Source organism: Myotis myotis, unplaced genomic scaffold (assembly GCF_014108235.1).
Source record: "Myotis myotis isolate mMyoMyo1 unplaced genomic scaffold, mMyoMyo1.p scaffold_m19_p_15, whole genome shotgun sequence".
Lineage (NCBI taxonomy): Eukaryota > Metazoa > Chordata > Mammalia > Chiroptera > Vespertilionidae > Myotis > Myotis myotis.
The window spans coordinates 4,004,053-4,065,900 of record NW_023416319.1 but is presented as its reverse complement, the minus strand read 5'-3'; the positions used below and the strand labels follow the sequence as shown (position 1 = coordinate 4,065,900).

The 61,848-nt window shown below is 59.1% G+C and overlaps 2 protein-coding genes across 8 annotated transcripts; both read right to left on the bottom strand.

Moving 5' to 3' along the window:
* Positions 1-6,089: 6,089 nt before the first annotated feature.
* Positions 6,090-31,154, bottom strand: PWWP2B (PWWP domain containing 2B). Of its 7 annotated transcripts, XR_004972082.1 has the most exons (6): positions 30,623-31,154; positions 23,011-24,643; positions 12,876-13,045; positions 12,137-12,352; positions 11,135-11,199; positions 6,090-10,229 (listed from the first exon to the last, which is right to left on the bottom strand). XR_004972082.1 is itself a non-coding variant. In XM_036335718.1 (3 exons), the coding sequence occupies exons 1-2, from the start codon at positions 30,745-30,747 to the stop codon at positions 23,029-23,031; spliced, it is 1,740 nt and encodes a 579-aa protein (XP_036191611.1). In that variant the 5' UTR covers positions 30,748-31,154; the 3' UTR covers positions 12,378-13,045; positions 23,011-23,028. The 7 variants fall into 7 exon arrangements, 2 of the variants coding, with proteins under 2 accessions (XP_036191611.1, XP_036191612.1); XR_004972083.1 differs by lacking the exon at positions 11,135-11,199; XR_004972085.1 differs by lacking the exon at positions 12,137-12,352.
* Positions 31,155-36,138: 4,984 nt separating this feature from the next.
* LRRC27 (leucine rich repeat containing 27) lies at positions 36,139-56,660 on the bottom strand. Its single transcript, XM_036335720.1, has 11 exons — positions 56,569-56,660; positions 55,525-55,770; positions 53,972-54,102; positions 49,848-49,906; positions 47,434-47,589; positions 44,353-44,710; positions 43,128-43,292; positions 40,099-40,195; positions 38,776-38,894; positions 37,640-37,769; positions 36,139-36,538 (listed from the first exon to the last, which is right to left on the bottom strand). Exons 2-11 carry the CDS (start codon positions 55,714-55,716, stop codon positions 36,410-36,412), a joined length of 1,536 nt encoding a protein of 511 aa, XP_036191613.1. The 5' UTR covers positions 55,717-55,770; positions 56,569-56,660; the 3' UTR covers positions 36,139-36,409.
* Between the last annotated feature and the right edge of the window lie 5,188 nt (positions 56,661-61,848).

The window sequence follows — 61,848 nt, the reverse complement described above, 5'->3', positions numbered from 1 at the left end:
GGTGCTGTGCTGGGTGCCTTCTTGTGCATGGAGGGAGCCCTCTGCTGGCGGAGGTGGGAACTGCAGCAGACTCGGTGGGAGAGACCCCTCTTCCCTGGCCTGCACCAGGTGACCCACTGGGGTTGGGGGAGGGTGTCAGGAGACGGGCGGGAGGGGGGGTGCTGTCTGGCAGGCCCCCCCACATCCAGTGCCGTTCCTGGGAAGTGAGCAGGATTGGAGCCACGTTCCCGCCCACCCACCAGGCGCTGGGGCCACCACAATGGCCCTTTTCAGAGTTGGTGATGGGTGGGGGTTCCCGGGCTGAGGTTAAGGGTGGACGGAGTCAGTCTCTGTGCTGTATGAGGTGAGGAGTTTTTAGCTCTTCTAATAATAGATGGGCCCACAGTACCCGCTGGAGAGGCCTGCCCGTGACTCCCCTCTGCCAGAGCAGGCGTGGTATTTTCAGTGCGCACTTGACGTCTGTGGTTCAACGGTAGCCCTTGTCAGAGCTCACCAGACCCCAGTCAGGGTGGAATGTGCCTACCTGTGGCCCGCGGGCATTTCCTGCTGGATGCGGCTGGGGTGGGGCTCTAACCGGAAGCCCATGGGCTCCTGGGCCCCACGGCTCCCCCAGTGGCAGGCAGGAGGAAGGCGCCCTGACTGAGCTGCCTGGACATGTACAGGTGGCTTAGGTTAGGGGCTGCCTCTGAGCTACCCAGACACACCTGCAGCGTTGTCTGTAAACACGGGCACACCTGGGAGGCCGCCTTGCCCTCTCCTCCCTGAGGTCCCATGCGCCCCTCTGCTGCCCAGCTGAGGGCATGGAAAGAAACCGGCAGAGGGGCAGGGGCGGGTAAGGGTGGCACCTCCTGGCCATGGGAGGAGGTGCCTCCCACTTCCAGCTTTGGGGAGACTGTGTCAGGGATGCCCTGTGTGCTGGGGGTGGGGTGGCTCAGGCTGCAGCAGGGAAGCATGTCCCAATGGGAGATGTGCCTGGCTGGGGAATCCAGGTGCCACCTTGGATGAGCTGCTCTGCCTCAGTTTCCCTTTCTGTCCTCGGGAGGAGCCCACCTTGGTTTTCAACTCACCTCTAACATCAGTGTGGGGAGAGAGCTCTGAGAACTGGAGAGGTTGGGGTGTCCCCTGACAGGCCCCACAGGACAGGCCACATTATCAGCGCTCTGAGGCCAGGACATGCTGAGAAGGCCGAATCATCCCGCATGTCTGCCAGGGCCAGGGAGGCTGAGCCTGCCCAGCGAGGCCACAGTGAAGAGGCCTGAGTGGGACCCAGGCACAGAGGCCACGTTGCCATCCTCCTAGCATCTCGGCTCCTTCCACGGTGTTCCTCGTCCCTCCCTGGCCCTGGGCTGCACAGGACACCCCGTCTGAAGGTGAATCAGACCTGGCTGGGAGGCCGGCCCCTCAGACTGAGCCAAGGGAGCACCCTCCCCGATGGGGTAAGCTCTCCGCAGGGAAGGAGTGACTTGAGCTCCCCCAACCCCCCAGCCCACCTGCATGCTAAAGACCCTCCCCGGACTCTGGGGGTGCAGCCTGGCCAGTGGCTGGAGGGAGCCTCAATCCCAGCCAGAGGCCCTGCCCTCAGAAGTCCCTGTGCGAGGAGCTTAGGGCTGGCTCTCGCTTACTTGTCCCTAAAGGGGTACAGTGTGAAAGCGGGGACCCAGGTGGCCCTTGAGATGCACACAGGGCTCTGCTGTCTGCGGAACCTGGTACAGCTGGACTCATGCACACACTCTAGGAGGGGCTCCTATGCTCCCTGGGTTCAGAAGGGGAAACTGAGGCATGGAGCCGTACATCATCACTCGGCCGAGGACTAGCTGCTTGGAAGTGGCCAAGTGGAGTCTGGCATTTCAGGCCCCCTCCTTCCTGGGACCCTTCTGGCTCCTGAGCTCCGGGAGGACCAACCCACAGGTGGCACTTGAGCTCTGGGCAGCCATGCCTTGGGGGCCCCAGTCCTGGGGGTGCTGGAAACAGTAAGGGTCTTAGATCAAGCCCAGCCTTCAGAGCAGTGGCCCTGACAAGGCCTAAGCCAACTCCCCAAGGATGGAGGGTCAGGCCTCCGTCGTGGGGACCAAGCCTAATGGGGCCAGGAAGCCTGTACCGTGCCTGCAGGGGGGGCTGTGAAAGGTGTGGACCTGGGGACAGCGTGGGTGCTCTGGGTGCAGCAGGGGCATGGGTGCAATGCGGGTGCCTGGGGGCGGCATGTGCCTGAGACGCTGCAGCTTGGCTGTCTGTCTTCTGCAATGCAGCCAGCAGAGGGCGCCCACACCCCTCCCTGGCGGTGTGAACCACCAGAGAAGGCAGGGCCAGGTGCTGAGAGCTGGGCGGGCAGCAGAGGGCCCCAGAGTGGGCTCTGATGATGGCTCATAACCTCTTCCAGGGACCAGGCAGTCTGGGGACCACTCTGAGGGCCCCAGGACACACGCTGCTGGGCCTTCAGGCCATCCTCTCTTTGCTGACCCTCTGGGCTCATGGTTTTCTGCCAATGTCCCCCAACTCACCATGTCCCCCATGTGTGACACCAACTCCATGGGGTCCCAGCACACCCTGGGGCAAGACCGGAGCCCTATTTTTCCCAGGCCTCCCCTCCCCTCCTTCTCACACCCCGTCCCTGCATTGGCCCTGAGCGAAGCATGTGTCCAGCCCTCCCCTGGGCACTGGAGGCCCCTCAGGACCGTCTCTGGGAACAATGTTCCCCCTAAAGGCATTGTGAGCTCCTCTCCCTGGCCTTGTGGGGGCTGGCGGGCAGGTGAGGGGCTCAGAAGTAAGGGTGGGCCCAGGCCCAGGCCCAGATCCAGTGGCCAATGAGCCCCAAGGCTGGGCTCAGCTGGACATGCTCGGCTCTGCCTCCTGGGCCCTGGCGGCCATTCGGCTTCACAGCCACTGTCTGGGGAGGGGGCCGAGGAGGTTCAGGGAAAAGGGGGGCAGGGGACAGAAGAGGAGTGGGTCTGCACTCCAGATCCAGGGTGCCATGAGGTAACTATCTCAGTGGCACCAGGGTGACCGGCCCTGGGCCCCACTATCCCTTCACCAAAGGCCTTGCCTGGACATCCGCAGGAAGGCCCAAGTGCCGCTCTGGTGGGGCCACCCCTTCCTGCCCAGCAGACCGGGACCTCCCTTAACGTGGCCCCTAACGGTCAGAGCCTTCCCTCTGTCCAGGGCCCACAGGGAGAGGCTTGACTGGCCAGCACCCCTGGTGGTGGTGGGGTGCCTCTGGGTGCAGGTAGGGACCTGAGGAAGGTACGGGCCATGCCCCCCACCCCCAGTGACCCCAGCCAGGTCATGAGGGAGAGGCTGGGCATCTTTAACCCACATCACCGACCTCAGGCACCAAGGTAGACATGGGTTGGGACGGGACAACTGGGGAACAGCCTATGGGGAAGGTCCCTGCTTCGGGTGAGGCTCTCCTCCTTACCTCCTGAACACACCTGCCCCTGCCCAGCACCCTACTGGCACCAGGGCAAGGCCAGTCTGTGGCCCACTCACCTGGCTGGGTCAGTAAACTCACACATGAATGCTTCATGGGCAGCACCCAACATAATGCATTTAGAAAGACTGGATCTTTTAGGGGCTGAGGCACAGCCCAGTTTAAAGAGGATTCGCGCTGTGGGGCTGACAGCCCTCCTGGTCCACGGGTGACACACAGGTGTGGGGTGTGTCCCGTGGCGGAGTCTGTGCCCCCGGCTGCAGTCCCAGCACCCCCACCTTCTCCCTGGCTGAGCCCACCTGTCCTCACCTGCACCCATCTCGCCCCACATCTGGGTCTTCACGGGATCTGAGGCCTTTTGGTGCTGACCCATCCTGTGTGGAGGCAGGTCCTCGAGGTGACACTGGGCAGGCGCCCACCTCACAGGCACCCACCGCACTGCTCCTGGGGGCCTCCCATGTGCCGGGCGGGAGAAGGGAATTCCTGGAGGGCACGCAGAAGGCTCCCTGCCGTCCATCCCGACCCTCCATCCTTGTGCTCGTCTCCACTTCTCCCCAGGTGGAGGCTTCGCTTTGTATTTTCAGTCTTCTGTGGTGAGCAGCTTGTATAATACTCTATTTCAATAAAATGTACAATTTATTTTATTTCATTTATTTTTTAAATATATTTTTTATTGATTTCAGAGAGGAAAGGAGAGGGAGAAAGAGATAGAAAGTGATGAGAGAGACTCATGGATCTGCTGCCCCCTGCACACCCCCTACCAGGGACTGAGCCCACAGCCCAGGACTGTGCCCTGACCGGGAATTTAACTGTGATCTCCTGGTTTACAGGTCGATGCTCAACCACTGTCGCACATCGGCGGGCAGAATATATAATTTATTTTTTAAAACTGGCAGCACAAGACAAAGCCACAGTCTCCCAGAAGAGCTGGTGGGGCGGGGGAAGGGGGGGAGGGGGGCCTTTGGGGCAGGCGGGGCCGGCAGAGGGCGCCCCTGCAGGAGCTGAACCTGGGACTCCGGCCTCATTCTGCTTCTCAGCAGTTCTCCTTCCTTCCTGTGGTCAAACAGTTCCCACTGCCCAGCACCCTGAGCTGGGCTCTGTGCACATCCCTGTGTCCAGTGACTGCCCTGCGACTCGGCTGGGCGGGCCGTGGGCTGGTGCTAGCAGGTCCCCCTGTGTCTGAGCAGAGGGCTGTCACTGCATTGTATTTAACTAAGGCATTGGACAGGCAATGTGTTTCCTGCCTGGGCTGCGGGTGGCCATTAGCCTTCCAGACACGGGGTGGGGGGGGTGGGGGGCAGCCCTTTGGCTCCTGGCTTACCCAGGGGCTGGAGTCCTCACAGGAGGCCCCTGTGAGTTGCTGGGGAAGGCCTCCCTCGGTCCAGCACCAGCCTTCCCCAGCTCCTAGCTGCCCCTCACGGAGCCCAGAACACCCTGGGCCTTCCCCAGGGGCAGGGGCAGGGGAAACTCTCATCTCCGCATTCCTGAACCCTAAGATCCACCTGTTAGCACAGGCCAGCCGGGGACAGGGCCCCACAGAACCGGCTTTTCCAGCCGCCCACATCACCGGCCTCGCCCAGGGGTGCGGGGTGGGGGTGGAGGGGGAAGAAGGTGGGGCCCTCACGGAGAAGAGAAGGTTTCTCCTGGTCGAGGCTCTTGCCTGAGTCTGTGTAAGGGCCGGAGCCGCAGAATAGGTGCCAGTTACCTGGTGCCCTGGGCCCCAGGGTGGTCCGGGAGGAGGGCTGGGGAGGAGGGCCGGGCACGAGACCATAGGCTCTGTCTCCCGCTGTGCTCCCGCCCTGGGCTCCCCAGCTCACACTAGCCACTCACACTCACTCACTACATGACCACACGCACCCCTCCCCCCCCCCCCCCCCCCCGCTCTCCACCCACCCAGGCCCTGCCAGCCTCCTCCCTCCCACCCCAGGAGGTAGGGGGCCAGCTCAGTTTCCTCAGCGCCCTCTGGGTCCCCACCTGCTATCCGAGGGCCCCTCGCCCACAGCACTGCCAGACAGCACTCTGTAGACGGGGACCCCCACTGCCCAGTGCCTCAGGCCCCAGGCCAGCTGGCAAGCCCAGGACCTGGCTAACCCGCTGCTCCAAATCCCAAGGAGAAAGCCCTCTCCGCAGCTTCCCTAAGCAGGACTGGGCGCTGGGTGGTGGGGGCTCCCTCTGACTCTCCTCGGGACCCCACCCCCCCCACTTGTCCCCTCCCCAGATGCTCTTCAGCTCCTGTCCTCCCACAGGGGCCTCCCTGCCTGCTGGCTCCTGTGACCACGACTGGCCAGCGCCCAGGACCTGGGAGAGCCGCAGAGGCCTGGCTCAGGGAGGCTCTTGACGCCAGCTCAGTCCTCCCCTGGCCTCAGGCCCCTCCTCTCCTTCTCCCCTCCCCCTGCCTTGGCACTCCCTCCTCCCCTTCCTTCCCTCCCCTGCCCCCCAGCTCCTCCCCTGCACTTCCTCTGCACCCCTCCAGTCTGCCTGTCTCTCTCGCCTGTGAGTCAGCAGGGAGCTGAGGCCACCCCAGCCTGCCAGTCGGGGGCCCTCCCCAGGCCTCCTTGTTTCCAGAAGGCTCTGCATCCCAGGCTTTCTCAGCATTTGGCCAAGTGTGGGGCCCTGCCCACTGCCACCCCCCAACCCCCCGACCCCCGACCCCCGACCCCCGACCCCAGCCAGCCTCCTTCCTGGGGAGGGGATCAGGACCTGGGGGTCCCCCCTCCCCCTGCCTGCCTTGCCCTGGTGCCCACCTTCACTCGACTGCCTGGACTCCCAGGCTGACCAGGGCCAGGGCCACCCCCACTTGTGAGCCCATTCGGTGGGGGCTGGGTGGCAGGAAGGGTGGCAGTGAGAGAAGGAGGTGGGCCCTGCCGTGAGTCCCAGAGGGAACGCATGGCTGCCTGGAGCTGTGGGCTGTCTGTCCCCTGGAGGCCTGGCTGGCTGTACCAGTCCCAGCAGCTTATCTAGTATCTCCACCTGGGGCCTTTCCGGGGGAGCTGCTAGGCAGCTAGACCCTCTGGCCACACCTCCCAGGGCCCATCCTCAGGGCTGCCACACCCCACCCCGGGCGGTGGCTCAGGGCTCAGTCAGCTCCGGTCCAGCACACAGCCTCCCTGCCCCCAGGCCTGCAGACGTGAGGACCCCTCCCCCACTGCTTGGCCACCAGGCCCAGCTGCCTCCCTCTCTCTCCCCAGGTGGAGGCTCTGCTAGTGAAGACTCCACCTTCCTTATTCTTTCTAGTCAGCATGGGGTTGCCATCTTGTTTGTCTTTACCCAATGTTAACTTAAAGGAGAAAACACGCTTATTTGAAATGTTAAGTGTGAGTTCTGCATGCTGGAATTCTTGTATCTGCCTCTAGAGCAGACATATCCCAATCAGCAAAGACAAAAGCCTATACACGGGACCCACATGCATCTCTCTCTCCAGGACTGACTGCGTCCACAGGCTGCTCCTGGGTCCACATGGGAGGAAGGGAGGGAAGGAGGGAGGGGTAGGCTTGGGGGGTGCTCATTGCCTCCCAGGTTCCCAGGCAACGTGAGACTGTGCCCTGCCTTGGGCTGCATAGCGCCCCCAGGAGAGACAACGGGCTCCCCACAAGCAATGCCGGCCCCTCTGCTGGGGCCCCAGGAGGCTGGGGGTCGCTGAGCCTCTGTGGATGGTCCCAGGACTGGAAAGGGCATGCGCTGAGGATGATTCTGTCCTTGATGGCTCATGGAAGCCGGGCACCCCCACAACCCTGCTGTGTCCCGACCCCACCTGAGCCTTGGCAGAGGCCGGGGGAGGGGCCCCCAGAGCTCCTGGGTCTCCCAGACGAGCCCTGCACACCCACAGACCCCAGTGCAGGTTGGTCCAGGATCTGAGGGGGCCCACGGGGCAGGTCGCTCTGGTCTCGCCTCCTCGCTGGGTCTCAAGCTTCCGGGCAGTGAGGGGCACCTTACGCTGCCCAATAATTTACACACAGATGGAGGGGAGGTGGAGGAGGGCCGAGGGGGCCTCCAGTGTGACCTGCACCCCCACCCACCCACTCACAGTTCAGCCGGTGACCCCACTGTGACCCGGAGCCCTTCATCTCCCAGATCTGCAGGACTAAAGCCAGGAAATGTTTGGATGGGAGCCAGCTCCTCCTCGGCCAGGAGGCCGGGGCGTGGTCCCCCTGTGGGGTCACCAAGACGGCTCACTCCTGCTTCACAGGAGTAGGCAGGGCAGGGACAGGGAGGCTCACAGGAAGCTGAGGGCAGTGGGCTTCAAGGACACCCCAAATGGAGGCAGCCTCACTTCCCGCTGGGAGCCCACTGCGGCCTCACCCTCTGGCCCAGGCCTGCCCGCCCCAGTGACCGCTGCCGGCTGGCCCACTGTTGTTTGGCATCGGGGAGTTTGCAGGAAGGTTCAGGCCTCTGCCAGGGGTGGGCGGGGAGTGGTGAGCGAGCCTTGCCCACTGACTGACACTGTAGGATTGGTGCTGGGAGGCGAGACCGGCCATGCTGAACTCCCAGGCATGAGGAGAACCCCCCCCCCACACACACACACACACACAGACCCCTCACAGACACACCACTGGCACATCCCCCACTGCCACACAGGCACAGACAGCGACACACACCTTCCCCCGGGTGTCTCCTGCCTACGCCAGCTTCAGCCACACCCCACCCCCCACAGACAGGCTGCTGGCAGCTGGCTGTGGTTTCCTAGGAAACGCCTTCACCATCCTGGCATTGGAGTCTCAGGGGCCTCCAGCATGTGCCGGACAAGCCCGCAGAGCCTGCCTGGGACTTGGGCTGCAGTTGGGCACAGCTGGGTGCAGAGGTGCCTGGTGCGCCGAGGGGGCCGGCATCAGGGGACTGGGGACAGGTCAGCCGGCCCCTTCCTGAGATGCCTGCTGTCCTGAAGTCAGAGCTGAGAGAGCAGAGGACAAGGGCAGGGCTGGAGTCCTGCTCGCCCGCCTGGTACAAGGGTGGGGACAGGGACTTCAGGGTCAAGACCTGAGCCTCTACTACGGCCACATGAGGGACCACTTCCAAGACCCTGCATTGGCAGCCAGTCCCCCTCCGCCCCCAAGCACCCGTGGGTGTGGATCCAGGTGTCCACATGCTGACAGAGGCCAGACAGGGCCTGGAGGGTGAGAGAGGCCAGGCCGTGCCCTGAAGGTGCAGGGGGAAGCGATGGTTCACTGGCTGCAGGGGTGAAGGCGAATGCTCGGCCTCGGAGTGCCTGCAGGGCTGCCACGCCTGCCACTGCACAGTCCTGCCTCCAGGTGGGCCGCGGGCCCGAGGTCTGACCAGTCTACCTTAATCACTCTCCACCGAAGTGCCGGAGACCAGCACAGAGCAGTGTCTGCAGCACATTTATCCTCCAAGTCGCTGCCCCCGATGCCCGACACTGTGCTGGACCACGCCATCTGGGCAGCGTGGCTCAGGGCTGCAGAAGGGCTTCTGCGTAGAATCCGTGTGGCCCTCCGAGCCTCCCTGCCCCTCTGTGAGACGGGCTGGCCTGGAAATCCTGTGTCCCACTTGCAGGAGGGACTCCGGGAGGGACTGCCAGGGACAGGGTGCCTGCTGTGAGCTCTGCGATCCAGGGGGCAGGGAGGGCATCTGTGGGCCTGGAGGAAGGAGGTCAGAACAAGTGGGGCAGAAAATGGGATGTGTGCACCAAGCAGGGGAGGGGGAGCCAGAGGCTAGGCACAGCGCCTGTGGGGGGAGGGGTGTGAGGGGGAGGGAGAGGGATTCCCAGAGGGGCCTGGACTGGGGCAGCCGCACGTGCTCTGCACACTTGTTGGAGCACAGCAGAGTTTGCATAGCACTGTGACGCCGCACCAGGGCGCTCGAGGAGTCGTGAGCTGTGCTGCCAGTGATAAGGAACACGCTGGCGACACGCTGGACACTGGGGCCCCGGCCGCTGGCAGCTCTGAGGCCTCTCCCAGCCCTCAGGGTCACAGGGAGTCACTGGAATGCCAGCCCGGTGCTGTCATGAGGATGGGCATCAATCCCGCTAACGGTCTCCTGTCAGTGAGACGTGAATTCACTGAGGCGGGCCGAGCACAGGGAGTATCTGAGAGCCGCTTGGCTGCCTGTGCCCGTGGAGGGTTCCACAACACCTCTGGTTTGGGAAACACACTTTCTACTCCTACTGGTACGCTCTTCTGATGCACCAGCTTTCGGCCTGTTTTCTAGAACAGGGGTCCCTACCCAGGGAGTCCAGGAACCTGCACAGGAAACAATGGCCCCTTTCAGAGAGACGGACCTCTCAGGGCCAAGTGGCATTTCCTCCCGTGGGCAATGCAGGTGGCCCACCTCCTGTACCACCGGGGACTCCCCAGACTTCCACTCACCCCCCGCCAACCACGGGAGTGGGGAGGAGCCCACCATCACCCCTTCACACATCTGCTTCGTGATACTTTGATAATTATTCCCAAACTAGAGGCCTGATGCACGGAAATTCGTGCAAAAGTAGGCCTTCCTTCCCCAGGCTGCTGGCACCAGCTTCCCTCTGGCACCCGGGACCCAGGCTTCGCTCCAGCCACCGGGCTGCTTCCCTCCAGCGGCTGCCGCTAGGCACCCAGGACCTGGGCTTTGCTCCTGCCCCGGCTTCGTCCAGAAGGGCGTCCGGAATGACGCCTGGAAGGACATTCGGTCTAATTAGCATATTACCCTTTTATTATGATAGATAACTGGTGTCCTTCGCAATCCCCCGTGTCTTTGCTCACTCAGAACATCAATGAGCCGGTGTCCGGGGGTGTCCAGGGCAGTGACGCTCAGCCTGTGATGCTGAGGTGGCCGAGACACGTCATCGCACATTTGTCGAAACCCCTAGGACCTACGGCGACACAAAGGGGGAACCCGATGCGAACTGTGGGCGCTCATTAGTGACCACACGGCAGCATGGGCTCACGGACAGCGGCGCCCGCACCACGCAGCGCGGGGTGCACGGGACACTGTTCCCCAGGGCGGGGAGCTCTGCGGCTGCCCAGCGCTCCTGCTCTAAAATAGAAAGCCTGTTAATTTTTTAAAGTTCATTAATTATGTAAAAAATACCCCGAGACCGCCAAGGGGGCCCTGGGAGGACTGCAGGACTTGGGGACAGTGGTCCTGGCTCAGGACTCACTGCAGGGGCGACGGGAGCGGGGTGTGCTGGGCCTCTGAAGGCCACCCTACCGAGGGCCTCTCAGCTGCTCTGGTGGGGTGGGGAGGGGCAGCCCGAGTCCTGGAGGTGGGAGTGGGGCTGGGGGCGGGGGGAGGGGGTGGAAGGAAGAAAGGCAGCAGGACCAGCGGCCTGAAGCCAGCGTCCTGCTCTTCAGACTGGCTGCCCTGCCATCAGAGGCCTGAGGGCCTCATCCTCCGATTTCTGATCTGAGGTGAGAAGGCCAATCTTGGCATCAGGCAGGGCTAAAAATAAATCGGCTGGGGCTGCCAGGATGCCTCCTCCAGCGGGCGGGGCAGGGAGGGAGGCCGGCCTTGGTGACAGCGTCACCGTCACCGACCCAGGGCCCAGCAAGGCCTCACAGGCTGGCATGGCTTCCCTCCCCCAAGCCTGTCCCAGGGAGGAGGTGTTCCCAAGTGCCCTCGCCCCCAGGGAAGTGCACCCACTTCCCACACCATTGTGCGGGGCCCTCTCTGGAGGGCTGGCTGGGTAGGGGAAGGGGCAGAGTGCCGATGTCACCATGGCACCCGGATGTCATCCAGGAAGGAGGGGCACCAGCCCAGGTATGGGGTCTTGCTCACCTCCCAGATCCCGGGATGAATGACGACCACACAGCCAAGCAGGGTGTGAGCACCATGAAATCAAACTGACATGAAAACATGATTAATTTGCTGCCTAAAGAAACAGTCACAAAGCCTTAAAAACACACAAAGCCGCCTTCCCTTTTAATTACAACTGCTGTCTGTCCCAGCACACCCAGGGGCCAGCGTCCCTGGCTGGGTAGGGTGGGGGTGGAGAACTGGCCAGCTCCAGTGGGAGCAGCCAGGACTCAGCTCCATCCAGCCCCTCAAACGGGCTGAGAGGGCTTTAGGGAGGGCAGCCCTGAGAGAGGCACCCCATCCTGGGCACCTGAGCTAGGGGGTGGCTGTGGGCACAGCAGAGGACCCAGGCCCAGAGCGGGATGGCACCCAGCAGGACTGGACAGCATTGGGCCATCAGGGACTAGACAGCCGAGAGACCAGGAGCCTACAGGTCTGAGGGTCATTTTGGGGCTGGGCTTCAACTGCTGGACCTCAGCTGGCCCTTAGGAGGGGGTGGCCCGGGGCAGGGCCTGTGTGTGTCTCCCGTAGGGCCTCGCCCAACCCTGGAGCTTGAGATGATGCTGCTGAATCCAAAGCCCCTGTACGGGTCTCTGTCCTTGCACCTGAGCTCGGAGACCCCGGCTGGGTGCTCAGGAGTAAAAGTGTCCAGGCCAGAGCTGCACGTGGCTGACCATCTCCGGGAACCTGAGCCGAGGTCACTCCATTTAAGACATGTTTCTCCAGGGGGCAATGCCCAGCTTACGAAGAACGCCCTGTCTCTCTCTGCCTCGTACTTCCCCAGACCCAGGTGACACCCGTGGGGCAGCCACTTCTCCCCTCAAGGTGGGCCCTGGCACTCGGAGGCCAGGCCACCTGCCCCTCATCGGGGCCTTGGCTCTGCTGAGACCACAAGGCAGGGACAGGAAGGGGGCTCCCTGGAGAGGGGACCCAGAGGAAACAGGAGATGAGGGTCCCCCTGGGAGAAACCGCAGCAGAACTGACCCGTTTGCAGAGATGTTGCCCCACTGGGGACGTCGGTGTCACCTACAGGGCCCGAGGGAGGCGGAACCCACTGCCGCCCTGAGCAGCAGCGCTGGGAACAGGTGGCCGTCTCTTGGGGGGCAGATCTCAACATGGGCGGGGTCCCTTCAACAGGGCAGCCGAGCTCGGGGGGCACAGGTACCAGTGGACACACAGCTCCCTCTCTTCTCAATAACGCTGAACAAAGAAAGAGCAAAACTCATTTTTTTTTCTTCCTTATTTCTTTTTGGTCTTTAAAGTGACAAAAGAGGGAAAGGAACACACCCTTACAAACAGCAGAGCGACGTGTTGTCCTTTCTGTGGTCAAGTCTGTTATCAAAGTGACAGCCCTCATAGCCTCACACATACGGGGACCTCCTGGCATCTCGGGGGCGGGGGCCCTGGAGCCTGTGCTGGGCGCCAGGTGGGACCCAAGCTCCGGGGGAGCGGGGAGGAGGAGGGTGGGCGTCCGCCCCTCTAGTGCACAGAGACCCTGCGAGGGCTTGAAGGACCCACACGTGCAATTGGTGTCCTGGAGCCTGCAGGGTGGCCCTGAGCTGACAGCCTTGCCCAGGAGGGATGAGGCCGCAGGGGGTGAGGGGGACCCGGGCTCCCGCTGCTCCACAGCCAGAAAAGCGAACGTCCGTGCCAGGAGAATAAATACATTCAGCCGCCAGGCCCCGCGGCGCTCCTGTGGTTCTGTCCTTACAGCCAGACACACCTGCTCCTCCCAGGAAGCCCGGCGCCAGGCTGACCACCGCGGGCCTGGCGTGGTTCTGCACGCAGCCGGCCAGAAGGCACGCAGGGCCCCTCGGACGGAATGGGGGGCATGGAGGACACCCCCGAAGTCGGAAGCTCCAGGAGAACAGCCATGCCCTCATCGTCGGTGACCTTGTGAGAAGCAGAAAGGGGCAGAGGTTACCAGGGGCCAAGTATGTATGGCACAGGTCCCTTGGGGTCCAAGCACCAGGCCTGAGCGTCTACTGGGCATCTTCTCAGCCTCTCCCCAGCCCCCCAGCTCCCACGGGCCCTCACCATCTCAGAGTCCCACCTCCCTGTGTGCCCTCAGCCACTGGGCCACACAGTGCCTGCTGCTCCTGCCCTGGGCAGGGACCCCTGAGCCCCTCCCACTACCAGGGGCCCTGAACTGTCTGGGGGAAGATGCAGGCTGATGAGGCCTCGAGGGCTCAGCCCTCAGGACTCACCCTAAAGCTCGCAGCCCTGGCCAGACACCAGGTGCTGAGAGGACACTGCTGTTCTAGGTCCTTCGGCTGCTCATGGCCGGGGTTTGGGGGAGCTAATGGCTGTGCACCTGGCCCTGGTTCATGGTTCAGAAGGACCCTAGTGTGTGACTGTCAGGGGGCTTGTGACTGCCATGTCCTATAGAGTCACTCCCCCTCCAGGCTCACCCTCCTGGCCTGGGGAAACTCCCTGGGTAGGGGAGGGGCACACCCTCAAATAGAAAATCCTTTTCCAGGGACCATGGGCTTCAGCCCTGCTTTCCACTGTGTCCTCACCTCCCATCTGACCACTGGCCTCTGGAAGGCCATCCCAGAGCGGGCAGGCCTGGCCACAGGGACAAACAGGCACTTCGCCCAGTTGTCTCAGGGACTACCCCCCTCCCCACACCCCACCCTCCGAAAAGCAGCCTGGCCTTCAGAAAAGGAAAAGCATTCCCCACCCCTGCTAGCCAGCCGGTGGAGGAGGCATGGCAGGTCTGCAATGCCACGTGTGACCCAGGAGGTGCCTGGAGGGACAGAGAGGAGCAGGGGCCCAGGAAACAGGAAAGAGGGGGAGAGGCCAGGGGAGGGAGAGGCCAGGCGAGATCAGCCTGGAGTCCACAGGGTCAGCCTCCAGGAACAGGAAGGGCCACAGATCCCCTGCCCTGCCCCCCAGGAGGGGAGGAGTCTCCCCGCCCACCCCTGAGGCTTCCCCAACACAAGAGGCAGAAGTGATCTGTGCAGGGCCCTGGCCCGGCCCCAAGATGGCCCCAAGATGACAGCACCGACTGTCCTGAGGCCTCATGCAGGGCAGAAGCCCATCCAGCCGGGTGGAGGGCCCTGCGTGTGAGTGAGAGAGGGTGACAGCGTGTGAGTGCCTGTCGGGGGCGGATGGCCACTCTATCTGACCTGTCCCAGTGCCCGGCCGAGGCCTCAGGCAGGGGAGGAGCCAGGGGACAATCATGAGAACCCAGCCGGTGTGGCGCGTCATCGGTGTTGAGCATAATCGACCTAGGAACCAGGTGGTCACAAGTGGGTTCCCAGTCAGGGCCTAGGCCAGGGTTGTGGGGCATGCAGGAGGCAGCCGATCCATGATTCTCTCTCATCATTGATGTTTCTCTCTCTCTCTCCCCCTCTCCCTTCCTCTCAGAAATCAATGAAAAGAAAAAGAATCATGAGAGATAACAAAGCAGCTTTAAGCCACTGTGCTTTGGAGAAGTTGGTTCGCACGCTGATCACAGACTGAAACAAATACCTCATGTGCTGCCGACATGAGAGAGTTCAACTTCCCTTAGAGGGCTGGGGACAAACAAGGGATAAAAATATAAAAACTGCCCTGGCCGGTTTGGCTCAGTGGATAGAGCACCAGTCTGTGGACCAAAGGGTCCTGGGTTCGATTCCGGCCAAGGGCATGTACCTGGGTTGCAGGCTCCTCCCCAGCCCAGGCCCTGGTCAGGGCTCGGGTGGGAGGCAACCAATCGATGTGTTTCTCTCACATCAATGTTTCTCTCTGTCTTCCCTCTCTCTTCCACTCTCCCTAAAAACCAATGGAAAAATATTCTCTGGTGGGAAATAAAGCATATATCCTATCTAATAAAGAGGGGATATGCTAATTGACTCTCACACTGTTGCAAAGATGGTGGCGCCGACAGCCAATAAGGAGGGAATATGTTAATTGACTGCCACGCCCTCAAAGATGGTGGCGCCCACAGCCACAAGATGGTGCACCCAGTCCCCTCAGCCCCACCAGGGCGGCAGGTGCACGGCAAGGCTGGGCCTACCCCCAGGCAGGCCTGGCCACCCTGCGCGCACGCCTGCCTCTGGAGTTCCCCAGTCCCCTCAGCCCCCCTGCCGCCCAGGACAGCCCAAGGCAGGTAACCAGGGCCGCCCGAGGCTTGCGCTGCCGGCAGTGGCAGCAGCAGAGGTGTGATGGGGGGTCGCCTTCCCCTGATCACCGGGTCGCCTCCTGCCCCTGAGGGCTCCCGGACTGTGAGAGGGGACAGGCCAGCCTGAGGGACCCCGCTCCAGTGCATGAATTTTCATGCACCAGGCCTCTAGTATACATATAAAGCAGCCACAGACTGAGGCCAGTCAGCTCTGCAGAGAACAGAGCTGAACAGAAGTAAAATATATTTATAATTACCCACATGGATAAGCTGCAATATCTACTATAACACTGAATCTTGATGTAGCCAAACCTTATGCTTGTGTGCACGTGTGGCCAAGAAATACAGATTATAAGATTGCAACATTTTTTCCACAGAGGAGTCTGTGAATTATGCCTAAACTGAAAACCCATGAAACAAGGGACAGCAGAATAAGTGGGTCCTTCAGGAACAAGGAGATAAATTCTTTCATTAGTTCCTTTAAAATTTGCACACATATGACAGTGATGCAAATAAGAATTGAGTGGAAAGAGATTCCGTGAGAGACCATCTTGCCCTGCTGTGTGACGTGCAACAGGAACCCAAGTCTTTTCCATTCACATCTAAGAAACTCCAGTAGAGACGTGCAGAGAAACCCAAATAGCCTCCCGCTGGCTCAGCAGCGGCCCCAGGCTCCCGGCGCTGGCCCAGCACAGATGGGTCAGAACCCCAGGCCAGTCCTGTGTGCACCCCGCCCGCCCAGTGCCATGGCAGGACTGTAAGCCATGGTCATCCGTGGATGACCGCCCTGGCCCCAAGTGGGGGCACATGGGAAGCCTGGGGGAGGTGGGACAAGGCACTGGGACAGGGTGGACATGGGTGATGGCCCCTCCTTGCACTGCCACTGCCCATCCAGGCCCTGGGCCCACCATCTGGCTCCTGGGGCCCAGGACGACCTTGGGCATGAGGCGGAGGGGCTGAAGACATGTCCTGCCAAGGTCAGCTGCTCTCAGCTCAGCCAACATGTACCCTCTCTCAGTCCTGGAGGGCAGATGTCTGTGATCCAGGTGTCACCACAGGGAAGGCCTGTCTCCAAAAGGCCTGAGGAGGGGATCCCATGAGGCCTGAGGCCTTGTGGGTCGGGGGCCCCACCATAGCACTCACCCTGACAGCAGGCTGGCACCTGGAGTGAGGTGCCCTGAGGCGCCCAGACTCTGATAGCAACAGGTCTCCTTGCTCGCCTAGGCCCGACCACCCACTCCGGCCCCAACCACAACCACACTCCTGACAGGGAGAGGGCTCAGGCTGGAGGCTGGAGGCTGGAGCAAACACCGCCCCAACAGGCATATGAGGACAGGGTTTCTGCCTGACCCTGTGTGGCAGCCCCTTCCTTGGCCAGGGCTCCAGAAGACACTGCACCGGGTCTGGGAAGTGTGTTCTAGAAGAGAGACCCACCTGGGGGCACCTCAGGGCAGTGGATGAGGGTGATACCACTCCCCATGGATGCAGGGAACTGATGGAGCCCCACCCATCCTCACCGCCACTGCCCCCACCCTAGGTGGGCGAGGCCATGGCCATCACATCTGACTGAGGACAGCAGGTTCCAAGTGACTAAAAGAAAGGTTGCGTGGGTGCTAACCTGTCACACAAATTCATTCCTGCAGAACCATTTCCCTTCTGCCTTTTCATCTCTCAAATGGGAAAGCAGCTGTGACAGCACAGTCTGGTCCCCCCAACAGGTGACAAACGTCCAGGCAGGAGCCCAGGTGAGGACGACACCCACACTGGGCAGGGGTCCGGGCAGCCCCATCTCCGTGCATCCTCATGCCGGATGGGGGACCCCCTCCCCCAAACCTCCAGGGTGGCCAGGAGCTGCATTTGTGATCTGGTGAAGTGGGGCCACTGGGCGTCTGCAGAGATCACAATGGGGTCACCGTCAGGGCTGCTGGCACAGGTGGGTCCCCCCACACCGGAAGCTGCCACTGCCACCCACTTTTCATTGTGTTTCAGGATCAAAGGCGACTAAGCTTGACTTGTGCAAAGAAACACACAGCCTGGGAGATCATTAAACTGCAAAGTCCCCCTCCATCAACAGGGCGGCCTTTGAAGATGTCATTAACCATCCATCAGCCGAGATCCTCAGGAGAAAAATACACATTGGCCTCGAGAGGTTACCCGCCGGGCACACCGGTGCCTTCCAGGCACCCCCTCCCCAAAGAGAACCACCAAAGCAGCCCATGGGAGAGGCAGCCTTTACTCGGCGTCAGCCCCGCCCTCCCTGCCTGATGCAGCCGGCAGGGCGCTCTGGTGGGGCTGGGCCTTCCTGAGGACACGGTCTTCTTAGAAACCTAGAGACAAAAAAAAAAAAAAAAAAAAAAAAAAAGAAACCTAGAGACAAACCAGGAATTACCCTGCGCTTTTCTCTTAACTGATGGGCCATGAAACGTCCCTCAGAATAGGACAGAAACTCTGCCCACTCACTTCCCTCCTCCTACCCTGGCCGGCCCAAGCATCCACCCCTTGTAATTACAGGCATTTCTGGGGGACCCTCTCTCTGGGAGAGGAGGCCCCTGTCCCTTGACCACAGCCGGCCTGGCCAGCCCCCGGAGCCCCTGCTGTCCCCCACCCCCCACCACCACCTGACTTGGAGACTGTGGAAAGGGCTGTGCTGGCGGCAGTTCAAGGAAAGCTGTTTTTCCAGGGGCTCCCCAGGCCGGGAGACACCCCTCGGGCCAGAAAGCAACCCAACTGCCCCATGACACTTTCTCCCCTCCCTCTCGACCATCTGCAGGACTGTGGGGTCCCTCTGGCTCCTCCACGACCACGGCCCCAAGGTTCTTTCTTCCCGACAGTCACCTTTACAAGGCTCAGTCTAGTCCTGGCAGGAGGCAGCTCACCCCCTCACATCCATGGAGATGGCACCACCTCCAGCCTCCACCCGGGCCTGGGGAACCACACACCGTACACAGGCCCCACCACCCCCAGCCACCCCGGCTCTGGGAAGACAGACCTCCCCAGTGTCTCCCAGCGGGGCCCTGCCTCCCATGCCCAGGGCCCAAGGTCCCGCCAGGCCGCCCCGCCCGCATGCTGTGCTGACAGCCCCTTCTCCCCGTCTGTCCCTGCTGCCCAGCCGACCTCACAGGAGTAGTAAACCCTCCAGGAGTGTCCCCATGGTCCGAGAACACCACCAGGGAGCCCGCAGTGAGGCTGGCTGAGGCTGTGCTCCCCTCCCCCAGGTCTCTAGCTGGGGCTGATTGAGAAGATGGGGGTGACGGGAGGGGCTCCCCTGCCCCCATGAGGAGCCTGTGCTGCATGGACATTGGGTGGGAAGGAGGGCGAGGCCGGCCAGTGCCCAGGGTCCTAGGATGGTGACCAGCCTGCTTCCCTCAATGCTTAAAACCAGAACTAACAAGGCCTGTTTCCCCAAACCACAGCGTTTCTGAAAATGATGCCATCAGTGAGGTTTCTGAGCAAAGAAATGAGTAGCCATGGTCCAAAGTGACAACCACCAAAGCAAGGTGCTGGGCCTGGCTCCCAGCTCCACTGTCCTCAGGCAGGGGAGTGTGCAGAGCCCCCAGGGAGCTGCCGAAGGCCCCCAAACACAACCCTGGGAAAAAGAAGGCACAGCCACTGTCTTCGCCCTGTGGAGGGTGGCACCACATGGACTGAAATGAGCACAGGCTCGGGCCAGAGTTCACTGGTCACCCTGGAAGGGAGTCTAGAACCGACTCAGACCCACCCTGCCTTTCTGCAAGGCTGTATCTGAACTTACGGGTGACCAGTGCCCCGCAGCACAGTTAAGCATGGCCGAGGCAGGCAACGCCAAAGAAGATGGGTCCCTAGCAGAGTGCTGCTGCCCCGTGGAAGGGCCCTGACCGAACACGAAGGTGCAGCACAGCACCGCTGACCCTTCCCCAAGTGCCCTTGGATCTCTGACCCCGTCGGGGGTGCAGCCACCATCTGGGCCAGCGATGAGAACTTGAAGCAGGAAGTGGAGACCAGGAATCAATGAAGATCCCGGCAAAGCGCTCTTCTGTGAGGTCAAGGCACCTGAGCAGCAGGAAGGCAGCATGAAGGCCCAGGTGGGCAAGGACAGACCAAAGCCCCTCCCCCAGGGACCTGGTCCCGGAAGAGCAACTGCAAACACCCCGGGAGACTACCTGGGCATTGCTGTGCCCCTGCCCCTGCTCCTGGGGCCCCTGCCGCACCCACCGGCCGCCCAGACCTCCCTGAGGCTGGAGGAGGCGGCAGGACGGTGTCAGGAGCCGCAGGTGGGACAGGGCCTGAGCCCCCGCAGCAGGCTCGGAATTACAGGCTTGGGTTTCCTTCTGGAACAAAATAATTACAACCTCCCAGAGGACCTGAATCCCCTGGAAGCAATGTGGATGTCAGCTGGAAACCGTCTTCAGAGGCAGAAATACATTTGTATTCGGAGTTGGAAGAAAGAGGAGAGCTAGTGTGGGGCACGCGGCTTAAGGAACAAACACATCAAAAAAGTCAAAACCTGGAGACCGGATCTGGGCGCTTTTGTCCTCGTCTGACCAGAGGCACCACATTCACACAGAATCTGTCACTGCCCATCAGGAGTGACGGCCCCGCCAGTAACACTGCCGGGTTCCCGGTTGATGTTTCTGATCCGTATCGGACATTCCCAGCAGAAACCGCCATGATGACGCCGGAGGACCCACATCTGGGGTGCACAGCCAACCTGCAGGGCCCCCGATCCTTCCGGAACAACGGGTCCCTCTCTCAGCACACAACCTGTCCACTTCACCACCACTGAGCCCTCCCTGGGCCCAGGCAGCTGTCTGTCAAAGAGGCTGGGGCTGAGCTGCGCCCCAGCCCCCGACGGAGCTGCAGAGTGGACGGCAGGGCGCAGTAGGTGTGTGTGCCCCAGGGACCTCAGGTCTCAAACTGGAACCAGAATGCGACCTTCAACGGTGAAGGTGCTGCAGGAGTTAAAGACTGCGGTGACTCAGGTGGCCTACAAATGCCGTCCCAGTGTCCTTATAGGAGAGTCTCAACCCTGCAGAGGAGGAGAGGCCAGGATTGGGGTGACGTGGCCAGCAGCCCAGGAACGCCTGGAACCCCCCAGGAGCTGGAAGAATGCCCCCCGCCCCCCCGCAAGCCTCTGCAGGAAGCACAGTCCAGCCGACACACTGATTTGGGGCTTCTGGCCTCCAGAACCATGAGAATGACTTTCCGCTGTTTCTAGATGCCCAGCGTGTGCTCACTTGTGACTGGCCACAGGAAGGCAATGCAGAGGATGAGCCAGCCCCAAAGACGCCTTTTGCTCAGAGAAGTAGAAAATGCAGCGCTCAGAGCTGCCCACCCGAAGGCAGGCCAGGGAGGCTCTGTGTGAGCCCGAGAAAGCCCCCTGCCCACCAGCAGCCCCGACGCTGGGCCAGGAAAGAAAGGAACTGGGCACTGGGTTCCATGGGAGGCTGGACGGCAGCCCTGTGGCCCGCCCAGCTCACACAGAACCTGTAAATTTCCTACTGGCCCTAGGGGCTGGGACACTGAATGGCATTTCACCTGCCAGTTCAGGGCGGCACCAGGGTTCCTGGCCCTCGCCTTGCCCATGGGAGCCCGCCTTCCCCAGCAAAAGGGGTTCCCATCAAGAGCTGGCCTTCAAGAGCTGGCCAGAGGGGCTGCCCCTGCAAATAGCACTGCTGATACTTCAAAACAAACTTCCCGCCAGGAGGCCACTGACCCCACGCAGAGAGGGAAACCGAGGCTCAGGAATGACAGCAAGTCAGCCGCCTGGTGAGGACCTCCACTCACAGCCTAATCCTCCAACAGGGGACTTTGTGCTTTGGGGCTAAAAGAACCCCAGCAGGCCAGGCTCCCAGAGCTGTGCACACTGCTGGGGGGCATGGGCACGGCCTCAGAATTGAGAGCCCAGAATGAGTCTCAGAAGAGGCCTGTTTGTGGGCACAGGCCCTCAGCAGGCAAACCCGCCCGGCAAGATTCTTCCTTCTGCTTCCTGACTAGCAGCCAGCCCTGAACCCACCGGGTGGCATTCTCCCAGCACGGGGGCTCCCGGAGCAGGGTTCCAGGGCCAAGAGCTGCACTTGGGCTGATGCTGCGTGGACTCACCATCCCCTGTAACTACTCACCGTGACCTGGGGCCTGAGTCACTCAGGACTGACCTACTCACCACTCCCTCAATGACAGCTTGGGCCCACCTCCACGCCGGCCTCCAGACCAGGCCAAAAGCAGGATGGACGTTGTGTGAGCAGAGGGGTGGGTTGGGGGACGCAAAGAGCATAGAGACAGACAAGATCCTGGGGATGATCCCCAGGCCAACAGGATGTGGACGCAGCCCAGGGATCCCCGCTGAGCCAAGCCACAGCAGGCAGAAGTCCTAGGAAGCTGACTGGAGGGCATCTGACCTTTACCTGGAACCCTCCTCCTCAATCAAGCCTGCCACCCTCCCCCATGGGGGGCCATCACATGAGACCATCGCTGGCTCAATGTTGCCAGGCCGAGGCCACGCCCACACCCGACAGGAAGGCCCAGAACTGGCGGGAGATGTGCCTGGGTCGGGAGAGGAGAGGTTTGTGCCCAGACTCCTGAGAGCAATTCAAGGTGGTCATCAGCCTGATGCAAGAAGCAGGTGGGGAGACAGGGTGGGGACAAGCCCCTCAACATGGCTTCTACCCTGGGATCCCCGCTGCAGGAGGTGCAGCAGTGAGCTCTGCCAGGTGCCCCACAAACTCCTTCCCCAGCCATACATTAGCTGGCCCTGCTGAGGCCTGATGGCTCATCACCTGGGAAACTGTGGCATAGATAGGTGAGCAGGCAGGCCAGTCCAGACAAAGTCATCTGAAGGTCACGAAGACCGAGGAAGAAGTCCTGCTGGGGTAGAGGAATCCTCTTGTCCTCAGCAGTGCCAGTGGTCCCTGGACACACCCCGTCACCCAGGCGCCAGCTGGTGGAAGCCATCAGATGGGGACACGCCCAGCATCTCGGGGCCCACGGGTGGCTCGTGGCAGGTGGCCTCAGCCCCTTGGCCATGTCCCGATACCCCACGGGATGACCACAGACATGCCCTTGGTGACATCTCCAACCCCACATGGTGACAGTCCCCAGCTCATAGAGTCTCTAAGGTACGTGACCAGAGAGCCTGCAATGTTTTCCTGAAGGGAGAGATGGAGGGTGAGACCCCGCCTGGAGACAGGCTCCAGAGTCACTCCAGAAGCCTGGAGCACCCAGCCACCTGCAGACGGAAGAGCGTCTACCCTGGCACCAGGTGGAAGGGTGGGACTACATCTGAGGGTAGGCAGCTCGATGACCTTGCTCCTTCCTGCCAAGCGGAGACCCCAGAAGGGCCCCTGACCTGCAGGGGAGCAGGAGGGCACAGGAAGGCGTGTTCCCTCAGAACGGTGACAGAAGAGGAACCCCTCCCTGCACTCCCCCATCAGTCAAAACCGTCACCTTTAAAAAATGCACCCTTTCTGCCAAAGGCTGACAGAGGGAGGAACCCCTTTACGGGCATTTTGAAAAATGGTCACAAAACACAAACGAGCTCCGTTCTTTGAACAAGCGGCTGCCGGCGGCTACGTCTATAGCACGTCTCCTGTGCTCTGCAGAGCCGGGTGACGCTGCCAGCTCGCAGGACGACTTTCCGGACGGCCCCCTTCGGAGCAGCGAGGCAGATGGGGAGGAGACCTCCCCACCCCCTGCCGGGCCCAGAGCAGAGGGACAGCAACCCAGATGCCAGCAGGGGATGGCCAGGAAGGAGGCCGCCGTCCGCGCACACACTCACCTGGCCAGGGAGCCCCAGTCATGTTTCAAACTGGGTTAAGAGCTCCCTGATTTCCGGGGCCACGTGTCGCGCGGCATTGGCGGCCTCTGTTATAGCTTTCCGATACATCCCCTTCTTCTTACGGTTAAATCTCAGTTTGAAAAATTCAGAGAAAGGGGAGAGTTTGGAAATGGACAAGAATGATGTCGTTGGAGAACCAAACCACGAGACTTTCGCTTCTTGCCAAGAGGGCTCCCCGTCCTCCTTCTGGCTAAGATTGATGTCAAGGACACGTGCTGGCCACCAAGGGAAACCATGAATCTTACCCCACACGATGTCCCCTACGGCCACGGTCCTTCCATCCTCGGTCACGCACTTGGAGATGCTCTGCGTGTGCAGCCTGACCGTCAGGGGCGGAACCGTCTGCCCCGCGCGCTTGGAGGTGGACGGCACGGACACACCATCGCCAGAGGAGAGGTCACATGTGTCTGGCGATGTGACTTCTGAGCTGGACGATTTGGACTCGTCCAGGCTGTCGCTGCTCCACAGAGACTCCCGGGCGTAGTCTGTCCTGCTCCCAGAGCAGCTGGCGAGAAAGGCCAGGCTGTCCCGCCCGTGTTTACCCTGGGGACACGTTTTGAAGTCGTCATCCTCCCCAGAACTTCCCGAAGACAAGTCCGCCAGGGCACCGTGGGCAGAGCCAGAGGCAGGGTGGGCAGGGGAGCTGGCCTGGGCACCTTGCCCACGGTCGTTGAGCTCCTCCACCAGCTCAGCCCTATAGACAGGCTCCTGCTCACCAGCGCCGAGGCGGTGGGGCTTCAGGCGGATCTTGGGGGGCGGCAGGTCAGCACTGGGGGGCATGGGCCGTGTCAGCTTCAGCTTCGGGATGGAGGCGGAGGGCCCGTCAGGTGGCCTGTCCCGAGCCGCCTCGGGGTCCGGGGCGCCGTGCAGGGCCTGCGGGGGGCAGAAGGGCTCCAGGGAGCCGTGCACGCGGGACGGGATCTCCACCACCTCGCCCTTGCCCTGAGGTGTGCTGTAGGAGATCTTGATGGCCGGGCTCCGTGGGACCCGAGCCTGGTCCTCCTCCCGCCTCTCCCTCTTGCTTCTCCTGGTGGTGGCCGAGGCCGCGGTTTCACCCCCGCCATCTGGGTCCTCGTGTTTGCGGAGCTCCCTGTCTGGGTCGGAGCCACTGCCCAGCCTCCTGCGAGGCCGGGGGGTGGCCGGGGGCGCGGGGCCAGCCTCCGGGGGGCTCAGGGTGCTCTTGCACTTCTCGCAGAGGACCCGCCGCGGCCGCAGGCAGATGGGGCTCAGGGCCAGCCGGCCAGGGTCACGGTTGCGGGACAGGCGCCTCTTTGTCCTCTTGATTGTCCGGGGTGGTGGCTGCGGCACCCACTGCTGGTAGGTGTTCCTCAGCCAGAGTGGGGGCGGGAAGGGGGCGCCTTCAAAATATGGCGGGAAGGGGGGCAGGCTTCCAGCGGGCAGCGGCGGCACCAGGGGCGGGGGCGGCTCAGGGCAGGAAGGCGGCGGGGGGCCTGTTCCCAGCTGCATTGCCTCTGGGTCCCCCTCTGTGGCGGCTGGGCCCTGGCAGCCATTGACAGGGGTGTCCTCGGCCTGGGGCAGTGGAGTGGAGGGGGGCAGGCCGAAGAGGCCGGACCTGGCAGGGGAGACAGAAAGGACAATCAGGATGGTGATGGGCCCCCCACCCCCCACTCCCAGGCGCCGCCAGATTGGGTGCTCACACCTTCACCTGGGACTCCCACCCGTGTGCTGGGGGCCCTCTGCCTCCCAGATGACGGTGTGAGCTCGTAAGTCACAGGACCAGCATCCAGGCCACTGAGCGCCCACATCTCAGTTCCTGGCAACCAGGGGGAGCGTGGGATCAACGCTGGAGATCCCCTCGGACCCAGTGCCCGAGGATCTGGGACGGAGCCGGGCCCAGTCTGTGTGCCTCCTAGAGCACAGGGTCACCCCCAGGCCCGACTGTCACCCCATTCTCGAGGCCCGTGAGCTGTGATATGGTCGGGAGTCGCATCTGATTCAGAGCCACTTGCAGTACAGCCTGGATACACCTACACTGTTTCAAACCCGTGGTTCTCAACCTTCTGGCCCTTTAAAAACAGCTCCTCATGCTGTGACCCAACCATAAAATTATTTTCGTTGCTACTTCATAACTGTCATGTTGCTACTGTTATGAATCGTCATGTAAATATCTGATATGCAGGATGGTCTTAGGCGACCCCTGGGAAAGCGTCGTTCGACCGCCAAAGGGGTCGCCACCCACAGGTTGAGAACCGCTGTTTCCAACAGTGAAAAACAAGCCCCAAGAGTCCACACCTCCCCTCCCCGTGAACACACCTCACTTTGAAACAAATGTGACTTAATTTAAAGACGGCTTTAGCTCAAAGCTGTTATTGTGAAGCACAAAAATAGACTTTTAGAGCCAAGTTCTAAGTAACCAGGTTTGGAACGTGGCATCTTTACCTTCCTTTCCGAATTTAATCAGGGAGAAGGAAAGATAAATGACTTTGCTGCTTTCCAATCTACAGATGCTCTCCACTGACTGATCTCCCGAACCCAGGGGTGCTAACAGGGGCTGACCACGTCACCATTCCCTGCATGTCTGGTGGCTCACCCGACCCTCAGACGGGGACCTGAACAGGCCAGGAGCGAGGGGCAGGCTACACCAGAAACACGGAACGCAGAGCCATGACAAGGCCGCGGGAAACAGGCCGAGTGCGTGACCCCGGGGCTGCCCCCTCCCCCAGGGTCCCTCCTGTCACCATGCTGAGGACATGAACTGTGGAGGGCACGCCTGCCCTCTGAACACTGCCCAGTCTGTGTCTAATGCAAGACCACTGGTAAAGCCTGGGAATCAAAACACACTTTCAATTTCCTTACTTTCCCTATCAATCCAGGGGGTCCACAGTCTGGGGGATCCGCAGACCAGGGGTCCACCACACACCTCTGAATTGGAGGGTTGTTCCCAAGGCCGCCCCCACAGCCCACTTCCTGCCCCACCTTTTACAGGCATTCAGACCATGAACTGGGGTCCACTCCGACACCCTCCTCTTCATCTGCATCTTCACTATGCCGTCCCAGGCCCCTGTGCTGTCACCCCACTCAGACCCTGCCCACACCTGCTCCTTGGCCTCCACTTTCTCCCTACCCCCAGCCCCCGGCCTGCCCCCCACACCACCTGCCTGTGCTGGAGCAGCCCTCCTCAGCAGGATCCACGCACAGACTGCGCCCCGGGCCAACCTGTCCAGGGCGCAAGGCTCCTGGGTGATCTCTCACCACATACAGACTGCGGAGTGGGGTGTAGGGCAAGTGGACCCATCTCTGAAGTTCTCACAGCTTTGGTCCAGGGAGGCTTTGCCCCCCATTTTTGGTACATGCCCCTCAGGGGGGACCTTGCATGTTTAGGATGGATACAGGGCTCTTTGCCAGAGACCTAGACCGAGCCAGAGCCCTCAGTGTGGGCCCCTGGGTGGGCTGGCCTGCACCCACCAGGCACAGGCCAGAGTGGCAGCCGAACCCTCCCTGCCTGGCTCATCAAATTGGGAAGCAGCTTCGGTGCATGGTGCCCAGGGCCAGGGAACAGACGTGCCCCTGCCCGCCCTGGTGAGCGTGCCCCTCAGCCCAGAGCTGTGGCCGGGGGTTGGGGGGAGCCTTCCAGACAGCAGTGCAGCCCTGTGGAAGGCCCCGCTGCCGACAGGGAAGGCCCCGTGACTTTGGCATGACAAGCAGCCATACTTCCTTCCCGGAGCTGCTGCCCTGCCCAGGCCACACCCACCACTGCCTGGTGGGTAAACAGCGGCCGGTGGGGCAGGACGGCTCAGTCCCTGGCTGCGGATCCCAGAGTGGGTGCCCCGGGCTGCTGGGATCCAGCTCCCAAACCCTTTCAAAAGCCCCATGAGGTGCACGTCATCACCGCCAGCCTAGTTTATGGCCAGGGGAGTGAGGCTCAGGGAGGCCAGAGAGCCAGGCGGGCCTGTGCTCACACCCCAGCTCAGCTGTCTCCAGGCCACTCTCCCCCGAAGGGCCTCAGCAGCCTGGCCCCAGTAGGAAGACCTTTACTGGGCCCTGGGGCACCAGGCACGGCACCACTGTGAATTAGGGCTCACCCACAGGGCCCGGCCCTTCCCACAGGGCTGTGCCCACACTGTCCTGTGCCCAGGACAGAAGCTCTGGCCAGGCCGGCAGTGCCCCACAGGGGATAGATACCAGGCCTGCTGTAGCATGGGGGCCTCTGGGGCCCCCTCTGTTCAGGAAATCGGGGAAAACAGGTTGCAGGGGAAGTCACAGTCTAGACACCAGAGTATCCCCTCATCCAGGGCCACACAGGGGAGCCCACCCTTCCCCCAGGGTCACCAGGGACAGCCATAGGACCAGGTGGTCATAGCTGGCCCCAGAGTCCTGGACTAAAAGGTTTAATAACCATCAGCATCATTTCAAGAAAACTCAGCTGACTACATCCCTCTCTCAGCCCCTGAGGACTCCTCCGCAGCAAGAGGCTAGGCCCCAGCCCACACCCCTTGTCACCTGCTGGCACAAGCTCCAGAGACCAGCTACTAGAGCCAGGTCCCCTTAAGTGGCACCTGCCCATTGGCTGTAGGTGATGCCACCCTATCACACACGGGACACCTCACTCTCAGTCCATCGAGCTCCCCAGGGCAGGGAGGGTGTGCGCCGTGGGCTCTGGACCAGGAATCTGTCCAGTGAATGTCTCAGGAGCAGCCAGCAGTGGCCAAGTCTCCATTCTGGACAGTGGGTGTGCCCAGCATGGAGTGGGTGCTCTCCTACCCAGGGACTTTTGGCTGGTTGAGTCTCCAGAAGCCTGGGTCCCAACCTGCTAGGGTAGAGTGTGGGTCACAAAGGCCTGAACCCCAACCTTTCCAGCAGAGGGCCCCAGAGTCTGGCATGGTAATGGCACCCTGGGGAAGTTTGAGCAACACCGGCTTGGAGGTCAAGGAGGAGGCTCTGGGCTGGCCAGGCCTGGCAAGCAGCTGGCCCTCAAACCCACTGTCTATGGGACCATCCCTTCACCACTCTGAGCCTCTGCTGTCCTTGGCCACCCCTCAGCCAGGGCCACCCCACTCGAGATCCTCAACTAGAGGTGTACTCCCAAGCTACCCACAAAATGCCCACACCACCCTGCACCCAGCCTGGAGAGTCGGAGCAAGGCAGGTCGGGGCCATCTACATCCTTACTGTGCCTATGGAGACACTGGGAGGACCGTTCTCGGTAGTCTGCCTGGGACAGCCCACTTCCTGGCACACAGTAGGTGCACAATGAATGTATGTAAACCCATGAGCTGGTGGGCACTCTGAGCCCCTGGGGATCTTGGTTAAATTCACACGGCAGCTGGGCAGCACATTTCAAACTCAGATGGACGATGGACAGGTGGAGGCGCTCCGCACGCGGCCCACCTCTGCACCTGCACCTGCTGAGACCTGGCCTGCCCGCTCCTCTCCCCTCTGCCAACCTTCAGGAAAGAGAACCAACCTTCCAGGGCCCTAAGGGAGGGACCCCACCTCCCAAAGGCTAACCAAGAACACTGGTTGCTGGGCCCCCCTACAGGAGGGACACCAGGAATCTGTGGGAATGGCCCCTCCCAGGGGACGGCTCCATTCCAGCAGACACTCGGGTTAGCTACTGCACAGGGCTCCCAGGCCCCCAGGTCTGCACGGGAACCCAGGACGCTGCCAATACATGGCAGTCATCAGGGATGCATGCTCATCAGTGCTCACACCCAGTCCTGCCACCGTCACATACTGACACTGAGAAGAAAGTGGCACCGGGGAAGTCAGGCGGGTGCTGTGGACGCTGAGGCTCAAGGCCAGACCCCCACTGTCTGAATCACCCAGGCCAGGGTGTCAGCTGCCTCTGGACCCTGCCCGACAAGTAGGCTGTAAACACGAGCATGCCATCATAACAGCAATCGTAATATTATGGGCAGAGGAGTGGAATCAGGTGAACCAGGAGATGGCAGAGGAGGCCAGGGCGGGCAGGAGCCAGAGCAGTGGCACTGATCTAGGACCAAGCCTCGGAGGGCTGAGGGGCCAGGAGGCCAGGTTCACCTTCAGATCCTCCACAAGGACAGGGCGGGGCAGGGGGCAACGCAAGTCAGAAAGAGTCCCCGCGGAGCAGAGCTGTGTCCACTGAGGCCCAGCTCCTGGTTCTGTGGGCAGCTCTGGTTACAGCCCAACGTGGCCGCAGGAGGGTTGACGCCCACATGTCCTACAGCTGCCAGATCCCAGCAGGGCCCGCTTCCTTCCCAGAGTCAGTGGGGAAGGGGGTGGGGAAGTGTGGATCTACAACCCAAGTTAGCCACAGGCCTCAGGGAGGGTGCCTGCCGCCTCTGCAGACATCCCCAGCTATGAGTCAGGGTGGCCCCCAGAGCCTTCCTGATCCACTCAGGAAGCCCAGCTACAGTAATGGGGTGGGGGAGCCTTTGCTGCAAGTGCCCCTCTCCAAGGAGGCAAGGCCGTGCAGCCCTGCACCGACCCAGGAGCAGGGACGGGTCAGGCCTGCAGCCCTGCCTGAGGGAGGAAGTGGTGGCCATGCGTGGCAGGGGACGCCCCAGGGCACAGGCTTGGCAGCTTGCAGGTGGCCATGCTGCAGCCCCCAGGTGTCACTTGGTCCCACTGAGCTCTCCCTGGTAGCCAACTCCGAGCAAGACAATAGTCACCGGGAGGCCTTATGTTAAGTCACGTGACTCGTGCATAAATGGCTTCTGGCACATCTAATGAGAGATAATGCCAGCAGGGTGACTGTGGGAGAGTGGCAGTCACCTCCCCCCCACCGGAACAAAACCCGCTCCACCCAAGGAAAAGTCCGGCCGCCACTGTGAGGAAAACGGCTCCTGGGCCCACACTCGAAATAAGGCCCAGCAGGAGCGCCCAGACCTCAGTGCCTGGTGCATGCCTCATCACTGATCTGCCGACAGCGCACCACCATGTGACCCTGTATCCAGGAGACTCCTGCAGCAGGAGGCCCTGCAGCGCACAGGTGCGGGTGTCTCCGCAAGGCCCTGCCCCAGGCCTGCGGGGGACCCAGCTCCGGAGAAACTAGCACAACTTGTATCTTCACTCCTGCACCGCGGGGGGCTCCCCTCCCCACCCCCAGGGTGTTTGTAAATGGCACCCTGGACCTGACTGCTGGTCACCAAACTAAACCTCAGCCTCAGTCGCTCGCCTTGGCGCCGTGACATCAGCCAGGGGAGCAGCGGTTGTGAGTAACTGACAAGGCAAGTCCTGCACATCTGAACCCACTCCCCCCACCCCCAACGGATGACAATTCTCAAAACAGCTGAATTCAACAGTGCGTCTAACAAAGAAAAGTGCGTTAATTACGGCAGACGCGCGGAGTTCCGGCCCGGGCGCGGGGACTCAGCTCCACGCCCCACGCCCCACGCCCCACGCCCAGGCCCCACCCGCCCCCCGCCCGAAAAGTAGCAAGGACTTTGGGAGCCACTTTCGCCCCAGAGTGACGGCGGCCCGAAGCCCGGGCTGGGGAAACCGAAAGCAGGCGCCAGCGCTGCCCTGGACCCGGGTCCGGCTCTGGGCGCGGGGTGGGGAGTCTCGAGGGAATTCCTGGGGTGTCCAGGGCCCGCGCCCCCCGCCGCGCTCACTTTTTCGTGCAGTCCAGCAGGATCCCGGCGAAGCTGCGCTGCCCGCAGCTCACAGTGACCAGCAGCGCGCCATTGACGACCTGCTCCACCCGCACGGGCAGCCGGCAGCCGGCGCGCGGCTCCATGCTCCCGCGTCCCGGCCGCCCCGCCCGCCGCCGCCGCCGCCGCCGCCGCCGCCGCCGCCGCCGCCGCCGGGTCAGCCCGCGCGTGACGCCGCCGGCCGCCTGACGTCACAAAGCCCCGCTCGGCCGGCCACCGCGCGCGGGCCGGGGGCGCGGAGGGCACGGGACACCCGCCGGCGCCCCTGTCCCGGAACCCGGCTCCCAGAGACGCACGCGGGGCGGCTGCCTCCGGAGCTGGGTGGGCGTGAACGCACTGCGCAGCTCCCGGGATGGGGCAGGGTTTGCGCGCGGCCCCGAGTACGCTGGCCGCGAGCGTCCGACGAAAGGGTCCGGGAGCTGGAGCCGAGGGGCGGCCGGAGACATTCCCCGGCCCTGCTCCAGGGCCCCTCCCCCACCCCTGCCCGGGGCCTTCCGGGGCGCCTCCCCTCCCGACCCAGGTCTCCTCCTCTCCTTTCCGCCCCCCAATCCCTGTAGTCCGGTCCCCCGCCTCCGGGTCTGGCGCCCAGTGGCCACCCTGCACTGCGGGGAGGAAGTCCCGGCGGAGCGAGCAGGAAGCCGGGCGGGCGGGCCAAGAAGACGCGGGGCGCCGAAGGGACACCAGGAGGAGCGCCGCAGCGGCCCAGTCTCTCCCTGGCTCCTAGGGGACATTTGGCGACCCCCGCGCCCTAGGCACCCTCCTGGGTTACGACGGGATGTGCGCCGGGCTCTGGGTTCCCGGTGCGCCTGGGATGGCTCGCACCAGGGTAAGGGAGGGTGATCCAGTCTGCAAGTCTCAGTCGCGACCCTGCCGCCTGGATCGCCCGGAAACTGTGGCTTCCGAGCTACTCCACCGCGGCCGGAGCGGCCGGAGCGGCCGGAGGGCCACGCGGCCAGTTCACAGTATGAAGGAACGTTGCGAGGGAGAGAGGGGCTTCCCGGCGCGCGCAACCGGCCGGCTATGGGGAGTGGGGCGGTGGAGGCGCGGAGCGCACACCGTACCCCTAACTGCGTCCTGCGCCCGCGCGCCTTCCGCCCAGTTAAAGCTCTCGCCTTTACCGAGCACTGGCGCTCGGAGCCCAGCCTGTTGCAGTGACCTTGCCCGGAACCCGGCCCGCCCCCTAAGCTGGGCTTGCTGAGCCTGACTGGGCAGCGGAGACTGGCCGGCAGCCGGTTGTCCTGACGACCCGGACGCCGCCCGCCGCCAGACCCCGCCCCTCCGAGCCCCGCACCAGGCCCCGCCCGGCCCCGCCCTGCGTCATGGCCGCCACCCCTGGCGCCTCCACGGACCCTAGGGCAACCTGGCTCTGCTCGTGCTCGCCCTCAGGCGACCGCGGGGCGCAGAGCCGTCCTAGAGGAGCCGGGGGCGGAGCCACGGAAGGCCACGGGGACCTCGCAGTGCCTCACCGCCCCAATTGTAAGGGTTGGAGAATGAGGCCCAAGGAGCATCAGTCAGCCCTAGGAGAGGTCCTAGCGCTGGTGTAGGAGAGCAGAGGGGCTCAGGTATCTGAGTCCACCACCTCTCCATGGTCAGCCAACCCCTCCCTGTGACAGCTCAGCCCCCAGAGGGGCCTGCCTACTGTCTGCACCCACAGGCCTTTGCAGTCCCCACTCCCACCTGGGTGGGGCTGACATTGGAGCAAAAAGGCCAGGCAACAGGGACCCCTGCTGGCACTGGGAAGGGAGACTGGCCAGAGGCTGTCCACTGCCTGCTGCGCACTGTCTTTCCTGGACACCGTGGACCAGGGAGCCAGGGTTTGAGTCAGCCCCGGGCTGGTAGGGATATCATGGGTAGGGGTGTGTCAATGTGTGCACAGGGGAGCTGTGTGTGGATGGGGGTGTTAGGAAAGCGTTCCCGGGAGGGGTGGTGCTTGAGCAGACGTCCACCCAGAGGGAAAGGGCCCCACATGACAGTGTGGGCAGCTGGACACGGGGCTAAAGTGGGGGGGTGCACAGAAGGGGACCCTCTGAAAGGTACCCAGTGTTGTAGGAAGGGGGCTCCCGGGTGTTCATGGAGGAGGTAGGTGGGGCAGATACATTTGACGACAGCCTGGAGGGGAGCCTGATGGGACAGTGGGTGTGGGGACACAGAGCTGAGAGGGGGGAGGGCGAGTGAGAAGTGTGTCCTGCCTCAGCCCCATGTGTTATGTACTTTTTAAGTGAACTTGGAAGCCATTTTACAAATCCGTCTCTACAAGGTAGAAACTTTAAAAGAGACAGCAGGTGGATTTGAAGTTTAAAGGTGGCTGTTTGGGGCCCTGCCTGGCAGACCTGCCCACCCATCTGCTCCCTACTGGCTCCCCTACCCCACTCTTGTTTCAAGAAGGCGCTAGGAGCTTCCAGAGCCCCTGATGAAAGTGCCGGTGTTCTTTGCAGGAACCTCGTCAGCCCAGGGGTCCTGACCCCCATATGCCCCTTCCTTTCTGATCCAGTGCTCCCTCCTCTTGTGTCCCCCTCAAGGGCCAGCCCTGTGCATGGCGGTAAGTGACCGTGTGCTGGTCCCTGGAAAGAACACTCCCAGAACCTAGAGCCGTGGGTGGCTGCCCAATGGGACTAGGGAGGGGCTGCAGAATGACCCCAGGCTGAGGGGAAACAGGGCCAGGAGCCTCTCCCCAGGCCTTTGGACTTCGCTCCTAAAGCCTTCACACCCTGCTGTGGGCACCATAGCCACCGCCAGGCCTACCTAGCACCGGGCCCTTGGCCTAGCCAGCCCCAAGCACTGGTTAGATGGGCAGGGTGGTGGCATGGAGGGAGAAAGGAAACCACCCAGAACCACCTCTGGAGCTGAGTTGCGTTACCATGAGCCAGCAGGAGGGGCAGCAGCAATGCTTTAAGCAGGGGTGACCTATGTGTCCACCTCCCTTCAGGGGACTGGTCTCTGTGCTGGTCCTTGGAGGTGCCTCACTAGCCTGACCCCTCTAGTATTTCGGGAAACCTTCTCCAAGTCCCAGCTCTCAAGGCCCACCTCCTCACCCCTGAAGCTACAGGAGAGCCTGCTGAGCCCTGTCCAGCACTGTTCTTTCAACTGGTACATAATTATGCCTTTGTCATCTCTCATTCTGTCTCACCTACAACATGAGACCCATGGGAACTCCCCATGGCTAGAACGAAAGCTGCCACAGTCACCTGGCTAGGTGGCTGGTGTCTCCCACCCCGGTAGCCCCCTCCCTCACATACCTGGGCCTGTTCCCACTTCCTCTTACTGGAGCTCGCCTGGGCTGGCCCAGTGGGCTGGTCATTTGCAGCCCAACCAGGTGCTTCTGAGATGGAACCAAAGCTGCCTGGTCCAAGGGCCAGAGCCATGGGTCAGAGACCATGGATCTACCCAGAGGCCACAGGTGTGAAGGCCAAGATGGGCCCTCTTGCTTGGACCTACACCACCTCACAGCAGGTCTCATCTGGGAGGGAGAGGACAAGATGAGGCCCTTGAGAACTAGGGCTTGATTAGCACCCATTACCATGTGTTAGCACCCATCCTAGGCCCAGGGCAGAGTGGGATGCATGAGCCAACCAGGCTTCTCTCCCAGACAACACCATCACCATCACCATCATTATCACCACCATCACCATCACCACCACCACCACCATCACTATCACCATCACCACCACCACCACCATCACCATCACCATCATTATCACCACCATCACCATCACCACCATTATCATCACCATTACTATCATCACATCACCATCACCAGCACCATCACAGTTCTCCCCTATAGCTGATCCAGCAATGAGATCCTCAGACTTTGGGCCATGGTCAGGGCTGGGCTGCAGCAGCAAACACGTGCCACATTCCTGTGCAGCACCCGCCCCACTGGTATTTCCCCTGGGCCCGTGGAATTGCTCAAAGGCCCTGGTAGGTGGCTGGTGCCTCCTGGAAAGCTTCCCCACCCACCCCCTAACCGGTGCCTTTCTGAGTCCCGTGAACGGGGCGGTGCTCTGCAGTGGCCCCGAGTCCCCCTCAGGCCCAGGTCCAGGTCCTGTGTTTGCAGGCATCTGAGCAAGAACGTTTCAGGGTGGGGCATCTCTTTCTCAAATAATTGCTTTAGTTTCAAAACAGTTGATCTGTGGTCCTTATCCTGAGCCAGCTGGCTGCTTCTCCCTTAAGTCTGTTCTCCGTGACAAGGAACCCAAGGGCAGAGCACCCCAAGCTGTGGGGGGGCCATTGAGAAATCCTGGGGGCAGAGTATATTTGGGACGCTCCCCTCCCAAGGCTCCCAGGCCCCTGTCCAGGTCCTCGTCTGACCTGGTTTGCAGTCAGCTTTGATGTCCTAGTGTGGGCGAGAGGAGAAATCTCCCCACGTCGATTGAAACTGCTTGGCCAGAAACTGAGCTCTCTCTCAGAGTCAAAGACAGAGAACCCGCAGAGTCTGGGCACGTGGGCCAGGACGCCCGCCCCTGCCCTGCATGGCCTTGGCAGCAGCGGTGTGCCCCAGGCGCCACCTGCAGGGGAACGTGGGTCACAGCGCTGAGGCTGAGGGAATGGTGCTGCACTCCTTCACGGCCTAAGCCTGAGGAAGGCCTGGAAGCTTCCGTTCTGCACTTTCAGAGCCCGGAGCTCCCTGCAGAGGGACCACCTGGAGGGGCATGTGTGTGGGGGGGGTGGGGATGGGGGGTGCTCGGGCCCCCTAAGTGGCCTGTCACGTAGCATTGGATAACCGAGGGAGGTGGCGAGAACACTGGAAGTCCTTGTCGGTGCACAGGACGGGAAAGGAGGGGTTGGGGAAGCTGGAGGAGTTGGCATTTATACCTGTCTGATTAGGAGAGAAGGTAAAGGGACTATCACTGCTAATAGAATGAAAACACGCAAAACTTGAGGCCAACACGGACAAAAATGGAATCACTGCAGCTTGAACCAACCAGCAAAATTAAACAAATTTGAAGCTGGGGTAAAATCAAGCGTGTTTGCCACCACGGAATGCCACCACTGAATTTTTCTCCAGCTTTTCCTTTTTAATCATCTAACAGTGTTTGCCTGTTATCTGTACCCTGTTTCTAGGATTCTTAGAGCAGAGTGATTTTTAAAAGGTAACATGACTGGAGTTGGGCTCCTGGGCGGGACAGGTGGGGAGCCCCAGAGGGCATGAGGCTGATGAAGGCCGCCCACTGAGCTGGGGCCCAGGCCTCCTTCCCGAATGCAGTGAGCTCAGAACAAAACCCTGGGGCAGACAGAATCGATTAGCCTGCGGGAGAGAACGCTGTTAGTGGCTGATCGGCTGATCGGAGGGTTGGCCTAGGCAGCCTTCGGGGGGCAGGGGTGTGCCCTGCTGGGTCCGCCACTGGGAAAGTTGAAGGTCAAAGGAGACCCCTGCTGGTGGGGGGAGGGCCTCATGGCAGTGGCTTCTACCTGGCAGGATGGGGTGAGCCAACCGCCCCCCCCCCCCGCGCCACCCCCCTGCCCAATGAAATAACTACCTTTGTTGCTAGAAATGAAAGTGGTGTGGCTGGTTTACAGTATTCTCTTCCTTTTAATGCAGCTGAAACCTTTCACGGCCTCAGAAAAAGCAACGCAGATCAAAAACAATAGGCTGCCTGCACAGCAAGCCGAGGGAGATGCTGAACCTGAGGCCCCAGCGTGCGAGGGCACGGAGGAAGACAGCCCCTGCCGAGCCCACTCCCGGCTGGAGGCGTTCCCGTCATCGCACATAAGACGCTGTCATTAGTATTTGTAGTCATTTTCAAATGCTTAGTATTTCGTGTTGGAAAACGTATTCTGAGGCTGTAATGCCGGCAGGCACAGCGGATGGCTCCCAGGGAGCGCCGGGCCCCCATGGCTCTTGCTCAGTTTCATGACTCCGTCCAGCAGCTTTCTGGCCTTTAGGGGAGGGCGGGGGGACAAAGTTAGCCAGGTGGACAGGACGGGGTCAGCCTGTCTCTGTTCAGACACTCTGTCCGGTGCAGGGGGCAGGTGCTGTCCCTTGGGCCCCGGAGCCAGGTCCCCAGAGGCCCCGGTGTCCACATGCAGTGGTCTGCGTAACTGCCAATCAAGAAAGGGCCAAGGGAGGATCCGCTCTCCTGCTCACGTCACCACAGCGGGGCTCCGTCCCGACTGCGATCCCACCTGAGACTCACACCCGCCCCGGGAGGGGGGGCCGAGACTCAGACACAGGAACAGGACGCAGCGTGCTGAGGTGGAGGGAATCCCTGAGCCTGGAACGAGGTGTGGGCTCTGCTCCAAATGCCCTGTCCCCAGCCCATCTGTTGGGCCAGAAGGAGGTGACATGGAGGAGGAGGCAGGGGGCCCTTGGGTACCTCTGTCCAGAAAAGCTGGCCGCTCTGTCTGCAGTGCCAGGACCTCCCTGTCCCCAAGGAGGGCATGTCCTCACCCCCTTGCCCTCCCCCTGCCTCAGTTCCATCTCCCTGGGCATAGCCTGGACCTCCATCTGCAGACCCATCAACTCGGGGTTTACAGCCTCATGACCAGCGGACGTTATTTGCTGCTGATCCCCTGGTTAACATTTTCTTTCCTAAAACGATTGTGTTCTTTGTGGAATTAAAAACATTTATTTTGCTTTCTGCATACCTGCCACTGTGACCCTACACAGACACTGGGCGCGTTGGCCTGTGGCCTGGCTGCGGCCCAGGTCCCTCCTCAGCGGAAGCCCTCACGGCCCTACCCAGCTCTGCTGGCACAAACCCTCAGGGGAAGACCCCACAGACAGGTCCCTGCCCCGTTTCCGCGGGTCGAGGAGAAACTGCAGCCAGGGCCCGTCAGGCGGCATGTCGCATCCGAGGGCTCGCACGTGGCCAAAATGTGTTCTCATCCTTCGACCGAGTCATCCTGGGACCCTCGCCCACTGTAAGGCCCGTGAAATGCCCCCCCACCCACATTTCAGCGAACATGAGAAGGCACAGCAAGCTCCCTTCCGTTTTTAATAAAACCCCTTGTTTTTAAATAAAGCCGAGAAATACGTACCACCTCCAGGTCCTCGGTGGCCCTCCTCATCTCCTTGAACGGCGCCAGCCCCTGAAACGTTCTCCTCCGCTCCTGCATTTGCCGGACGTGCTGCCGCAGCCTCCCCTCCAGGTCCCGCTCCTGGAAGGGCCTGCGGAGACCCGGGCCGGCCTTAACCTGGGAGAAGGAGCCTTCCTTCCCCTCCAGACCAAAGCAGAGCCCGCGGCTTGCACCCCATCGTGAGGGTGAGGCGCTGAAGGGGACTCCGAGGCCACCAGAGGCCGCCCGCCCCTTCCTCCCGGCGCCAGCTCGCAGCCAGGCCTGGGCGACTCTCCCAACCCTTCCCCTCGGCTCCAGGCTGCTGGGACACGCACTGTATTTTAAAAACTTCAGGTTAAGATGCTGCACGTTTAGGGCCCTGCACATCGTGCCATGTGACAAAGAGCGCGTCTGTTTTCACGTCAGATACATCGTTGTCATAAACCCTCCGTCAGAGGGACATTGGATTAAATGCGGATTTTAAACATATTTGCTCTGTTAGCATCGGGGCTTTGGGTTCACACCCTTTGATTTATAACAAAGATGCGCAGAGTGGCAGAAAGAGGCCTGAGACTCTAGGGCAGCGGTTCTCAACCTGTGGGTCGCGACCCCTTTGTCAGTCGAACGACCCTTTCCCAGGGGTCGCCTAGGACCATCCTGCATATCAGATATTTACATGACGATTCATAACAGTAGCAACATGACAGTTATGAAGTAGCAACGAAAATAATTTTGTGGTTGGCTCACAACATGAGGAACTGTATTTAAAGGGCCAGAAGGTTGAGAACCGCTGCTCTAGTGGGAGGCACGGACCGCCGCCAGAGGGCACAGTGGGGGCTGAGAAGGCACGCCAGCGAAGGGAGAACCCGGGCACCTAAAGCAAGGCTGGGGCCCGCGGAGCTGCTGCTCCAAGTGCGGAGGGGTCCCTCAGGGATGTGCAGACACAGGTGGGAGGTGACAGGCCCAGCGGCTACAGCAGCTCCTGAGGGAGGGACCCATCCTTCCCGCTGCCCGTGCTACCTGAGCCCCCAGAGGCCTGGACCTCTGCCCATGAGATGCTGGTGGAACCAAGACCTCTGACCCAGGGGTGGGAGGGAGCATCGCCCCCCAGAACCAACCTGGGCTCGTTACTGGCGTGTGGGGATTTCTCTTTGAGCTGTGCCCCTTTACCCGGTGGAGCCACTGGCATTTTCTCGTCGTCGATCAGATCTGTGGCAAAGGGGAACTTGGGGGCCTCCTAGGAAAACATAACAAGGTGTTCAGGAGCCCACGGCGACACTGCTGTGGGCACAGATGATCGTCCATGGAGGCCAATCAGCGGCCGTCAGAGAACAGCGGTCCCTGCACTGCGGTCACCACCCGGCCTCGGCCACCAGCTGGCCGTGCTGCTGGCCGGGCGGGGTGAAGGGCCAGGCACAGAGCAGGGTGACACCCACCGGAAATGGACGTGACCATGAAGACGTGACCCTGTTTTTAAATCACGAGGTTTCGAACTGAAACATAACTGACAGAGAGTCAGAAAGCCTGTGTTATCGGTGACTGGTCGGAGCTCTCCTGCCCTCGCCCTGCTGCACCCCTGCCCGTGCTATGTCCGAGGCAGGCGGGCATCCCCGAACGCCCCTGGGATGTGGCCCTGGGCCATCGCTGGCTTCAGTGGACAACATGCTGGATTCAGTGTGTTTTTTCCACTAATAGTGCTGTCCCGTCGTCCACTCCCCACTGAGCCGGTCCGTGGTGGTGTGGGTGTGAGTACTTGGAGCGGAAGGGACACGTGGGGAGTCCCACTGTCTCTACAGCTTTCCTGGCCCTCAAAGTTTGCCTGTCAGAGTGGCCACCCCGCTGTGAGGTGGACAGCGGACAGGGCGCCTTCCCCCAGACTAGGGGCGCAGAGGCCACCCTGCCCAGTGGGGTGCCAACAGGGGACATGCCTTAAACAAAAGAACTGAAGGAACATCATGCCAAGTTCAAATGCACACGTGCCTGACGGCTCGCGGGAGAGAAGCAAGCCGTCACATCCAGGCCCACGGCTGCCCGGTCCATCTGGGCTCAGACTCCAAATGAGCCATGGGAGCCGGTGGCCCCAGCCTTGAAAACGGAGGGCCTGAGCCCGCTCAACCACCGCTGCTTGGCTTCCAAGGTGCCCGACCTCCCTGAAGCTGAGAGGACCCCAGACAAGGAGACCCAGCAACACCTGTGGGCACATTCGACTCCGATGGTACAGAGCGCACGCCACAGCGCCAGCCCAGCCCCACCCCCTGCGCTGGGCCTGCGGGCCTCAGTCTTCACCTGGGAAAGGGGGGGATGTTGGCAGCACCCGCCGCATCCCAGGCCAGAACAGGAGGAGCGAGAGCCCAGGGCACTCGACCATGCGAGCGGCCGGCAGTGCCCGCCAGCCGCTCTCAGGTCTCACCGCAGCCCCACCTCCCGCCAGCACCGCCTACCAGCGTCAGTCGTGGAGGCCGGAGTTTGCCGAGTTCCCTCTTCCTCTTCCTCAGCGTCTGGGCTTGCTCCCGCCACTCCAGCAGGGCCCTTCTGTCTCTGGAGGAAAGGCACCATCCTATCAGTCGGTCCTGGTGGGGGGCAGCCGCACAACTTACCAGGACCCTCCCGTCATTGTTAAAGCTCCACACACAGCCCTCCACTTCCGGTCCCTCCGTCCAGAGGGCGGACGCTGGCCTGAGCGGCACAGATTTGGGGGGCGGCTTCTGACATGCACCCTGGGCACATCGAACTGTCCCAAGGGCGAGCCCAGCCTCCCTCAAGCCCCTGCCAGGCGAGGCATCAGAAGGCCAGGCCGGGGCTGTGGCCGCCAGCCCTGGCACCGAGGCCTTCAGGCACTCGCAGTCGCCGATGAGTCAGCTTCCTCTGAGACACGTGAGTTCCACGTTAGAGAGTGAGCACGCGTTTCTCCCAGGCCCCTCCCTGTGATGTGGCCATGCTCTCGCTGGGCTTTGGCAGGACGGGCTCCACGTGGCAAGGGGTTGCCCGCTGCACCCTGACCTCCCTGTGGTCACACCCAAGGGGAGTCACTGCCCACAGCTCAGAGACCGCTGGCTGTGCTTCTGGCTTTGGAGATGGGGCGGGATCCATGGGAAGCCTCGCCGGGCCCAGGTCTCCATCTGCCCATGTGAACTACTTCCTGGGTCTCCCGTAGCTTCCGGTGGTCAGCACACCTCCCCAGCCCTTCCCCTCAAATCTGGCCTCTGCTCTCCCGTCTCAGCAGATGGCCCCCTGGCCTCTTGCCCTGCCTGTGTTATGGGCTCTTCCGTCCTCATGGCCCCCGGGCTCCGCCCACTGCCCCCTGTGAGGTCCCGCACCGGTGCTTGGTGCTGCCTCGGGATTAGGTGGCACTAGGACCAGGTACCTCCTTCCCAGGCTCCCCTGGGGCACGGTGCTGGTCCTCCTGGCAGCCGTGCTTTGCTGTCAGAGCCTGGGAAGGGCCAGGTGCCCCCCTCTGCACCCCTGCAGAGGCCTCCCCACTAGATCGCCTCCCGCCCCTGCCTGGGTGGTTCCTCTGCCCCCAGCTGAGCCACACTCCTTGGTCCTCCACTCAGCAGTCCTGTGTGGAGCTGTGACTTTGTGACCTCAGGGGCTACCCTCCCAGAAGACGGGGTCCATCCTCATCTCCACCACTTCTCGGTGAACTGGATGGAAGGGACCCCCCGCCTTGAGAGGCCCCGGGTAAAGTCCTTAGGAGCCTCACGTCCTAAGACAACCAGGTCCACCAGGAGTCTAAGCCGCAGGACAGGCCTCCTGCACTGTCCCCACTTAGGCCACAGAACGCAGCCTCGGGGTCCCAGGCAGAGAAACCAAGGAGAGAGCTGGCACCTGCCCTTGGTGCTTGAGACCTTCCTTTCACAGAGCGTGCAGGGTCCCGGGCACCCCGAGTGCCGGTGCCGCCGTGCCACTTCCCTGCCCTGAGCACCGCCATCATGGGCAGAACAAGAGGGGGACGGTGGCTGGGGGAGGGGAGGGACTCACGTGAAAACAAGGGGCAGAAGAGCTCCCTGGAGTAGTCTAAGGGCAGGTGCCCGAGGCTGGAACTGGAGTTTTAGGAACTAGAATCAGGGAACAGGCGAAGCCAGGCAGGAGGAGTGGGACCCGCCTAGATGCAGAGCAGGGAGGTGCCGGGGGCCAGCACAGTGTGTGGGGGCAGGCGCCCTCGGTGGTCAGGACCAGCCTGTGACATTGGCTCTAGGAGGCTCTTCTCGCGGGGACACAGATGGCCTTGCTCTGCAGAACTGCCCGCCAGGCTGCCCGTGCTCGGTCCTCGCCTGGCCCTGAGGTGGGCGGCAGGCGGCCCCACTCCTGTAGCCTGGACTCCAGCTGAGGGACACTTTGGGGGACTCTAGGAGGTGGCTGTCCACAGCTGTGGCTGATGACCAGCGTGATCCCAGGAGCAGCCCAGAGCACACCCCGAGTCTGAGCCTCTCTGTCATCCCTGCCACCAGGGAACAGCCCAGGGGCCGGGACCTCATGTGTCCTGACCAGTTCTGAGGGTCCACCATCCCCCACCTTTCACTGAAGGAAAAGCAGCCGACTAGACAGTAGGCCTGGTGGCGGGAGGACAATCGTGCACCCTCAGAACTGGGTCCGTGAACAGTCCGCATCCATCAGGGCCGGAGAGAAGACACACTCACGGGATGGGATCAGGAGGGTTTATTCACACCAGGCTATTCATGGGGGAGGGGCAGACAGGTCCTGGGGCAGTGCGGGGGGAGAGGGGCTAGCCGCCCAGGCTCAGGGAGGAGGGAAGGAGTGACTGCCGGTGGAACCCAGGAGTGAGAAGCATGGGGTGGGCCTCTGTGGGGGACCTGGCCAGGCCCAGGTGGCATTCACAGGGAGGAGCAGGTGGAATAAAGGTACTGCCCTCTGGCTCCCTCTTCTCTCCGACCCCCTTGCTGGGACCCCTCCACTGACCAAACCCAACCAGGAGGCGAGGGGCTCCTGCTGTGGACGAGGCCCGTGCTGGCCGGCCTCCCAGGACCCAGAGCACGGGGAAGGCAGGCGGTCAGTAGAGCTGGACAGAGGACACACTGAGCACAGGGGTGGCCGCAGCAGCAGCAGACCCGCGAGGCACGGGTGAGAGTGAATGGACAAGCATGTTACTTTTAAATATTGTTCTTTAGAAAAGACCTGCCAGCCAAGTAAGTGAAAGGAGAGGAGGGCGGATTAAGGAAGAATAAGAAATTGGAGGAAGGTGTAACAAAGAAGGCAGGAGGCGTGAGGCGGCGGGTGGGGACGGGCGTGCAGCTCCCTGGTCCTCCACTCAGCAGTCCTGTGTGGAGCTGTGACTTTGTGACCTCAGGGGCTACCCTCCCAGAAGACGGGGTCCAACCTCATCTCCACCACTTCTGCCCGGAGACGGCCTGCACTCGGAAGCAGCTCCCGGCTTCCAAAGGGGGAGAAACAGTCCGTTTGTCAGGAGTCGCCCCCAGGCCCGCCGGGATCCCATGGAGCCCAGCCTCACCTCCGGCGCTGCTCCATCAGCACCTGCTTCTCCCGCAGCTCCCTGAAGGCCGAGGCCCGCCTGTCCTCCAGCTGCTCTGCTCCTGTCGCCGCCCCTGTCCCTGTCCCCGCCGGGTGCGCTAACGCCAGGCCAGGCAGGGCGCCCTTGAAGGCGGGTATCTTCCTTCTGGAATGACACAAGGTTTTAGCCACATACCTAACAAAACCTTGTGGTGAACACACACCTGGAAGATGCGATAGGAAACACGCAACCTGAGAGCAGGGCTTCTGGGCCGGCTGCAGCCTGGGCCTGCGGGGAAGGTGCTGCCCTCCACGCCCACCCCCAAGCCGCCAGGTCACCCTCGGGCTGCGGGCTCTGAACTGGCTTCCCCTGAGCCACCTGGATGCGAATGCAAGGAGGGAGGAGGAGGTTTCTAAATAGCAGGCTTGGACCGTCCTGTCCGCGAGTGGGTGACTCAGGACTGAGACAGTCGCGAGGTGAGTCCAGGCCAGGCTGCCGCAGAGCCTACACTACATGCTTCCTACAGCTCTGCGGCTACCATCGGTTAGTAACACCTCAGCGGTTTTTATTCTGAAAATGTTCAGACCTACGGAACGGGTGTAAGGATAGTGCGATGAACAGCAACACCTTTCCTGGAGATGGAAGATTTTCAGTGTTTTCAATATTCCAACCCCAGCCTTCTCACACACCGTACCCAGACCCACACACACACACCATGCACATGCAACACACAGCACACACACAATGCATGCACAACACACAGCATGCATACACAACACACGCCACACATACCCATGCACATACAACACATCACCTATATCATGCACATGTAACACACATTACATACATCATGCACGTGCAACACACATCATACACCATGAATACACAACACCCATCATGCACATCATGCACATGCAACACACACACAATATACACATGGGCACATACCATGCACAGACATACCACACACACACACACACCAGACATATAACACACACATACACACACACACTTAAACACACAGGATTTGGGCTTTTCTCTTGTGTAACCACCTACTTGGAGCCCATGTTGGGGTGACTTTAACCCAAAGCCAGGTTGGTACTGCTGCCTAACTAGTGAAGGCAATGCAGACACACACACATCCCCGATGTTTTAACAGATAGTTGCAAAGTAGTTTTTCAACTTTGAAAAGACCTGAGGACACACCTTGGCCTAAGAGTCGTACCTGAGGGCGTGTCTGGGGTTGGGGCGCGCTTCGTCCCGGGTGCGCAGCACGGCCTGGAGGTTTGGAGGCAGCTCCATGGCGAGGAGCTGGTTTTGCAGAACCTCCACCTGCTCCTTCTCCACGATCTCCTGCCGCAGCTTCCAGAAGCGCCTGATCTCCTCCTCACTCGGCCAGTCTTCACAGGAATCGGCGGATTTCCTGAGCTCACTCAGGTCCAGTCTCTCAACAGGGGGGAACGGGCCCTCCATTTCTTTTAACCTGGTCCCCTTTGGTCCCTGAGAATTAGTGGTGCCTCCGTCGGGTGCATATTCTTCGGGTAAGGCCAGCAGGGGATATGGCAGTTGACTTAGGTGCATCACTAATAAAATAAAATCCCTATTCAGTCGACTGCGCTGCAACCCTGGGCTGAGCCTCAAGCAACCCCAGGCAGCTCCCTCTGCCCAGGCTCTGGCAGTCCCTGTAAACCCATGTAAGGGAAGGTACTCCCTATGCACATCCTTGGGGTGTCTTAATTTCTAATCAACATTTAGCCCAGCTGTGGGCAAACTATGGCCCGCGGGCCGGATCCGGCCTGTTTGAAATGAATAAAACTAAAAAAAAAAAAAGACCGTACCCTTTTATGTAATGATGTTTACTTTGAATTTATATTAGTTCACACAAACACTCCATCCATGCTTTTGTTCCGGCCCTCCGGTCCAGTTTAAGAACCCATTGTGGCCCTCGAGTCAAAAAGTTTGCCCACCCCTGGTTTAGCCCATGTGCCTGCTGCTTTTGTCTGGCAATGCTTTTGTTGACTTTCAGACACTTTTATCTCTAGCTCTAGGTAAATTATTTGGGATCAAATTGGCCTGAAATGTATTCATCCTCTGTCTCTGCCAGGTCCTGCATTAGGAGTTGGAGCCACGGTGTCCCACAGACCCGTGTACCTGGCTGCGTGAGGCCTCCGTTCCCACGGGCACAGACACTTGGACAGGCTGGGGTGTGCCCATCAAGCCCTGGCACACATCTGTCCCAGGCATGTAGACTCACACACCCTGTGTCCTTAGATACATTTTAAACAGGTCTGACCACTGTAAGCTACTTCCTGTAAGAGGTGAATTCATTTTCAGCCTCTCAAGTCTAATCTAGTTAGCCATTATCTACACTAATAAAAGGGAAACATGCAAACTGGTGTCACTCCACTACGTCCACCAGCCAATCAGATTGACTATGCAAATTAACCCAACAAAGATGGTAGTTAATTTGCATATGCAGGCACAGAGCAAAGACTGAAGACTGAAGAGGCTTGGCTTCTCCTCTGCAGCTGGACCAAAGGCCTGGGTCCCGGGTGCCGGAGGAAAACCGGTGCCAGCAGCCAGGGGAAGGAAGGCCTATTGCATGAATCTCTTCATGCAATGCACATCTAGTATATATATTCATGCACTCAGGGAGTCCCTCAGCACAGCCTGTGCCCTCTCACAGTCTGGGACCCTTGGGGGATGCCCACCCACTGGCTTAGGCCTGCTCCCCAAGAACAGATGATCTAAAAGAAATAATCATATCCTTGGGTAAGGATTTTTTAGAAAGGTAATGGTCGCATGAAAATTCACTGCCGGCAGGGCTGAGGTGCCTGGGTGCTGCCATCTTGTGGCTGTGGGTGCTGCCATCTTTGTGAGGGTGTGACAGTCAATTAGCATATTACCGCTTTATTATATAGGATGAGAGAGAGCGAGCGAGAGAGAGAGAGAGAGAGAGGAGAAAGGAAAGGGATAGAGGAATAGACAGATAGAAACATCAATGAGACAGGAACATCATCGATCAGCTGCTTCCTGCATGCCCCACACTGGGGATCGAGCCCACAACCTGAGCATGTGCCCTGACTGGGAATCAAACCAGTGACTTCTTGGTTCCTCGGTTGATGCTCAATCGCTGAGCCACATAGGCTGGGCTCTACCTTTTTTTCTTGTCAATTACATGTCTATTGTATTAAACAGGTACAGACTTCAATGTAAAAAACAAAAACTGCAATGGGATTGAAGGGTAATGAGAATGACGATGACCCTAAATATTTATTACTTATGAAAGCATAAAATTCTAAAAAATATTTTTCAAGATCGGTGTTTTACAACTTTTTTCTCTAAGAAAAAGCCATTCTGTAAACACAGCATCCAGAAGGAGAGCTCAGAATATGAAACAGGTAGAGGCTTTGCTGTCAAGCATTGTTATTACAGTGTGTGCCCCGCACGACCCCATAGGTCTTCTGTGGGACCCAGTGTGCGGCTGAGTGAGATGCGCTGGTGCCACACAGGACATGACACATGCGTGCATAGGACAGCACACTCCCAATGCTACATGCTCCTGACCGCTACATGCATGGGGTTGGTGTTTTTAAAGAAAAATAGTTTAGCTCCAGCCAGTTTCTCAGTGGTTAGAGCATCGGCCTGTGGACTGAAGGGTCCTGGGTTCAATTCTGGTCAAGAACACGTATCTTGGTTGCAGGCCCAATCCCTGGGCCCTGGTCAAGGTGTGTGTGGGAGGCAACCAATTGATGTGTCTCTCTCACATCAGTGTTTTTCTCTGTCTCTCCCTCTCCCTTCCACTCTCAACAATTCTCAGGGGAGGGAAAGAAATAAAGAAAATTCTCAGGGGGAAGGAAGGAAGGAAGGGGAAGGAAGGAAGGAAGGGAGGGAGGGAGGGAGGGAGGGAGGGGGGGGGAGGAAGGGAGGGAGGAAGGAAGCCTATAGAATGGGCAATTGTTGTCTAATGGACCAAGCAATTCCTGAAATAGTTACGTGATGGTATTGGGGGTGAGGACTGTTTCATTATGTTCATCCCAGTGAACTTTTACCCAAACTCACCCCGGACAGGCTCCATCGTGGGCACTGAGGATGCAAGCCTGTGAGCACAGCCAGAGAAAGACAGGGCTCTGCTGTCAGCGAGGGGACCGTGTGTGAACCAGGTGCTGGGAGCATCCAGTGGGGACACATGAGGCTCCTGTGTTCCTCGGGACATGATTATAGAGAGGAGGTGCCCTGAGCCCAGATTTTAAAAAACACTTGCTTTGGTTTTGACGCAGTTTGTCCTAATAATTGTCCTACGAACCTTGAGAAGCTGCTGGGTCTCGGCGGGAGGAGAGCTTGGCTGCAGAGCCTTGCAGGAATCTCAGGATGGCGGCCGGGCCCTTCTGCACAATGACCTGCGGCGGGAACTCCAGAGGGCAGTGCCTCAGGTTCAGTGCTCTCAGCGTCGTCACGTTCCCTGACGGAGAGGAAGAACCATCAGCATGTTACACACACTCCTGTGCAATGGAGACAGGAGATGACAGTTACTTTTGCACATGAGGAAAAAGAGATCCTGTTGAGAGTTCTGGGTAAAATTATATGACAGACGTCTGAGATTTGCTTTAAAAAAAAACCCTGCAGGGAGGACAGATTCCACAGATTAAGACCAGTCTAATTACAAAATGAAATAAAATAAACAGCCCTCTAGTAAAGCAACAGCAGCAGCCCTCTAGTAAAAATCACCAAAAGCTGCTATAATGTATTATCCAAAATGCCTATCTTCAACAATACCAAAAACTATAAGGCATGCAAAGAAAAGTAAAATATGACACATACTCAGGAAACAAGCAGCCAAGAGAGACTGTCTTTGAGCAGGCTCAGATGCTGGATGTAGCATACAAAAACATCAAAGCAGTTGTTATAAACATGTTTAAAGAAATGAAAAAAAAACACAACTTAAGTAATTAAAGGAAAATATAATAAAATGTCTCAACAAATATAATGTCAATAAAAATAGCATTATTAAATAACCAAACAGCAGTTTTAGACTTAAAAATTACAAAGACTGAAATAAAAAATTCACTGGCCTCAAGATGACAAAATGGCAAAAGCATATACAAACGACAAAAGAAACAAGTCAACTGAAAGATGGATAGATAATATGTATGCAAGCTAAGGTCCAAGAGAAAAAAGATTCAAACAACAACAGAACTCAGAGACCCATAGAACATCAAGAATGTTAATATACATGTGACAACAGTCATAGGAGGAGTAAAAGAGAGGGTTAGAAAAAAATCTGAACAAACCATGGCCAACACAGCTCTAATTTGATGATAAACATTAATGTATATATCTAAGAAGCTGAACAAATCCCAAGTAATATAAACCACAAGGATTCACACTAAGAAACATCACAAACTCCTGAAAGACAGAGAAATACTATTGAAAACAGCCAGGGAAAGACAACTCAGCACCTACAAGGGAACAGCAACTATAAGATCAAGAGCGGACTTCCTGGCGAAAGCAGTGGTGGCCTGAGCACAGGGGAGCAGGTGTCCACAGTGCTGTCAATCAAGAAGAATTCTGGATCTGGCAAACTCTCCTTCAAAAAGGCAGATGAAGATATTCCCAAGCTGATGCAGGTAGAAATAGATCATCTGAATCAATCTATAACAATTAAGAAAATGAATTAGTAATTTAAAATCCACCCCCCCCAACACACACACACACACACACACACACACACACACACACACACAAACACATACAATCTCAAGTCTAGTTGCAAACCATTGAACTGAATGGATGAGTTTAACAGCAGACTAGACTCACCAGAAGACCTAGAACTCAAGGCAGGTCAATCCTATATAATAAAAAGCTAATATGCAAATTGTCCCCTCGATCAGGAGTTGGACCAGGGGGCGGGGCCGGCCAACTACCCGCATCCCCTTCCCCTGGCCGGCCCGGCCCTATTGGCCCCGATCGGGGCAGGCCAGCCAGACCCCACCTGTGCACGAATTCATGCACTGGGCCTCTAGTGGAACACAACAGAAAATGGAACACAGAGAGAAAAAAAAGCATGGGGGGGGGGGGGAAGGGAGCATTCAAGGCCCGTGGGACAGAATCAGAATCTAAACTTGTGTAACTGGAGTCCCAGGAAGAGAGGAAATGAGAATGAGAAAGAAGCAACGCTCCAGGTAAAAGGCAGAGACCATCAGACTGGACAGAAGAGCGACACCCAACCACACCTGCCTGCGGCTGACGACGCAGAGGCTGAAGTCAAAACTGGGAAGGTGCATGCGCGTGCCGAGGGTGGCCAGGAGGAGGCTGAAGTGAATGCACTCACACACTCCGAGTGCCAATGAGCACGGGAACACGCATGTGAAACCACAGGGCTAGCGCTCCACACACACCAGAGCGCCAAAAGCAACGAGAAAACATAAAAATCCTAAATTTCTATTCAACCAATAACATCGTATCAAAATATAAAGAAGCAGACGTTGGTGGATCTGAAAGGAAAGGTTTCATCGCTCCTCACGCTAGGCTGCGGGTCACTCTTTAGGTGTAGAAATCGCGCAGGCGCTGGCAGCTCTTGGGAGCCCGAGGACAGAGGGGGAGGGGCGTGAGCCACACCCGGCCTCCCCTCGGGGCCATGCCTGGCGCCACTGCAGGTTGCAGCAACCTCACTAGACTGCATTTTAAAACCACCTTTTATTTGGTTGTTCGAGTACTTACCCAGCTGCACAGGTAACATTTTGATAGGATTTCTTTCTAAAAGCAAAGTTTTCAAATACCTTTAAAACAAAACAGAACATATATCATTTAAAAGCAGAAAGTCGAGTAACTGTCCCTAAGTGATACCGCGTTTCTTCATTTGTCTTCTCTTTAAGGCGGCAACGCCACAGACCCACAATGACCACAGGCGTGGTCAACTGTCCCAGCATCGGGCCGAGCTCTCGCCCGGCACTGCTGACCTCGGGGCCAGGCAATCCTTGGCTGGGGGACGGTCCTGTGCCTGAGGGTGTTTATAGCAGCATCTAGGCCTGTCCCCATGCCAGTAAACCACCCCCACCCCTGACAACCACAAAACCTGCAGACATTGCCAATTGTGTGCAGAGGGAGGCAAGTTCTCCTGGCTGAGAACCAGTGCCCGGGTTGCAGGTGCCCATTGACACATGCACCACACGGGGGTGCCTGGGGTGTGTGGTGATGCACCCCAGCGTTTTCAGGTGCTCTGTGCAAATGTTCTCCACGGTCAAGAGCGCCGGGAGACATGCTGCACGGCGTGTCTGCCCTGCTTACAGATGGTGATTCACATACTCGTGGCCGGAGAAGTCCCCAAGCAAGGACACCTGGTTTGGGGCAGTTTCTCCCTATATTTGACACCTGTTAGCATGACTTGTAAAATTTAGCACAAAAGAGACCGCAGGCAGAGAGGATGGCTGGAGGGCCCCAACAGAAATGACTGGCTGCATGCCTGCTGGGGAGTCACCAGTTCACGCTGCCTTGGCCCCTCTGGTTCCACCTGAATGAAGACTGTGTCGTATATTAACGGCAGTTTCCCTTCCTCCTTCCCTTCTCAGGGGTCCCCAGCTGAAATCTGGTGTGAAAGGACCACACATACTCTGGCTCGTCAGTGGCTTCAGCCCAGGGGCTGACAATTTTCTATTTACCTTCCTGGGAGCGTTGGTACTTGGGCTGCTTTGGGTATTAGCCCCTTTACATCTGCTGACACACAGCAGCCACTGGGGACAGCGTCCGGGGCTTCCAGAGATGCCTCGACAGAACTGCGGTGGCAAAGGGCCCTCACCTCCCCACACCAGGGACATTCTTGTTGTTGGCTGGTTTGGGGACATACAACATGGCAGCCACCTACTGACCTGAGAGGGTATCAGGCCTGTTTCCACCCTACATAATAACACATTAAAATATTCGGTGCACACTTTACATGACAGCCAGGGCTGATCCATCATTTCATTTCACAGACGTCCCCCTGGACATAGCGTCTGTGGGAACCAAGCTACTCGTAGGGGCACCCGGGCTGAGGCCGCTCCTCAAGCGTCCGCTCTGGCCGCGAGCTCACACCGCCGGCCCTGAAGGGGCACCTTCGTTCTGGATGGTTTTCATCAGGCTTTGTGGGAAGCTTAAGGCTTTGAATAAGCGCACAGTCACTTAAAATTTATAATGAGGGTGTTTCAGGTCTTCCGCAGGCCGCTCTGATTTGAATGACGTAATGGGCTGCACATCACATGCACTATTAACTTAAACAACAGTGAGCAGCGGGCTTTGACTGGAAACATCAAAGATTCCAACATTGGAGAACTGTGTGCTTATTTGAGAAGAAAGAAGAGTGTTTAGGGGAAAGCACTCCATTTTTACCTTTTGAGTAGCAATTACTCTCCACACAATTTATGGACAAAAAGCACTAGATTATCCTAAACACAGAAGAGGACCGTGTGACGAACAGCGCCTTCCCAGGCCGCCTCCGAGGACTGGGGAGGCCACTCGGGTCAGCTGTCAGGGGAAGGAGGAAGCAGCCTGGACAGCCTCAGCCCGTCACACAGCCAGGCACACAGCCAGGCACACAGCCAGACACAGCCAGGCACACAGCCAGGCACACAGCCAGCTGCAGACCGGGCTCAGCAATGCGCCTGCCTGGCCGGCTCTATGCAACCAGGGACACGACTCCCCACAAGTGATCTGCTCCGCAGACCCCGCCAACCCCAGGGGCTCCAGGAAGAGGGCTCCTAGCTCTGGCCCCATCCTGACGGAGATGCCAGCTCACCATGACATCTGCTGCTTCCTCAAGGAGCCTGCGAAGGCACCAAGGATCAGAGACATTTTCTCTTACTCTTACAGGTGACAGAATACTCACTTTTTTTTTAATCCTCACCCGAGATGATTTTTTTAGAGAGTGGAAGAGAAAGGGAAAGACAGAGAAATATCAATGTGAGAGAAACACATCAATTGGTTGCCTCTGGGACCGAGGCCAGGGAGGAGCCTGCAACCCAGGTACTTGTCCTTGACTGGAATCGAACCTGGGACCCTTTGGTCCGCAGACTGATGCTCTATCTACTAAGCCAAACTGGCTAGGGCCGTGGTCGGCAAACTGCAGCTCGCGAGCCACATGCGGCTCTTTGGCCCCTTGAGTGTGGCTCTTCCACAAAATACTACAAAATACCACGTGTGGGCGCACACGTACAGTGCGATTGACATTTCATGGCCCATGCGCAGAAGTTGGTATTTTGTGAAAGAGCCACACTCAAGGGGCCAAAGAGCCGCATGTGGCTCGCAAGCCGCAGTTTGCCGAGCGGCAGTTTGCTGACCACTGGGCTAGGGAAATACTCACTTCTTAAAAATTGCTTTTAAAAATGGTGAGCAACAGCCGGGTGAGTGAAGGGCCTGCTGCAGGCCTGTGCCCTGCCGTTTCAGTGACTACCTGGCTTCTGTGCAAAGTTACTCATGTCAGAGCTGGGGGTGCCCTTGCACACCTCTCTTCCTCCCATGCCCACATGCAACCGGAGCCCCACCAGCTCCCGAGCCCAGCGCAGCTCTGCCGTGTCCAGCCTTGCCCGGGCACCGCCTCGCACATGCGCTGCTGCAGTGGCTTCCTACGTGGCCTCACTGCTGCCACTCTCGCCCCTCCGTTCAGTGATCTGAAAGCCAAGTCAAATTCCACCCCCATCCACTCAAACCCTCTGTGGGGAGCGGCTATAGGGTCAAGCCTCGGACCGACCTGTGGCAGAGCCACATTCAAGTCCCAGCTTGGAGGGCAGAGCCCTCCTAGCACAATTAAGCTTGACCTTACAGTCTTCCCTTTTTCCTAGGTAGCTAATGGGCCGAGGGGGGTGCAGTAAGTGCTGCCAAAACAAGGCTTGAGTAATGAAACTTGCAAGAACATTGTAAACATGTTGACCACTCCCCTTTTTTTGCTTTGTGTGATCTGACTACAAAATAAAGCTTCGGCTTACAGGCTGTGTCACTGTTTCCTCATCCAGGCACAGTGATCCTACCTGGCCCCCACTGTATTGTCTTGTCTGTCTTCTTTAATCCTTCACTGCCCCTCCTCAGGTTCACCCCTGGCCATGCTGGATGTGGTTCATGCTTGACCCTACTGGCACTACCTACGACCCTCTTTCAAAATGAAATCCAAAATAGCAGCTGTAGCCTACAAGCCTGGCCAACCATGCTGGCCTCCCTGTGTCCCTCACGTCTCCAAGCACATGCCCGCCCCAGGGCCTTTGCATGTGCTTTCTTTGTCCAGATGCACTGACACAGAAGGAGGGCCTGAAGTGTTTCTCAGAAGGTTTCAAAGGGTAAGAAGCACTGGGGGAAGGACTGGGTACAGGAGGCAAAGGGGCCAGGAGGGGAGGGAACCTCCTGGTGAGCATGGCTCCCGGAGGCCATGCTGAGGATGCCAGCTGCTGGTCAGCTGCTGGGAAGGGCCCAGGTCTTTGAAGTGGGGGTGCTGGGAATCTCTGGAGTCAGAGCAGGAGAGCACACATTCACTCTTCCAAAATGAGCAGAATTTCTCATTTCGGATACACGTGCTTGTATTTCCGACCCTTCAGGCAGTTTCACACAACGAGTCAGAGATGGACCCAGACATTACAAACCCCACACGGCCGGTCCAACAAAGGCACTGGCACCCTCAGCTGCTAAGTGTCCTGAGTTACAACAATAGCCCCATGAATTTGTACACTCAGCCATTGCACCACCTGGCCAGCCTCAAAAATACCATTAAATGCTTCCATTCTGAAGTCAAAATTCAACCAGGAGGAGCTGAGCAGCAACAGAGCAGGCTCTCAGACGTGTTAAAGGGATGGGGACTTTGAGTCGGGAACAGGAGCGCGACTTGCCTGTGAGAGCCAATCCCGGACGGAAGCACCTGAATCCTGTTGTGCCGCAGGTCCAGCCAGGTGAGGTTGGGCAGCAGCTGAAAGAAGTCTCGCGGGATTGTGCAGAGCTCATTTCTCTGAAGATGCAATTGCTTCCCAGGAAAGAAAAGACGACGTTTGGTCAACCAACTGAATTTTAAAACACGATGCAGCCTAGAAGCATTTCCGAAGAGCTACGAGCCACCGCAATCACACGTATCGAGTTAGACGAGAAATCGTACTCTTTTACCTTAAGTTTAAACAGTAGACACGAGACTCAACACACGAATCGTCAGGACCCGTGTGCCACTGTGGGAGCTGAGAGCGCGTCCTGGCCCGAGGACACCCCCATGAGCACATGCCACTTCTAAAACTCCCTTTGACACTACACTCACCCCCGGTGTTTATATCCCTCTTCTCCCTCCTGGGCCCACAGCAACTCTGCCCATTCCATAGAAGGAACGGCCCCGTCTGGCCCCAGGGACGCATCCACAGGAAATAACTGAAGGACACACACACTGAGCAGCCTGCTGTGGGCTAACCGTGATCAGCAGCCACACAAGAACAACCCCACAGCCATCACTGCAGGATTCCCAGTGAAACCAAGTCACCATCAGAAAGGAGACAATAGCACGGGAGGCAGGGACAAAGTGCAGAGCCCGGGACCTATTAGCGGTGTGACTCTGAACAAGTTCCCAAACCTCTCTGTGCTCCAGAGTCCCCACCTGTAAAACAGGTCATGTGATCCACCTCCCAGGACACACTAGGTGGGCAATGCTTGACACACAGCAGTGCCAGGTCAGCGTTGGCCATCGTGACTATGCTGCTGGGCTCTGATGGAACCTTATTCTGGAAGTCACAAAAGCTCACCAGAGCACAAGCGGGCAGGGACTCACCTGGCGAAGGCGCCAGGCATAAGGTAAAAGTGGCATGTGACGTCAGCAAAGTGTGGGTGAGAAAGTTTTTCCCTGTTTCAATGTTGACTGGGTTTTTAGGGCTTCTGTGTTTTAAATAAGAAACTGAGACCCAGCTGGCATGGCTCAGCGGTTGAGCATCGACCTATGAACCAGAAGGTCCCCGTTCGATTCCAGGTCAGTGCACGTGCCTGGGTTACGGGCTCAGTCCCCAGTGTGGGGCGTGCAGGAGGCAGCTGATCCATGATTCTCTCTCATCGTTGATGTTTCTATCTCTTTCTCCCTCTCCCTTCCTCTCTGCAATCAATAATACAAATATATTTAATTAGGGACCGAAGGTGCTTTCAGTAGCAGTGTCTACCATAAGCTTTTTGGTGCCCAAGACTTTCTTGAGGAGAGAGAACATCAGAATTGGACCCTACGAGGTATTCCCATTGGCTGGTCCCCAGGCCTGAATTTCTCATTTGTCTTGAACAGCACACGAAGCCCCGAGTTAACCCTCCTCTGTCTCATTCTAGAATTTCTCTCCTGCAGAGAAGCCAACAAGTGAAAGCCTGGGGTGAGCTGTTTGTTTATGTCTACTCGGTCCGTGCACAATACCCCAAGACACGCCCCACTTACTTTAAGGGTGGGAATTTTAAGGATGCCTCCTAAATGTTGAAGACCCCTTTGACTCAAGTCTAGAATTGGTGAGGAAGAAAATATGGCCCCCTGGACACTCTTAGGAATGTCTTTGGAGGGGGCAGCAGGCGGGTGCCCAGCCTGAGCAGCGTCGCTCTCCAGGTCAGCAGTCCCAGGGCCGGTTCCCTCCATCTGTCAGCTGGGAGGAAGCAATCCTCCAGGCCACCGCTCATCCTCCTGGGTCACCTGGAGGGAGAGGGGACACAACCACAATGAGGAACGCGGCCACATTCCCAGGCCCCAGGCGGGACGGGCTAGCTGCCTGGCAGGCCTGCAGTGATTTCACCTGCTTATAAAGCACTCGCTTTTAATAAACGATATCAACAACTTGACTTTTAAATTTTAAAAGAATCCCTGAGATGCAAGAAGGTTCAGATGAAAACGTTCTGCTCCTCACTCTGAACCATGGATACAACTTTCAACTCCAAGACGCAGGATAGAAATGGCTATTTCAGGGAGGAAAACAGTCAAGACGTTCCAAAGTCTGTAAACCAACGTATTCCTTCCATAAAATGGGGGTGAAGGAACTGCCCACAGGTGCTACCTCCCCATCCCCCCAACCTTATCCCCCACCCCCACCCCCATGACTGGGCCTTCCTCTGGTTAATCCTGTTCTGCTAGGCTATGAGGGGAGGACTTCAAGCTCCTATAAACCTCCCAACAGGACAAATGTCTGAAAACCAGAGCGAAACACCAGGACCTAAAAATGAAGGTGGGCTCCGGGGGATCCTGAGGCTGCTCCAGGTGCCCAGCGCGCCCAGCCTCGGTTTCCCCATCGGAGCCTGAGAGTCCACGCTTGGGGGCGCAGTCTGTACTGGGCACCGCCTTCCATCAGCTGCCCGCCCACCGTCGGCCCCAGGAGCTCAGAGCTCCCCTCACTCACACACACCCCTTCTTCCCCCACCTCACCTGCCGCACCCCCTTCCTCCTCCCCTGCGGTGCCCCCCTCCCTGCCTCACCTGCGGAGCGCCCCTCCCGCCTCACCTGTGGGGGTGCCCCCACTAGCAGGCTGGGGCGCCGAGAGCGCAGGGAGGTGCAGCCCAACAATGGGGGCCGCCAGGCGCACGCGGTCGCCATGGAGACACGGGCCGCTGGAGGAGGGGCGGGGCCCCGCAGGCGCCCAGCCGCCAGAAGGGTGGGTGCGCATGCGCGTGCGCGGGGCAGGGGCCGGCGGCCTCGCTCATTGGGGTCCCCAGCGCTGGCCCGCTGCCCGCGACCTCCTCTGCCAGGCGGTCCCGGTCCGTGACCCCGTGACACCGAGAGAGCGGTTGTTGGGCTTCCTGACCCAGGGACGCTGCACCAAAGCCAGTCATGGTGCGCGAAGAGCCGACCGCGAGGTGGCGGGAGCGAGCTGGGCTTGAGGACATGGTTCCTGAGCACGCGGGAAAGGACTCTTTTCAGGCCGCCCACCCTGCGTCCAGAACTTGAAAGCCCGCCCGTGGTAGGCCTGGGTCCTCTAGGGTCCCAGGGTGCCATCCATGGGTGCAGGGCGTGGTAGGCAGGGGAAGTTGGAGGTCAACAGGATGAGTGGCTTGCTGCAAGCTGGACGCCCTGAGCTCTAGCCAGAACCCCATGGTGGATGGGCCACGGGTGCCCTGCAGAAGCGGCGCCATTCCTCCTGAACAAGTGGCACCATTCCTCACCCAGCGCAGGCCTCACCCAGGAGTTGGAGAAGCTGAAAGCTGCTCTCCGGCCTCCCACCAGTGAGGACAGTGAGCCGCAGCCACACCTGGCCCTTGCCCTGACCTTCCAGGTACAAAGACATTAGGGCTGCTACCTCATGGCTGCCCTCCACCCCTCAATCCCACACAAAATGCCTCTGTGGCTCCGTTAGGAGAGCTGGGAAAGGTGTGTTCCCCAAACCACAGGCCGCCTCACCTTTCAGTAATTTCTGGTAAGCAGAGCACGTTCTCTGATTGAAGAGGAAGCAGCAGAGATGAAGCAGCTTCGTAGGAAACCTCACCTGCAAAGATGGTGCATAGCTGCTACACAAGAGGAAAGTCAAATATAGTAAATGCTTAATGTTCAGTGTCACTAAAGGCTTTCAGACACAAACTCTTGCTCAAACAGATCATTATTTTCAGGACAATGACGGATGGGTTTTCATCACCTTGAAATTCACATGTAATAGGGTAAAAACCACATATCTTAACCCTAGTGTACCTGTTTCCAATTGCTGTTGCAACAAGTCACCGAAAACTTCCCACATGCACCTAACTGGTTTGGCTCAGTGGATAGAGCATCAGCCCTTGGACTGAAGGGTCCTGGGTTTGATTCTGGTCAAAGGCACATACCTTGGCTGTAGGCTCCATCCCCAGCCCTGGTTGGGGTGCGTGCTGGAGGCAATCAACTGATGTGTCTCTCTCACATCGATGTTTCTCTCCCTTTCACTCTCTCTGAGAATCAATGGAAAAAATGTCCTCGGGTGAGGATCAACAACAACAATAACAAACTTCCTGCTTGCAACAAGCACATTTCTCATCCCACCATTGGGGAGGCCATACGTCATCCTGACCTGGTCTCCCTGAGCAAGGTCAAGGTGTGGAGACGCATCAGGACACACGGTCAAAGATGTCCACAGCAGCCTCTCTCTCTTCAGCAAGAACTGGGCCGGATGTCAGAGGCCAGGACAAGAGAAAGCCGTGAAATGGACAGACAGTAGCTGCTCACAACCACAAGGATGAATCCTAGAAAGAGGAAGTCTCAAGAGACCTCACACAGCACAAATGTTTCTCATATGAACAAAACTGAGTGTTAAGTTGCAAGTGTGAGTGAGAAAAATCAAGGGATGGCTTGGCCCATAACCGGGGCTGGGGGCAGGCAGGAGACAAGAGAGCATGTGGGAAGTGTTGTGGGCTAAACGTGTGCCCCCAGATTCATACACTGAAGTCTTAACCCCCTCAGAATGTGACCCTGTTTGGAGATGGGGTCTTTACATGAGGCCACATGGGTGGCCCTAATTCAATAGGACTGGTATTCTATCAGAAGAGGACACGAGGACACAGACACACACAGAGGGACCACATGTGAGGACACAGAATGACAGTCATCTGCACGTCAAGGAGAGAGGCCACAGGAGAAACCAACCTGGCCAACACGACCTCAGACTTCTGGCCTCCAGAACTGTGAGAAATAAGCATCTGTTCAAGCACCACATTGATTGCCTCCAGTACGCACCCCAACCAGGGCTGTACCCCTGGAAGCAACCCCAGGAAACTAACAGTGGGTCAGAGGACAGGTGGTCCCTCAATCCAGCCTGGGGGAGGCAGGTGCAGGTGCACAGGTAGGGTCGGAGGGTGGGTGCTGGTGAGGTGGGTGGCTGCTTATCGGTGTTACATTTGTCCCCTCAGAACATTTACATTTTACATCTGTCACTTGGTGTGCATCGATTGTTACAAGGCAAAGGAGGAGTTCGTCTAGTGAGGGGCAGCACTGGGCATGTGTTGCCCATCTACTGGGGTAGGAGGCACCTAACACCTGCTCCGGTCAATCCGGGGTCTGGCTGAGTTGTTTACGGGTGTCAACAGTGTCATTCCCAAGCTTACGGCAGTGAACTCGGCGGTGACTTGCCTCCCAGGCCTGCTTCCCTCCTCTGTGACACAGGGTGCCATGAGAAGGATGTTGTCACAGGGCTGCAAGCTCTGAGTAATGCCGTGAGATGCAGAGCACTGTGCCAGGCAGACCAGCAACATCCATGGCTCATCTCTCTCATGCCAGGAGGTGGGATCACACCCCGATTTTACAGGGAGACAGAGGAGCAGGGAGGTCACAGCGGCCTGACACAGCCTCTGCACCTATGGAGGGTCCCCAGGGTGGCTCTGAATCTCCGGTCACCTGCCTCCTTCCATGCACATCTAACGGGAGCACAAGAAACTGGGGATCCTCCCTCTAAAACAAGACTCTAAAGTAGAGAAACCAGTTCTCCACAGGGATCTTTGTGGAGAACCAGCAGGTTCACCATCTGGTGAGAACTGACCCCTGGCCTGGGCCCGATCTGCTGGGAGAGGAGGCCTCCACTCCGGTCAGAGAGGCTGCACGAGGTCACCTCATCTCTGTCCCTGCCAGGCCGAGGAGCCAGCCTCTGGACTCCCGGCCCAGCACCTTTTCCCTGCTACCAGCTGCCTGTGGGGTGGGGTGCAGGTCCCTCTGAGGCCCAGGGCTGGCTGGTTCCTGCAGAGACCCACACCCTGACCTTGCAAGCATGGCAGTGCCACCTCTCCTGGGAGGTGATGGCGGCAAGTGTGTTGCAGAGTTGCCTTAGCTTCATAGCTTCCCAGATAAATCAGGGAGCTAGGAAGATGAATAAGCCTATTTTTAAAAGAGGATTGAGGACAACTACAGAAAGCAAAATGATGCAGAAAATTGGATTGGCCCTGCTTTCTGGAGAATTTCTATAGAAATGCTTCAGAAGTAAGGGCGGGGGAAAGGACCCCTCCCTCCCCCAATCGCTCCTGCCCACATGGCCCTTGTCCTTGACCAGCCACTGGGCAGATTTCAAGGTTGAAGTTTAACTGAGAGGCAGCACTGGGTGCTTCTGAGAGGCTAGCAACTGGGAAGGATGGGCTTCTCTGAGTCACAGAAACTGGGGGGGGGGGGGGGGGGCAGAAGTGGGCCTGGTCCTCTGAGGTCTGGTGGGCAGAGGTGGCTGGCCCCAGACTCGAAGGGAAGTGTGGGCTGGTGATGGCCACCTCGCCTGCCTGCTCCAGAGTGACATTCTCCCTGGAAAAGGTAAAATTATGAAATATAAAGATCTCCAAGTTCCACGAACCTGCCTGTGTGTGTACTGGCTCATTGCTGGTCTCCTGTCATTGAAACAAGACAGATCAGGTTTCTGGTCAGTGTGGCCACCCAGGGACACTGTTGGCCTCAATGCCCCCTCTCCATTCACAGTTGGCCCCCATCCACCCCTAGAACTTCACAGTTGCTTGCAGGGGTGCAGACCTGGTCTGCTCTCAGCTGGGCCGCTCCTAACCTTTTCTCTGTGCCCTGCCCACAGGGTGCACCCTACTTCACACTGTCCTGGCTCCCACCATCCAATCCTTGAGCAACCCTGGACCTGCCCTGGGCCAGGTAGAGTCAGAGTTGTGCCCTTTGCCTGCAGGCCGGCTCTCAGGCCCGTTGGCTCTGCTGGTTCTTCTTTCCCACTGGAGCCTGCGAAGGGACCCCAAATCTCAGGGCCCAGGGTTTGGGGAGCTGCTCAGTTTCTTTAGAGGAGATTCTATTTCCTGACTGGGGGCAGGTGTCTGGTTTGGCCTTTGGGGTTCAGCCAGTGTGCAGATGTCCCCATCAGTCCCTGCAGGCCCCTTCGCTCTGTCTTCTGTTGGGCCTGGTGTCCCTGAGTCGGAAGCCCATGGTCCTTCTATCCAGAGAACTGTCCAGCCCCAACTGCCCTCAGGGTGTGTGTGTGTGTGTGTGTGTGTGTGTGTGTGTGTGTGTGTTGGTGCATCCTGGGGCTCAACTGCTCTGTTCAGCTTTTCCAGCGCCCCCTCCCTCTGTTTAGGCCCCGTTTCCCTTGTAGACCTGCTATGTCCAAGGCTCTGGTCTCTCCAATATTCACAGTAACTTTTCCAGCCAACCTTTTAATGCAGTAACATATTTTTCCACTAATGTCCCTTCTCTTGTTCCCTGTCTAAGGGGCAAAGTTATACTTTTTTATACCTTTTCTGCCCCGTTAGGGGGTCTTGGAGGGAGAGGAGACAGATGGGTGTGGCCGTCTGCCCTGGGGAATCCGAGGCTGCCGTGGGTTCCTGGGATTCTGATGCCCACCTCCCTGCGCGTGTTCCTCCTTCAGAGCATCCCTGCCCCGACTCAGTGGGTGGGGTGGAATCCTACAGTAGCTCCTCTGTGCAGGCGGGGCCGAGTGCCTTCCACGTGCCCCTTTCCACTTCCCCCCGCCCCCCATAAGTGGCAGTTCCAGGAGGAAGCCAAGGACAGAGGCTATGGGAGCTCAGAAGGCTGTGTCCAACCTGGGGGGCTGGGAACTTGTCTCCCTGCTCCTGAAATTTAACCCGAGACCCAGGCCTGCATCTCAGCCAGGCCAGGGGACCCGCAGTAGGGGGTGGGTGGGGCTTCCCTAGGTGGCTCACAGGTGATTTCCCCCTTGTCTTTCATGTCCTCACTGGTGGGCAGGTGGTCCCTTAGTGATGTATGGCCAGTCAGCACTGGCCCCTAAAGTGTGGCCCAGAAATGACATAGGTCGCCTCTGCTCACATTTCGCTGGTCAAGCAGGTGGAGGAGCCACAGTGAACTTCAAAGGCGGGGCGG

Excerpts from the sequence above, each read along its gene's own strand:
- PWWP2B (XM_036335718.1), bottom strand. The coding sequence starts at position 30,747 with ATGGAGCCGCGCGCCGGCTGCCGGCTGCCCGTGCGGGTGGAGCAGGTC. Across the intron at positions 24,644-30,622 it reads CTGCTGGACTGCACGAAAAA|GTCCGGCCTCTTCGGCCTGC; the intron begins GTGAGCGCGGCG and ends CTCCCCTGCCAG.
- LRRC27 (XM_036335720.1), bottom strand. The coding sequence starts at position 55,716 with ATGGAGGGAACCGGCCCTGGGACTGCTGACCTGGAGAGCGACGCTGCT. Across the intron at positions 37,770-38,775 it reads CACGCCAGTAACGAGCCCAG|GCCCTTCCAGGAGCGGGACC; the intron begins GTTGGTTCTGGG and ends GGGTCTCCGCAG. Across the intron at positions 36,539-37,639 it reads CCACCGAGGACCTGGAGGTG|GCCAGAAAGCTGCTGGACGG; the intron begins GTACGTATTTCT and ends CCTCCCCTAAAG.